The sequence below is a fragment of the Colius striatus genome, unplaced genomic scaffold, assembly GCF_028858725.1.
Source record: "Colius striatus isolate bColStr4 unplaced genomic scaffold, bColStr4.1.hap1 scaffold_35, whole genome shotgun sequence".
NCBI lineage: Eukaryota > Metazoa > Chordata > Aves > Coliiformes > Coliidae > Colius > Colius striatus.
The window spans coordinates 2,430,613-2,501,230 of NW_026908519.1; the positions used below are offsets into that span (position 1 = coordinate 2,430,613).

The 70,618-nt window shown below is 53.3% G+C and overlaps 1 protein-coding gene and 1 non-coding gene across 2 annotated transcripts; both read left to right on the top strand.

The window, feature by feature from the left end:
- The first annotated feature begins 30,727 nt into the window (after nucleotides 1-30,727).
- Nucleotides 30,728-35,844, top strand: LOC133629267 (uncharacterized). Its single transcript, XM_062019922.1, is given in 2 exon segments — nucleotides 30,728-31,979; nucleotides 31,982-35,844. Coding segments are annotated over 2 exon segments (5,115 nt in total).
- A 25,025-nt stretch (nucleotides 35,845-60,869) lies between these two features.
- Nucleotides 60,870-61,055, top strand: LOC133629282 (U2 spliceosomal RNA). Its single transcript, XR_009820995.1, has one exon. It is a non-coding gene; the product is annotated as a U2 spliceosomal RNA (small nuclear RNA).
- The last annotated feature ends 9,563 nt before the right edge of the window (nucleotides 61,056-70,618 follow it).

Here is a 70,618-nt window from a genome sequence, read left to right on the forward strand (position 1 = left end):
GCTCAGAGCTGGTTGTGCCAAGGGCTGGCTGGGGAAGCTCAGAAATCCCTCTGCACAGTCGCTTCTCTGATCTCCTGCTGCACTATTCACAACCTCAACATCTGCACGAGCTTGCACTCGATCATCTGAGAGGCCTTTTCCAACCATAACAATTCCATGGTTCTATGACAGAGGTAGGAAAGCTGCGGCTGGGTTCTTCCTTGCGTGCCTCAGTGCCCACCCCATCTCTCTGGCCTGCACCCTGCATTTGTTCATCTGGGCTGAGCAGACGAACTGCACACGACTGAGGGCAGCTCCCACACCTAAAGGGCTGGGAAGGTACAACTTGGCTGCCTCAGTCCTCAGTCTGGGGCCCAAGACCTCCTGGTTGGCATCCAAAACCTCATTTTTAGCTTCCAAAGTGGTACTTTTTGGAACAAATCCTCATTTTCACCATCCGAAGCGAGAGTTTTTGCTTCCAAACCCTCCCCTGGGGGCCCAAACCCTCCTTTTTAGCTTCCAATGCCTTATTTTCAGGACTAAGCCACCATGTAAATCTTTCAAACCTCGCTTGGTGACCCAATCTCCAATTCCCAAAGCCTGATTGTCAGATTCCAGACCTTGGGATTAGATTTCAAATCATCCTCTTCTAGGTCCAAACCATCACCTTTCTTTTCAAAGTCTCATTTTTGTGCTCAAACCCTCATTTCTTTGCTTCCAAACACTCAATTTTAACCTCAAAAGGCTCGTTTTGTGGCCCAGATGCTCATTTTGAGCTTCCAAAGCCTCCTTTTTGCCTTTTTCAACCTTATTGCTTGGAGCACAGTCCTCCAGGTTTTGATTCCAAAGTCTCACTTTGTGGCCCAAGTTCTTCTTTTTAGCTTTAACCTGTTTCTTTTCAGCTTTCAATCCCTCATTCTCGGGTCTCAACCTCAGTTATCAGCATCCAAAGCCTCGTTTTAGCTTTCTAACACACCTTGTTGGGTAAACCCCCTCCTTTTGAGCTGCCAAGGCCTCCCCTTGGAGGGCACAAGCAGGAGCTGGGCAGATGCTGCCCTTGTGTGTCTCTGTGCCCGTGCGGCCGCTGCGTGCCGCGTCCCCTCACACCCCAGGCTGCGCATGTGCAGTGCCTGGGGGTACCCAGGGAGGGCCTTGGGTGGCCGCCCCTGTGTCAGCGTGTGCCCGGCACCCCGTGTCCCGTCCCTGCCCACCACACAGCACACACCGGCCCCAGCCTCTCGCCTCCTGCCCTGCAGGGAGCCCTCAGCGCTGAGAAGGGCCCCTGAGCTCAGCCTTCTCCTCTGCAGGGCCGCAGCCTCTGCTGCCCACAGCCATGTGCCGGCCCCTCAGCACTCGGCCCCTCGGGGCCTGTGTCCAGCAGCTCCCGTCTCTCTGGCCCTGCCTCTGCCTCTGCCTGTGGCTCAGGGGCTTTGCAGCACAGGGCGGGAGGGGCCAGAGCCCGCCCTGAGGCGCCGCCGCCTCTGATTGGCTGCGGGGCTGTCACTGCCCTACCTGGTCCCGCCCTCCCTGAGGTGATGCCGCCTCTGATTGGCTGCGGGGCTGTCACTGCCCTGCCTGGTCCCGCCCACCCTGAGGTGATGCCGCCTCTGATTGGCTGCGGGGCTGTCACTGCCCTGCCTGATCCCGCCCACCCTGAGGTGATGCCGCCTCTGATTGGCTGCGGGGCTGTCACTGCCCTGCCTGGTCCCGCCCACCCTGAGGTGATGCCGCCTCTGATTGGCTGCGGGGCTGTCACTGCCCTGCCTGGTCCCGCCCTCCCTGAGGTGCCGCCACCTCTGATTGGATGCGGGGCTGTCACTGCCCTGCTTGGTCCCGCCCTTCCTGAGGCGCCGCCTCCTCTGATTGGCTGTCGCTCACACGTCAATCAGGGCTGTGCCCGCCTGCTGCGCTGCCATTGGCTGCCCCGGGGCTGGGCGCTGAGGGAGCCTCTGGCTCAGGCCACAGCAGCTCTGGCTGGGATCTCTGTGCTGTGTCAGTGCCCCACAGAGAGCACAGACACACTGAGGCACAGACAGTGCTGCTGGGCGGGGAAATGAGCCCTCAGTGCCCTTGGCTGGCCCAGCAATGAACAGGGACGGCTGGCAGCCCAGGGCTACAGCTCCCACATGGCCCAGGAGCCAACAGCCAGTGCCCCAGGCCTACAGCTCCCACACGCCCCGGGGCCTCCTTCCTGCTGCCTGACCCTGCAGGGACACCAGCCCCTGGCCAGGCCCCCCTGACCCTGCAGCCCCATGGCCGCCTCCCCAGGGCTGCACAGGCCCAGCCCCAGGAGGAGCCAAAGGAGGAGGAGCAGGGCAGAGGGACAGAGCAGGAAAGGGATGGAGCTTAAGGAGACAGGGAGTGCAGGAGGAAAAAGAGCAACAAGCAGCAGCAGAGAGGGACAGAGAGAGGATTGGAAGGGCAGAAAGGAGGATGAGGGGGATACACAGACACAGGCAGGGAGAGGGAGTGGGACGGGGGGCAGAGAGACAGAAAAGGCAGCAGGACAGTGGAGTGACAGAGAAATGGGACAGGGGTTAGGACAGAGAGACAAGGGAAAGGAGAGAGAAAGGGAGAGACAGGGCCAGAAGGCAGGGACAGAGAAAAGAAGGAAAGGAAAGCATCTGGAGAGAGCGAGGAACAGAGGGATGTGGATCAGCAGAAGGAGGCACAGGAGGGTGGAACAGCGATGGGCTGAGAGAGTCAGAGGAAGAGCTAAAAGGGGATGGGGAGCAGGATGGAGGCCTGGAGAGAAGAGAGAAGCTCCAGCCAGCTAAGCAAGAGCGATGAGCAGGAAAGCGGGGACAGGCCGTGGGAGAGAGGGAAAATAAGGCCAGGAATCACAACATGGTGATAGAAAAAGGCAAAGGACAGGGAGCAGGAGAGGAGAAAAAATAGCAACAGGATGTAGGACAGACAAGGAGGGGTTAGAAAATACAGACAAGGAGTCCTACAGAGAAAGAGAAAGAGAAAGAAAAACCCGTGGTGGGGTAAAGACAGAGAGGGAGGAGGTGAAAGATGAGGGCAGGGAGCCAGACTGAGTGATGCGGAGAGACCAAAGCTAGCAATTATGGACAAGTGCCCTCATTCCCTGAGCAGTGCTCAGGAGCTGCATTAGCAGGAGCCTCCAGAAGTGTGGTGCTGCAAAAGGCCTGTCCTGGGCCCAGCCCTGCACCCTGAGAGTGCTGCTGACCAGCACCTTGTCCAGTGGCCAGCCCTGGGGAAGGGAAATCACCCAGCTGGTTCTTTGGGGTTTTTTTGTGATGGTTTTGCTTTCAAAAAGCAACTGTGTATGCTCTAAATACCAGCTGCAAGGAAAAGGGAAGCAGGCTTCCCAGGTGGGACACCTTTAATGCCTGAACCAGGTACCAGACTTGAGAGATTTAATAGAATCATAGAATAGAATCAGAGAATGGTGGGGTTGGAAGGGGTCTTTAGAAATCATCCAGTCCAATCCCCTGCAGAAGCAGCTCCCACCTAGATCAGGTCACACAGGAACGTGTCCAGGTGGGCCTTGAAGCCCTCCAAGGAAGGAGCCTCCACAGCCTCCCTGGGCAGCCTGGGCCAGGGCTCCCTCACCTCATAGTAAAAGAGTTTTTTCGTGTGTTTCAATGGAACTTTTTGTGTTCCAGTTTCATCCTGTTACCCCTTGTCCTGTTGCTAGCTACAACAGAGAAAAGGGATGTCCCAACCCCCTGACACCCACACTTTAGATATTTGTAAATGTTAATAAGGTCTCCCCTCAGTCTCCTCTTCTCCAGACTAAACAGCCCCAGGTCCATCAGCCTTTCCTCACCTGAAACATGCTCCAGTCTCTGTGGCCCTGCACTGGCGTCTCTCTGGCAGTTCTCTGTCCCTCCAGCTGGGGAGCCCAGAACTGGACACAGGACTCCAGATGAGGCCTCACCAGGGCAGAGCAGAGGGGGAGAAGAACCTCCCTCACCCTGCTGCCCACACTCTTCCTCATGCCCCAAGAATGCCATTGGGTTCTTGCTCATAAGGGCACGTTGCTGGCTCATGTTCAGTTTATTTTCAGCCAGCGCTCCCAGATACTTCTCCTGGAGCTGCTCTTCAGCAGTTCAACCCCCAGCCTGTCCTGGTGCAGGGAGTTATTCCTTCCCAGATGCAGGACTCTGCACTTGTCCTTGTTGAACCTCAGCAGGTTCCTCTCTGCCCAACTCTCCAGCTGGTCGAAATCCCGCTGAATGGCAGCACAGCCTCTGGGGAATCAGCCAGTGCTCCCAGTTTGGTGCCAGCAGGGAACTTGCTGAAGGTCCCTCTGTCCCCTCATCCAGGTGGTTGATGAAGATGTTGGTCCCAGGGTAGCCTCTTTTCACTCTGGGCTGAGCAGACTGAATGCACACGAATGAGGAGAGCTCCTACACCAAGAGTAGTATGAAGGCAGACGTTTGTTGGCAGACAGGCTGCCATGGAACCTCTGAAAAGTGTGAGAAACCTGGGGCTGGGGGCTTTTGGGTGTCCCTCAGTGTCCACTCTGTCCCCTGAATCTCTCTTGGCTGCATCTGGGCTTTTTCAGTCTCTCCTGAGCAGATTAGAAAAAAACACGGGTGCCCTGCACAATCCTTTCTGTTCCTGTTTCAGGGGGTTTCCCTTTGGTCCCTGTAGGATGCCGCCACAGCGGCGCCGCCACGGCTCCTGCAATAAAGACGAGCCCATGACGCAGCCCTGAGCTGGGTGTCCCTGGCACTGGGGCTTGGCCAGGGGGGACACGCCGTAGGAAGAAGATTGAAGCCAGCAGCTCGGCACTTTGGCACTTTGACAGTTGCATGGCAAGGGGATGGGGTGGGATGGTAGTGCCCAGTGAGAGCACCAGGGGTCATGGACAATGGCTGGAACAGAAGTAGTTTCAGTGAAGGAAAAGCTGCTTTAGAGGAAGGGTGAGGGAGCCCTGGCACAGGCTCCCCAGGGAGGGTGTGGAGGCTCCTTCCTTGGAGCTCTCAGAACCTACATGGACACGTTCCTGTGTGACCTGATGGAGATGGACCTGCTTTAGCAGGGGGGTTGGACTAGATGATCTCTAAAGCTCCCTTCCAACCCCACCATTCTGTGATTCTGTGATTCCCTGACCATGGCCAGCTTTGAAGAATGGTTTGTTCACGTCAAAGCTGGCACCACAAACCCAGTCACAAGGTGCCCATCCTACTGCTGCAGACGGGTCCCAGGGCAGCCTTTATTTGAGTCTGGGCTGAGCTGACTGACTGCACACGAATGAAGAGAGCTCCCACCTTCCTATTTCTTGTAGAATAAACTTTCCTACTTTCCTCTCTCAGTCAAGCACTTGGAGTCTGTTTTGCCCAAAACACAAACACTCCCCCCACTGCTCTCACCAGTTGCCCCCAACAGAGAACCTGACGACTTGTGGTTCCCACTCAGATGGGCTGGCATTTGGGCTGGCTGCCCTTCTGGGGACACTTTCACCACTGTCCCCAAAGCCATGGCTCTCCCCATCATGTGCCACGGCAGCTCCCTGGCCATCTGCCAAGTCCTGCACTAGGGGCCGCCCTGGGCAGCAGAGCCTGTGTCCAGGTGGCAGCAGCTGCCTGGGGCTCTGGCTTTCCCTCAAGTTTCTGTACTTTACTTTCTGTCAAGTTTCCTTTGTTTCCTGTGTTTTTCTTTGGCAACATTAGACTTTATTTTGTAGTGTATTTACTACAATTACTACTATTTACTACAATTTACTACTATTTCCTCTTCTTTTTCTCTGCTGCAAGCGCTTGAGGCGTCTGGGACTTTGCAGTCCTAGGGACAGAAGGACGTGTCACCGGTGCAGGAGGATGCAGATGGCAGATGTTGTCGAGACACAGGTGTTTGAACCTCCTGCCAATCAGGCTCAGCGCTCCTTCAACTTCATGGGAGAGGCCTGGAAGACAAGAATCCCACCCAAGGTCAGCAGCACAGGTAGGCTGAGGACACCTCCAGCCCTGCCATGGGAAGCAACCCAGCTGCCAGAAGCCTCCTGAGCTGCACTGACAAGTTCAGTTGGAACAGATTGGACACAGACCGTGATATCCAACCAACGTGAGCAGCTCAGAGCCCCAGGCCCCACTTGGAATGGCTTTGGCCTCCAGCAGGGACCCAACTCACTGACAGACACTTTTCAGCCCGAATTGCTCCAACATCGTTCCCAGACAAGATGCTGAGAAGCATCCCCTATCTGCTGCTTCAAGCACAAAGGGATCCTGCAAAAGGGGCTGCTTCAGCTCCAGCAGCCAAAGCTGCTCAAATGCATTCCCAGCCCTACAACAGAGGCTGCACGTGCCCAGGCCCAGGCCACTTGCCACATCCCTCTGCTGGAACAGCCCTGAGCAGAACACTTGGGTAAACGCCGTGGCCTTGCCAAGCCACTGAATCCATTTCTAGTCTAATTAAAGCCCCCAAGCTACTTTCTAGACTCTGAACAAAGAGGCATTCCTCTTACCTTTGATGTGACAGACTTCGTAGTCATCGACATCAGGGAGCGCTGAGAGAGAAATTGTGGCCCCAGACTCTCTCCTCAAGCTGTTAATAAACTGTCCTTGCTTGCCAATCAAGTATCTGACTGTATCCTTGATGAAAGACAAGAAAGCAAGAGTCAAGGAGAGAAATGTAGATCAAACCCCACTGAGCCCTGGGGCTTCTTTTGCCCATCTTCCTGGTTCCTGCAGCTCATTTGCAGGGTGGGTTTGGACAGGCAGCGGAAGCGTGACCCTCGTGCACAGTGGAAAGCACCACAATTCATCCCCTGCTCTTAGGAGCTGTGAACCCTCAAAGCCTTCTGAAGGCTTTCAGAGCATCACCCTGACAGATCGGGGTGGAAGGTGCTGGAGAAGGACTCCAACCACCAGCCCTGGGTGTAGCCCTAACATGCCTCTTCTTTCCATCTCTGCACCTCTTCTTCATTCCTGTTGGGTCCCCACGGCAGCTGAAAGTGTCTCTGTAGGGCAGGGCAGGAGGCACGAGCAGGACAGTGACTGCTTACCTTTGGCACCTCTATTGCCCAGACAACCACCTTGGATTTTCCCCTTTGGCCGCACTTCTTTGGGGTCACTGTCTGCCACTCGGGACCGTCTGTGTCCTCCGAGTGCTTGTCAGAGCCATTTACACCTGCAAGACAGGCACACAGGTCAGCATTCAGACAGCCCACACAGTGCAGCTGCCACACAGCAGGCCAGGCAATGAGATCCTTTCCTAGAGAGGTGACACTGAGCACTTGCTACGCATTCCATGGGGATGCTCCTCCATCAGGTTCCCCAGGATGTCACGAAGGGTCAAGTCCCATCACACACCCTTGATGCCTGGGGAGAAACCAGCCCATCTCTGGGAATGCAACAGGAGGAGGCCCGAGTTCATCAGCAGCCCCTCAAACCCAGTGACCCTTTCCCCAGCAGCAGAGGCAAGACAGTCCAAGAAGTGCTGAGCAAACGCTGCCCCAAGTGGAGCAGCAGCCGTTTGTGTCGGTGCCCCAGCCCAGCCAGGTGCCCAGCAGCCCGGCACAGCCCTTACCTGCCGCGCCACGCGCATGGCTGCCCGCCGCCAGCAGCCCCGCAGCATCCCTGCTGGCAGCCGTGTGCTCAGCCGCTGCCGCCGCCTCCGCCAGCCCCCGCTCAGGGGCAGCAGCGCCGGCCGCCTGCGGAGGGGCATCAGCTGGGGCGGCTGCAGCCGGGCAGAGCCCAGCGGGCACATCCCGCGCGGCACCCGGCAGCGCTGCCTCAGCCCGGGGCTCTGCCTGCGGGGATGGCGGCAGCGCAGCAGCTATCTGGGCATAGCTCGGCTTCTGCCCGGCTCCTGGCGCTGCCGGCGCTGCTGCCGGCCGCTGCTCTGCGTCGGCGCCTGAGCCCTGTGCGGGGCTGGCTGCAGCGCTGCCGGGACACTCTGTGCTCTGCACGGGGACAGAAACAGCAGCAGGGACGCTGCTTTCCCCTGCACATCCTGCTGGCTCGTCTCTGTCTTTGTCATCCTCCTGGGTGCTCGGCACAACTGGTGGTGTTGACACTTCTGGAAGCTCAGTCTCTGGGCATTCCTCTTCCAATGAGGAAGAGAGTCTCTGAGGGACACAGGCTTCTATCTGGGGCCACGATTCCTTCTCTGTGCCTCCTTCCTCCAGCGCTTCCTCAGCAGCCGTGGTCGGTTCCTCACGGTCTCTGGCCTGCGCTTTTCGGGAGGAATAGAGCCACCAGCAGCCCAGCAGTGCCAGCGCTCCGGGCACGACGTAAGGGATCACGCTGCAGAAGCGCAGAGACATTGCACACAGCCTCAGCAGGATCTAGCAGGAGACACAGACAGCACGTTCAAATAGACACAGGGAAAGAAACAGGAAGGCAAAAGTGGCACAAATGCCTTGAGGTATTTCCAGGAGCAGTTTTCCAGCTGCTCCTGAAACTCACAGCTCTGCTCTACCATCTCGAGCTTCCAAACCCTCCTGTTTGGGCACAAACCCTCCTCTGTAGCCTCCTTTTTGGACCACAATCTAAACTACAACAGAGCAACACTTCCCACAGCCATGGCCAGCCTAGGCAGGGGCAAGAGCTCAGCCTAGAGATCGAACTGGAGGTGCAGATTTGGTTCATCCTTACCTTTGGAAGTGGATGGAAGTTGAGGAGATAGTGGGCAGCAAACAAGCAGTCGTTGAAGAAAGCACAAAGGCAAGTAGCTACAGATGGAGCTGAGTCCTCCCGAGGGCAGCTCAGCCCAACTGGCTCTGGCTGTCCCACTGGGAGGCTCCACAGCCGCTGGCCAGGTGAGGTCACAAGGCCGGGTGGGGTCTGGAACAGCCCCTGTGTGACATCAGCACTACCCAAAGGTCTCCCTCTCCCTTGGTGACAGCCACAGCGCTGCCCCTCCCCTGGGATGGCCTCTGGAATCACTACTGGCCATAATTTAGAACTTCTGCTGGAGGCACAGCATTGTTCACACTGTCAGGAAAAGTCTGACACTGAGCAGGGCTAAAAAGGATCAAACCTTTGCACACACACTCACACACTGGTTGTGGAACATTTCCCACAGACACACACTGGCTGTCAAAGCAGTGGGGTTGCACTGGATGATCTCTAAAGGTCCCTTCCAGCCCCCACCATTCTGTGATTCTATGATTCTATGAACATGTTCAGGTGGGTTTCGAAGACCTGCAGAGGAGGAGATCTCCTCTCTCTGCTCAGTTTGAAGGGTTCATTAATAAATCAAACCTTTTCTCCCCACACTGAGTCTGTTTTGCCCCAGACATTAATTGCTGAGGGATCTCCCTGTCCTTACCTTGCCTCACAAACCTCTTGTTTTATTTCTCTCTCCCCTGTCCAGCTGAGGAGGGGGAGGGATAGAGCGACTTGGTGGGCACCTGGCACCCAGACAGGGCTGAACCACCACACCAAAACCACAAGCTGCAGCCAAGCTGTAGTCCCAGGCAAGGGAACAGGAATTGCTTGAGCTATTGCTAGGAGCAGGTTTCCGACTGCTCCTTCCCTTCACAGCTCTGCTCTACCAGCTCTGTGCTCTCAACCCTCATGTTTGGGCCCAAAGCATTGCTTTTAGCTTCCAAAGCCTCATCTTGAGGTCAACCAAAGAATCACCAGACAGCAGCACTACCCATAGCCTTGGCCAGGCTCTGGAGGTGGAAGAGCTCAGCATGGAAATGGACTGGGAGGTGCAGAGCAGCCTCTCCTGTCATCCCTGTCTCCATCCTCTTCCCTGTCCTGAGAGTTTGGGTCATTCTTACCTTTGGAAGAAAACGGGAGTTGAGAACTGGGCAGCAACGGGGAAATGTTTGGAGGAAAGCACGAAGGCAAGGAGCAAGGGAAGGAGCCGAGTTGTCCCGAGGGCAGCTCAGCCCAACTGGCTCTGGCTGTCCCGCTGGGAGGCTTTATAGACTCTGGCCAGGTGAGGTCACAAACGCCGGCTGGGGTCTGGAACAGCCCCTGTGTGACATCAGCAGTGCCCAACATTCTCTGTCTCCCTTGGTGACGGCCCCAGCGCTGCCCCTGCCCTGGGATGGCCTCTGGAATAATTCCTGGCAATAATTTAGAACTTCAACTTCTACTAAAGGCACAGCACTGCTCACACTGTCAGGGAAAGTCTGACACTGAGCAGGGCTGCAGGGAGGAGGCAGCTGGGGAGCAAGAAATCCTCTCTGATGTTTGTGATGCCAGGAAAGTGCCAACCAGGACTCAGTAGCCAATGTGACTGTCAAGCAGGGATTCTTTTTGGCAGCGCTGGGCACACAGGGGATGGCTCCAACAAGTGTGTGCCCTGCTTAGAGCAAAACTTTCCACGTGTCCCAGACTAGATCTGCATGTTCATTGCACTTCTTCATGAGTTCCCCCCATTGTCCTGCCTCAGTCTGCCCAGGCCACAGCTCCCTCACGCCTCCTTCGCTGGGCCTCAGGGGCCATTGAGGATGAAGGTCTGAGTCTTCCTCACAGTGTATTCTTCACCTTTGGCTTCCTGGTGTTTGTCCAGACATCAGGACAGGCTTGAGCAGTTGCTTCTTCACTTCTCTCACTGTGATTGGTCCAAGATAAGTTCTGCTCTTGCCAGATAACAACAGGAGTGAGATGTGCTGCAGTGACGGCTTCTTGTGGCTCTATAAGATCAGCAATGTCCTGAAGCTTGTACTGCCACAAGGGAACAAGTTCCTAATGGCAATATTTCAGACACCAAACACTTACAAATGTGTTCTTGCAGATTTCTGGCTGAATGACGCTTCTGTGCTCTGAGGTTTCTGTAACATCTGCAATTCATTTGACACCTGGGCCAACAGTCTGTCATTGTCTGAAAAAACACTGGGTTTTGGGTGAACTTTGCTCATTAGACTCTGATTATAGCACCGAAACACAGCTCCATCCCAAAGCCCACACAGCCCCAAGGTGCCACCAGCCCTCACTGAGCGTGTGCTCTGCATTCTCCTCACCCCACACCTTTAAAAGCAAAGCGAGAGCATTTCCCAGCAGTCCTGATAAAGGTCTGTGTGACCAGAGTCACTCCAGCCCCATCTGGAAGGGAAAGAGATTGTAAAAATGGCTTAAGAAAGGGGCTGTTGGGGAAGACACCATCGTGAATCCGTCAGGGAAGGTTCCATCTCAGGCTGCCTCTGACTCCTGGGAGCAGCCGACGGCTGCACCTCTCTGCCCCCACAGGGACGCCTCTGGCTCAGAGCTGGTTGTGCCGAGGGCTGGTTGGGGAAGCTCAGAAATCCTCTGCACAGTCGCTTCTCTCATCTCCTGCTGCACTATTCCCAGTCTCAACATCTGCACGAGCTTTGGCAGACGCTGTGTCCATCCCCAGCAGCCCACCAGCACCTGGGGAACCTGTTGCTGCCATCAACTGCACCGTGGCTTCAGCTGGGTGTCAGAGTCCCAGCGAAGCTGGGGAAGGGTCATGAGAACAGGTCTAATGAGGAGAGGCTCAGGGAGCTGGGGATGTTGAGCCCAGAGGAGGCTGAGAGGAGACAGGATCACTCTCTACAGCTGCCTGAAGGGGGTTGTAGTGAGCTGGGGGTCGAGCTCTTCTCTCCAGTACTGAATAACAGAACACGAGGAAACGGGTTTAAGCTGCGCCAGGGCAGGTTCAGGTTGGACATCAGGAAGAAGTTTGTCACTCACAGGGTTGTGAAGCACTGGCACGGGCTGCCCAGGGAGCTGGTGCAGTCCCCACCCCTGGAAATATTCACAAGTCACATAGATGAAGCGCTGAGGGATGTGGTTCAGCGATGGGCCTGGCAGTGTGAGGTGAGGGCTTGGACTCCATCATCTGAGAGGTCTTTTCCAACCACAACAATTCCATGGTTCTATGACAGAGGTAGGAAAGCTGCGGCTGGGTTCTTCCTTGTGTGCCTCAGTGCCCACCCCATCTCTCTGGCCTGCACCCTGCATTTGTTCATCTGGGCTGAGCAGACGAACTGCACACGACTGAGGGCAGCTCCCACACCTAAAGGGCTGGGAAGGTACAACTTGGCTGCCTCAGTCCTCGCTCTGGGGCCCAAGACCTCCTGGTTTGCATCCAAACCCTCATTTTTAGCTTCCAAAGTGGTACTTTTGGGAACAAAGCCTCATTTTCACCATCCAAAGCAAGAGGCTTTGCTTCAAAACCCTCCTCTGGGGCAACAAACCCTCCCTTTTAGCTTCCAATGCCTTGTTTTGAGGCCTAAGCCGCCATGTAAATCTTTCGAACCTCACTTGGTGACCCAAACCCTAATTTTCTCCCAAAGCCCAGTTTTCACCTTCCAAACCTTGGGATTAGATTTCAAATCATCCTCTTCTAGGTCCAAACCATCACCTTTCTTTTCAAAGTCTCATTTTTGTGCTCAAACCCACATTTCTTTGCTTCCAAACACTCAATTTTAACCTCAAAAGGCTCGTTTTGTGGCCCAGATGCTCATTTTGAGCTTCCAAAGCCTCCTTTTTGCCTTTTTTAACCTTATTGCTTGGAGCACAGTCCTCCAGGTTTTCATTCCAAGGTCTCACTTTGTGGCCCAGGTTCTTCTTTTTAGCTTTAACCTGTTCCTTTTCAGCTTTCAATCCCTCATTCTCAGGTCTCAACCTCAGTTATCAGCATCCAAAGCCTCGTTTTAGCTTTCTAACACACCTTGTTGGGTAAACCCCCTCCTTTTGAGCTGCCAAGGCCTCCCCTTGGAGGGCACAAGCAGGAGCTGGGCAGATGCTGCCCTTGTGTGTCTCTGTGCCCGTGCAGCCGCTGCGTGCCGCGTCCCCTCACACCCCAGGCTGCGCATGGGCAGTGCCTGGGGGTACCCAGGGAGGGCCTTGGGTGGCCGCCCCTGTGTCAGCGTGTGCCCGGCACCCCGCGTCCCGTCCCTGCCCACCACACAGCACACACCGGCCCCAGCCTCTCGCCCCCCGCCCTGCAGGGAGCCCTCAGCGCTGAGAAGGGCCCCTGAGCTCAGCCTTCTCCTCTGCAGGGCCGCAGCCTCTGCTGCCCACAGCCATGTGCCGGCCCCTCAGCACTCGGCCCCTCGGGGCCTGTGTCCAGCAGCTCCCCTCTCTTGCCCTGCCGCTGCCTCTGCCTGTGGCTCAGGGGCTTTGCAGCACAGGGCGGGAGGGGCCAGAGCCCGCCCTGAGGCGCCGCCGCCTCTGATTGGCTGCGGGGCTGTCGCTGCCCTGCCTGGTCCCGCCCCCCCTGAGGTGATGCCGCCTCTGATTGGCTGCAGGGCTGTCACTGCCCTGCCTGGTCCCGCCCTCCCTGAGGTGCCGCCACCTCTGATTGGCTGCGGGGCTGTCACTGCCCTGCCTGGTCCCGCCCTCCCTGAGGAGCCGCCGCCTCTGATTGGCCGCCGCTCACACGTCAATCAGGGCTGTGCCCGCCTGCTGCGCTGCCATTGGCTGCCCCGGGGCTGGGCGCTGAGGGAGCCTCTGGCTCAGGCCACAGCAGCTCTGGCTGGGATCTCTGTGCTGTGTCAGTGCCCCACAGAGAGCACAGACACACTGAGGCACAGACAGTGCTGCTGGGCGGGGAAAGGAGCCCTCAGGGACACCAGCCCCTGGCCAGGCCCCCCTGACCCTGCAGCCCCATGGCCGCCTCCCCAGGGCTGCACAGGCCCAGCCCCAGGAGGAGCCAAAGGAGGAGGAGGAGGAAAATACGGGGGAGGAGCAGGGCAGAGGGACAGAGCAGGAAAGGGATGGAGCTTAAGGAGACAGGGAGTGCAGGAGGAAAAAGAGCAACAAGCAGCAGCAGAGAGGGACAGAGAGAGGATTGGAAGGGCAGAAAGGAGGATGAGGGGGATACACAGACACAGGCAGTGAGTGGGACGGGGGCAGAGAGACAGAAAAGGCAGCAGGACAGTGGAGTGACAGAGAAATGGGACAGGGGTTAGGACAGAGAGACAAGGGAAAGGAGAGAGAAAGGGAGAGAGAGGAACACAAGGCAGGGACAGAGAAGAGAAGGACGGGAAAGCATCCAGAGAGAGCGAGGAACAGAGGGATGTGGATCAGCAGAAGGAGGCACAGGAGGGTGGAACAGCGATGGCCTGAGAGAGTCAGAGGAAGAGCTAAAAGGGGATGGGGAGCAGGATGGAGGCCTGGAGAGAAGAGAGAAGCTCCAGCCAGCTGAGCAAGAGAGACGGGCAGGAAAGTGGGGACAGGCTGTGGGGGAGAGAGGGAAAATAAGGCCAGGAATCACAACATGGTGATAGAAAAAGGCAAAGGACAGGGAGCAGGAGAGGAGAAAAAATAGCAACAGGATGTAGGACAGACAAGGAGGGGTTAGAAAATAAAGACAAGGAGTCCTACAGAGAAAGAGAAAGAAAAACCAGTGGTGGGATAAAGACCGAGAGGGAGGAGGTGAAAGATGAGGGCAGGGAGCCAGACTGAGTGATGGGGAGAGACCAAAGCTAGCAATTATGGACAAGTGCCCTCATTCCCTGAGCACTGGCCAGGAACTGCATTAGCAGGAGCCTCCAGGAGTGTGCTGCCTGCAAAAGGCCTGTCCTGGGCCCAGCCCTGCACCCTGAGAGTGCTGCCGACCAGCACCTTGTCCAGTGGCCAGCCCTGGGGAAGGGAAATGACCCAGCTGTTTCTTTGGGCTTTCTGTGATGGTTTTGCTTTCAAAAAGCAACTATTTAAACACTAAATACCAGCTGCAAGGAAAAGGGAAGCAGGCTTCCCAGGTGGGACACCTTTAATGCCTGAACCAGGTACCAGACTTCAGAGATTTCATAGAATCATAGAATAGAATCAGAGAATGGTGGGGTTGGAAGGGACCGTTAGAGATCATCCAGTCCAACCCCCTGCAGAAGCAGCTCCCACCTAGATCAGGTCACACAGGAATGTGTCCAGGTGGGCCTTGAAGCCCTCCAAGGAAGGAGCCTCCACAGCCTCCCTGGGCAGCCTGGGCCAGGGCTCCCTCACCTCTCAGTAAAAGAGTTTTTTCTTGTGTTTCAATGGAACTTTTTGTGTTGCAGCTTCATCCCATCACCCCTTGTCCTGTTGCTAGCTACAACAGAGAAAAGGGATGTCCCAACCCCCTGACACCCACCCTTTAGATATTTGTAAATGTTAATAAGGTCTCCCCTCAGTCTTCTCCAGACTAAACAGGCCCAGGTCCATCAGCCTTTCCTCATCTGAAACATGCTCCAGTCTCTGTGGCCCTGCACTGGCGTCTCTCTGGCAGTTCTCTGTCCCTCCAGCTGGGGAGCCCAGAACTGGACACAGGACTCCAGATGAGGCCTCACCAGGGCAGAGCAGAGGGGGAGAAGAACCTCCCTCATCCTGCTGCCCACACTCTTCCTCATGCCGCAAGAATGCCATTGGCTTCTTGCTCACGAGGGCACGTTGCTGGCTCATGTTCACTTTATTTTCAGGCAGCACTCCCAGGTACTTCTCCTGGAGCTGCTCTTCAGCAGTTCAACCCCCAGCCTGTCCTGGTGCAGGGGGTTGTTCCTTCCCAGATGCAGGACTCTGCACTTGTCCTTGTTGAACCTCAGCAGGTTCCTCTCTGCCCAACTCTCCAGCTGGTCGAAATCCCGCTGAATGGCAGCACAGCCTCTGGGGAGTCAGCCAGTGCTCCCAGTTTGGTGCCAGCAGGGAACTTGCTGAGGGTCCCTCTGTCCCCTTATCCAGGTGGTTGATGAAGATGTTGGTCCCAGGGCAGCCTTTTTTCAGTCTAGGCTGAGCAGACTGAATGCACACGAATGAGGAGAGCTCCTACACCACGAGTAGTATGAAGGCAGACGTTTGTTGGCAGACAGGCTGCCATGGAACCTCTGAAAAGTGTGAGAAACCTGGGGCTGGGGGCTTTTGGGTGTCCCTCAGTGTCCACCCTGTCCCCTGAATCTCTCTTGGCTGCATCTGGGCTTTTTCAGTCTCTCCTGAGCAGATTAGAAAAAAACCACGGGTGCCCTGCACAATCCTTTCTGTTCCTGTTTCAGGGGGTTTCCCTTTGGTCCCTGTAGGATGCCGCCACAGCGGCGCCGCCACGGCTCCTGCAATAAAGACGAGCCCATGACGCAGCCCTGGGCTGGGTGTCCCTGGCACTGGGGCTTGGCCAGGGGGGACACGCCGTAGGAAGAAGATTGAAGCCAGCAGCTCGGCACTTTGGCACTTTGACAGTTGCATGGCAAGGGGATGGGGTGGGATGGTAGTGCCCAGTGAGAGCACCAGGGGTCATGGACAATGGCTGGAACAGAAGTAGTTTCAGTGAAGGAAAAGCTGCTTTAGAGGAAGGGTGAGGGAGCCCTGGCACAGGCTCCCCAGGGAGGGTGTGGAGGCTCCTTCCTTGGAGCTCTCAGAACCTACATGGACACATTCCTGTGTGACCTGAAAGAGATGGACCTGCTTTAGCAGGGGGGTTGGACTAGATGATCTCTAAAGCTCCCTTCCAACCCCACCATTCTGTGATTCCGTGATTCCCTGACCATGGCCAGCTTTGAAGAATGGTTTGTTCACGTCAAAGCTGGCACCACAAACCCAGTCACAAGATGCCCATCCTACTGCTGTAGAAAGGTCCCAGGGCAGCCTTTATTTGAGTCTGGGCTGAGAAGACTGTCTGCACAAAAATGACGAGAGCTCCCACCTTCCTATTTCTTGTAAAATAAACTTTCCTCCTTTCCTCTCTCAGTCAAGCACTTGGAGTCTGTTTTGCCCAAAACACAAACACTCCCCCCACTGCTCTCACCAGTTGCCCCCAACAGAGAACCTGACGACTTGTGGTTCCCACTCAGATGGGCTGGCATTTGAGCTGGCTGCCCTTCTGGGGACACCTTCACCACTGTCCCCAAAGCCATGGCCAATTCTTACTGGGACAATTGGGACATCTCCTACTTGGGATGTGCTGCCCACACATTGAGGACTCTCCTTTTCATTTCAGGACAGCGTTATCTTCTCCCCATCATGTGCTACGGCCGCTCCCTGGCCATCTGCCAAGCCCTGCACTAGGGGCACCCCGGGCAGCAGAGCCTGTGTCCAGGTGGCAGCAGCTGCCTGGGGCTCTGGCTTTCCCTCAAGTTTCTGTACTTCACTTTCTGTCAAGTTTCCTTTGTTTCCCGTGTTTTTCTTTGGCAATATTAGACTTTATTTTGTAGTGTTTTTACTACAATTACTACTATTTACTACAATTTACTACTATTTCCTCTTCTTTTTCTCTGCTGCAAGCGCTTGAGGCGTCTGGGACTTTGCAGTCCTAGGGACAGAAGGACGTGTCACCGGTGCAGGGGGATGCAGATGGTAGATGTTGTCGAGATACAGGTGTTTGAACCTCCTGCCAATCAGGCTCAGCGCTCCTTCAACTTCATGGGAGAGGCCTGGAAGACAAGAATCCCACCCAAGGTCAGCAGCACAGGTAGGCTGAGGACACCTCCAGCCATGCCATGGGAAGCAACCCAGCTGCCAGAAGCCTCCTGAGCTGCACTGACAAGTTCAGTTGGAACAGATTGGACACAGACCGTGATATCCAACCAACGTGAGCAGCTCAGAGCCCCAGGCCCCACTTGGAATGGCTTTGGCCTCCAGCAGGGACCCAACTCACTGACAGACACTTTTCAGCCCGAATTGCTCCAACATCGTTCCCAGACAAGATGCTGAGAAGCATCCCCTATCTGCTGCTTCAAGCACAAAGGGATCCTGCAAAAGGGGCTGCTTCAGCTCCAGCAGCCAAAGCTGCTCAAATGCATTCCCAGCCCTACAACAGAGGCTGCACGTGCCCAGGCCCAGGCCACTTGCCACATCCCTCTGCTGGAACAGCCCTGAGCAGAACACTTGGGTAAACGCCGTGGCCTTGCCAAGCCACTGAATCCATTTCTAGTCTAATTAAAGCCCCCAAGCCACTTTCTAGACTCTGAACAAAGAGGCATTCCTCTTACCTTTGATGTGACAGACTTCGTAGTCTTCGACATCAGGGAGTGCTGAGAGAGAAATTGTGGCCCCAGACTCTCTCCTCAAGCTGTTAATAAACTGTCCTTGCTTGCCAATCAAGTATCTGACTGTATCCTTGATGAAAGACAAGAAAGCAAGAGTCAAGGATGGAAATGTACATCAAACCCCACTGTGCCCTGGGGCTTCTTTTGCCCATCTTCCTGGTTCCTGCAGCTCATTTGCAGGGTGGGTTTGGACAGGCAGCGGAAGCGTGACCCTCGTGCACAGTGGAAAGCACCACAATTCATCCCCTGCTCTCAGGGACTGTGAACCCTCAAAGCCTTCTGAGGGCTTTCAGAGCATCACCCTGACAGATCAGGGTGGAAGGTGTTGGAGAAGGACTCCAATCACCAGCCCTGGGTGTCTCCCTAACATGCCTCTTCTTTCCATCTCTGCACCTCTTCTTCATTCCTGTTGGGTCCCCACGGCAGCTGAAAGTGTCTCTGTAGGGCAGGGCAGGAGGCACGAGCAGGACAGTGGCTGCTTACCTTTGGCACCTCTATTGCCCAGACAACCACCTTGGATTTTCCCCTTTGGCCACGCTTCTTTTGGGTCACTGTCTGCCACTTGGGACCGTCTGTGTCCTCCGAGTGCTTGTCAGAGCCATTTACACCTGCAAGACAGGCACACAGGTCAGCATTCAGACAGCCCACACAGTGCAACTGCCACACACCAGGCCAGGCAATGAGATCCTTTCCTAGAGAGGTGACACTGAGCACTTGCTACGCATTCCATGGGGATGCTCCTCCATCAGGTTCCCCAGGATGTCATGAACGGTCAAGTCCCATCACACACCCTTGATGCCTGGGGAGTAACCAGCCCACCTCTGGGAATGCAACAGGAGGAAGCCCGAGTTCAGCAGCAGCCCCTCAAACCCAGTGACCCTTTCCCCAGCAGCAGAGGCAAGACAGTCCAAGAAGTGCTGAGCAAACGCTGCCCCAAGTGGAGCAGCAGCCGTTTGTGTCGGTGCCCCAGCCCAGCCAGGTGCCCAGCAGCCCGGCACAGCCCTTACCTGCCGCGCCACGCGCATGGCTGCCCGCCGCCAGCAGCCCCGCAGCATCCCTGCTGGCAGCCGTGTGCTCAGCCGCTGCCGCCGCCTCCGCCAGCCCCCGCTCAGGGGCAGCAGCGCCGGCCGCCTGCGGAGGGGCATCAGCTGGGGCGGCTGCAGCCGGGCAGAGCCCAGCGGGCACATCCCGTGCGGCACCCGGCAGCGCTGCCTCAGCCCGGGGCTCTGCCTGCGGGGATGGCGGCAGCGCAGCAGCTATCTGGGCATAGCTCGGCTTCTGCCCGGCTCCTGGCGCTGCCAGCGCTGCTGCCGGCCGCTGCTCTGTGTTGGTGCCTGAGCCTGAGCCCTGTGCGGGGCTGGCTGCAGCGCTGCCGGGACACTCTGTGCTCTGCACGGGGACAGAAACAGCAGCAGGGACATTGCTTTCCCCTGCACATCCTGCTGGCTCTTCTCTGTCTTTGTCATCCTCCTGGGTGCTCGGCACAACTGGTGGTGTTGACACTTCTGGAAGCTCAGTCTCTGGGCATTCTTCTTCCAATGAGGAAGAGAGTCCCTGAGGGACACAGGCTTCTATCTGGGGCCACGATTCCTTCTCTGTGCCTCCTTCCTCCAGCGCTTCCTCAGCAGCCGTGGTCGGTTCCTCACGGTCTCTGGCCTGCGCTTTTCGGGAGGAATAGAGCCACCAGCAGCCCAGCAGTGCCAGAGCTCCGGGCACGGCGTATGGGATCACGCTGCAGAAGCGCAGAGACATTGCACACAGCCTCAGCAGGATCTAGCAGGAGACACAGACAGCACGTTCAAATAGACACAGGGAACGAAACAGGAAGGCAAAAGTGGCACAAACGCCTTGAGGTATTTCCAGGAGCAGTTTTCCAGCTGCTCCTGAAACTCACAGCTCTGCTCTACCATCTCGAGCTTCCAAACCCTCCTGTTTGGGCACAAACCCTCCTCTGTAGCCTCCTTTTTGGACCACAATCTAAACTACAACAGAGCAACACTTCCCACAGCCATGGCCAGCCTAGGCAGGGGCAAGAGCTCAGCCTAGAGATCGAACTGGAGGTGCAGATTTGGTTCATCCTTACCTTTGGAAGTGGATGGAAGTTGAGGAGAAGTGGGCAGCAAACAAGCAGTCGTTGAAGAAAGCACAAAGGCAAGTAGCTACAGATGGAGCTGAGTCCTCCCGAGGGCAGCTCAGCCCAACTGGCTCTGGCTGTCCCGCTCTGAGGCTCTACAGTCCCCGGCCAGGTGAGGTCACAACACCGGGTGGGGTCTGGAACAGCCCCTGTGTGACATCAGCACTGCCCAAAGGTCTCCCTCTCCCTTGGTGATGGCCACAGCGCTGCCCCTTCCCTGGGATGGCCTCTGGAATCACTACTGGCCATAATTTAGAACTTCTGCTAGAGGCACAGCACTGCTCACACTGTCAGGAAAAGTCTGACACTGAGCAGGGCTGCAGGGAGGAGGCAGCTGGGGTGCAAGAAATCCGCTCCACAGTGGCTCCCTGGGACACCAGCACAGAGGCTGGGACAGAGCGGAGACTCTGTGGGCAGGTCCTGTCAGCTCTTGCAGAAGAAGGGAGCTGCAGGGTACTACAGAACTCTCCTGACAACACAAACATACAGCTTGTGAGTTCCAAGTGCCAATCAGGACTCAATAACCAGTGTGACTTTCAAGCAGGGATTCTTTTTGGCAGCGCTGGGCACACAGGGGATGGCTCCATCAAGTGTGTGCCCTGCTTAGAGCAAAACTTTCCACATGTGCCCAGACTAGATCTGCATGTTCATTGCACTTATGAGTTTCCCCCATTGTCCTGCCTCAGTCTGCCCAGGTCACTGATGACGTATTTCATAGAGACTGATGTCACTCACCCACATCAATGACAGCAGGTGGTTCTCCTTCACTCAGCTCCAGAGGGTAACCTCCAGGGGCATTTCCACTCAGGGAATTACCAGACATACCGCAATTGCCCTGGGCCCATGGCTCCAGCCTGGCCAGGGCCCTCTGAAGAGCCTTCCTGCCCTCAAGCACATCTACACACCTGCCCAGCTTGGTGGGATCATCATACTCCCTGAGGGTGGTGGTTTAGCCCTTACTGGGTGCCAGGTGCCCACCAAGTTCTAACATCACTCCCCCTCCTAACCTGGACAGGGGAGAGAGAAATATAACGAGTGGGTTTGTGTATTGAGACAGGGACAGGGAGATGGCTCGGCAATCACCGTCATGGGCAAAACAGACTCAACCTGTGGAGAAAAAGGTTGGATTTATTAAGAAACGATAAGAACAAGGAAATGAGAAACAAAATAATCTTAAAACACCTCCCCCCACCCCCCCCCGCCCCTGCCTCAGCTACCTAAAACCTGGCCCAGGCAGAACCACTACAGGGGTGACCTTCACCTCGACCGGTGACAGCCAGGAGACCGAGACCTTGCACGACGATGGCCGTGTGGCCTCGATCTCGGCCGACTGTCACGGCTGCTGCCTTTGCCTCTTCATGGGGGTGGCAGCGAAGGGTTTTCTTAGCTTTTAAGGAACTTTCACATGATTCCACACACGTTCTTCAGCATCATTCCCCCTCTGAAGGTCTTTCATCAGTTTCAGATTTCCTTAAAAACGACCTTGATCTTGTAATTCCGGAGACAAAAACTGACCAATACTCACAAAAGCCACCAGTCTGCAGTCTGGGTGAAAGTCTCTCTGTGCTTTTACACGAGACAGACCAAGGAGGAGATGAAGACCATTTCTCTCACTGATATGCTCCAAAGTGCTTTGGGGTAATGGTTACTATCAGAACAGGGAGATGCAGAAAACCCAGCACCTACACCTTTTCACTTTCTCTCCTCCTCACGCCTGCCAGGTGGTGAACGGTGTCTTCACAGAGCAGATTTAGTCAAGAGACACCTGCTCCTGAGCAACTGCTGCCCCATTACAACTGTCAGCCAGCTGTCACCTCTGCCACACTGGAGCTACTCACCTACACAAGATTCCCCTATCACTGCCAATCACCTTGGATCATCCCTCATGATCCAGGTGTGGAGTGGAACTCCTCCCGAGTTCCCCACACAACCTGCTTCTCCACCACAGACGTGTCAGGCAGTTGGATAGCTTCTTTTCAGCCCTTCTGTATTCTATCAGTTCCTTTGCCAAATCCCTGCCAAAGCAGGCGACAAGTTCCCTGGCAGCCCGGCTGCCACAGATGCTGCACCAGGGCCCAACAATGGCAAAGCAGCAGCAGGCCAAGAAGCTGCAGAAGCTGGTGGGATGATGGGTTGGAAAGGGTTGGCTGGAGAAGAGGTTGCAGGTTGTGTGTTCTCACTTGTCTGACGAGTGTGGCTGGAGGTGGAGGCGGCGGCAGCTGCTGCTGAGGCTGCTGCTGAATCTGCTGACTGCAGCCAGTGTCATTCCTGAAGTTGTTCACAATCTGGAGGCAGAAACACTGTTAGAAAAAGGCACCATGAAACTTCAGGAGAGTCGGGAACAAAAGCCTCCACAGAGGGAAATGATGGCTATCCCTGTAAGGGCTGTCAATCCTAAAATCAACCCAGAGACAGATACATGAGCACATCCCACTAAAGGCTGATAAGAATGACTGGTCACCCAGAGCAGCTGCATTCAAAGCACTTGAGTGTTAACAGCCCATCGGAAAGGGAGGCAGTTGTGTGGAACAAGCGTGACCTGAACTGGCCACATTGTCTGTAAGGAGCTGTCAGCTTCTCTAACAACAGATCATGGCCTGGAGAAGCCAGTTGGGCCTCAGCCCATTGAGCCTTGCCTAAGGGGACCTCAGTGAACATTTCCTTCCCTTCCAGCTGTTTGCAAACAGACTTTCCTCACAAACCCTCTCCACCCGAGCAATGGGGCTACCTTGCGCAGGACTTGTTGGCCTCCTAAGAGTCAGGAGAAATGTCTGTCTGACGACACGTTGGGCACTGATGTTCCTCAGGTTCCAGCAGTGCTGTTCTAATACCTGTGATGAATTAGAACCATCAGAATAGCTCTGAGCCAAACTAAGGAAACGTTTAGGGTTCAAGTCAATGATAATCAATTACAAAAGCATGTGGGTTAAATGCCTGCCTGTCTGTCTGTGGCAGACCCCAGTAAGTCACCAGAGCTGGCTGTACAGTTTTGTGGGAGACAAAAGGGCTGTGGGCAGCCCAAATGCCTTCCATATCCAGTCTGGAATTCACCTGCACCATTATGCTCTCTTCTCATACTCGACCTTCTGCCTGTAGAGATCATTTAAGCAGAGACGTTCCAAGGGAAAAAAGAGCTGGCTGCCTTTTGTTTCTGTCTTTAGCACGAGAAGAGCCCTTTGCTGTTCTGAGGGTACTTCAGTTTTCAGTAGAACAGGTAACAGAGTCGCTGTGTCATCTCCTCTTTCAGCTTTCACAAGATCAGATGTGATGTTTGGAGTTAACAGACATGGCAGTAACACAGTCATCACAGTCACCGTTTTGACAGCAGGGAATAACAGCTGCGTCCGTGATTAACTCTTTACACAGGGGACATAACAGCTCCTCAGGAACAGGAACATCTGAAGAAGAGGAGGAGGAGGATGGCTCCTGTGGCAAGAAGGGAGGCTTTTCCTTCTTCTTCCCAGCCTAAGCTGCCCTGGGGGGAGGGAGGGTGGGGAAAGAGAAACATTAAAGACTGGGAAAGGAAAAGTCATCCTCTCAGACTAGTCAAATCCCTTTCTGACAGCTGGAAATGCATGGAATGAATCCCACCTCTGCTCTGGAAGAGGGTCAGTGCAAAATGCAGGCTCACGAGGAGTTTAGTCTCCGAGTCATCACATTTTAGAGAAGGAGGAAGTCTTTGTAACAGCTTCTGCAAAAGGAGCCCTATGACAGAAAACCACAAGTGCTCCCAATCCCTTTCTCAAACAGCCACTCTTGTCAGCACACAGCAGCACCTGCTCAGTTCAGAGCAACAGCACAACTTCAGCCTGTTTCACACGTGCCATCTGATCAAAGGCAGAGGAAATCTCCAGCCAGCAGCCAGTGGTGAAAGTTGACAAGAAGCCTTTGAAACTTAAACCAGAGGCAAAAGGAGCTTTCCAAGAGAAAGACTCCCCAGGAACAGCACTGAACTCTTGGTCAGAAATGCAGGTTCTTGGCACACTACAAGATGAAGCAACTTCCAGGGGCACCAACAGCAGGACTGCACTGTCTTCATATTGGAACGGACGACAGATGGGAACGTTGAGATACATTGACACTGCTGCCTCCCTCAGAAGGACAGATGCTGGCCCGTCTCTCTCTCACACACACACGGTTCCTCTCGCTCACTCTCTGGCCAGTCCAATTAGCTCCCCACTTACGCATTACTGGCTGGGATGGCGTATTTCCCGTCGCTCGTCAGCATCGCGCCCTTCGTGTTGGGATCATCCACCTCCACCATGGAACTCCTGGGAATTCCAGTGCTCCTTTTCATTCTGGGAACAGCATCACAAGGGATCAGAACTTCAAATGAAGCACTTGCAGCTAGACTCTAAAGCCTGAACATCAAAATGCTGTGTTCTCAGAGTCCAGTGACTGTGGAAATCTCTCTGTGCACAGACACTGCTCTCTCGTGGTACATTCAGTGCAGCTGAAAGGCTTTCAGCCCAAAGTCCTGGGACTCGGGAGCCCTGTAAAGAAAAACCAGAACAACTCATCAGGCCGCTGTCTTGAAAACCAGCAAGAACAAGCCCCACCGCGCCCACCGCCCCCAAAGCACTCACTAGAATAGAAAGAGAACAAAACTGCAACAGACCCAAAAGCCTCACACACCCACGTGTGGCAAGAGCAGCTGACTGCAATCCCACTTAGAGGGGTGCACCCTAAGCCAGACCTGCAATAGAACAGGTTGTTGTCATACAAACAGGTACTGAGGAGAATTGAACTGGACTAGAACTATGAGCTCATTTCACAGATACTAAAGCACTGCTGTTGCACAGGAAAGGTCCCTCAGAACAGGAGATTACTGTCTTGTGCATTACCAACTGAAGAAGGGAAACCAAGAGCAAGCAGGTGTCTTGCTGAGGACAGCAGACCACATTACAAGGATCACAAGTGCATCTTGAGGACAACGGCTGGTAATGCATCTGTGACACCTCTGTCTCTGAGAGGAAAATCATGTATTTGAAATCCTTAGGAAAAGCTCTCCAGAAACTCATTTCCACCATGGGTCAAATCCCTGCTCCTGAAGCCCTGCATTTCATTCTAATGGTTTACACACACTGACTAAACACCCAGGAGCAGGAAAAGTAAAGAAAATAGCGTCCCTGTTTTAAATTCACCTTCATACAAGAAGCTGACACAAGACATGCCAGGGGATTTAGATGCACTAGACAGAAAACAGCAAGGCTGCTGCTGACTTTGAGCTGAATGTCATGACGGCATTGAGCTAGATCTTTGCCAGGCCCGGAGTGCTTCACCACCGAGGCACTCTCAGCAGAAACACCCTCTTTGTAGAGAAATGGAGAGAAGAGGCAATCACAAAACGACAGGTGGAGACTGCCAACACACAAACAGTAACCCAAAAGTACTTCAGACTGCCGCTCAGTCATGGGGTTTGGAAGGCATTTGCAGTTCTCCACACAGTGCTCTGTATTACACCTTGGTAGTTTAGACTTGGCTCTGCAGATGAATTACCAGCCTGGCTAAGAGCTCCAGCTGCATTGTGCCTCACCACTACTACCTTGTCAAGTCTGGATGTTGGCTCACACACACAGGAACTGGACTGACCCAAAAACCACAACCTGGGCTCTGCAGCACCGATGATCCAAGTGAGTTCAGGTGGAAGCTCATTTCTGAGCCATGCCCCTTTCTCCAAGACTACATGTCCCAGTCAGAGACAAACTCAAACAGGCTGTGCAAACACCCCAGGAAGTCCATCCTATGAATACATCAAGCACTTCTGACTGTTTTAATTGTGGTAACTCACCTCTCCTTTCCTGAGCCATAGAAAAGAGCCAGAATGGCTGCTACAGTGAGTAGAAGCTACTAATTTGTTGTAGAAGTTGGAAATGTAATTATAGATGGTAATATGAAAAAAAAAATCACCTGAGATTTCCTGCACAAGGTCAATGGAACACAAACAAAACACTCCCAACAGAGCTGACTGAAATTCCCCAAGGTTAGGAAGAGACGCAGCACTACAAATGCCATGTCGAATACACGTGAACAGTGATCATGAGAAAAAGATCCCAAAAGGAACAACAGGAAAGTTGTAAAGATCACTTCTGAAAATCAACTCCTGATGCCTCTTATGACCGTGTTTACAAGGGCATGTGTCCCCCATCTCCCTTCCGCAAATGCACAGCTGGATTCCACACACCACACAGGAGAGTCACTGGGCTGCTGGGATCAGTCACACACATGACTGAGGGAAACGAAGGCATCCGAAGGAAGGGATTAGACCAAGGGAACCCAACACAGACAAAAACATCCCCTGTGTTGCTTTCACCAGCAAACAGAAATCATATTCATATTCAGCAGCTGCACCTCAGGGCAGCAGTCAGCACGGGCTGAACTGGAAATGTCTGCTGAAATCCCAACAACTGCCTCTGAAAGGTCACATCAATCCCAGAGATACAACAATAATCCCCAGCCAACACTACACTGTGTTTTTCACTCCTGAAGAACATCAGGTTGGCGTCACAGCCAGGGTCCCTACCTGGGTCTGTGAACTTGCCCATCTGCAGCCAGCAAGGCAGAGCTTTTGTCCCCTCCTACCCCGCGGCGGCTGCCAAAGCAGCGGCACAGCCAGGACGGCGAGCTCCCGGCCGGGCTGTGCCTGCGAAACCTCTGGCCCAGCACCTGTGGGGAGAAGCGAAATGGAGTGAAAGCCCTGCCAGAGTGAGCAGCACCACACACTGCTGCTGTCAGACTGAAATGCTGGGGTGGCTCCGGGGGCTCTGGCAGCTGGGGCACCCGGGGCCTGTGCCCGGGGCCTTGTCTCCATCTCCTGCCCCTCCTCAGCTCTCGGGTCACCAAGGGGCTGCCCCAGCCAGGCCCAGCTCCAGCCTGGAGCTCCCATCACCAGCCCTGGATGGGCAGCAGGCAGGAGACACCCCCACAGCTGCCCAAGGGCCTGGCTGGCCTGAGCCCTCACCTCAGCCAGGCCACAGCTGCAGCACAGCCTGTGCCTCACAGCACCGACACGGCTGTGGGCAGCTGAGGGGGCAGCGACAGCTCCCAGAGTGCCCAGCAATGAACCGGGACGGCTGGCAGCCCCTGCCCAGGGCTACAGCTCCCACATGGCCCAGGAGCCAACATGGCTGGCCGGTAGCCAGTGCCCCAGGCCTACAGCTCCCACGTGCCCCGGGGCCTCCTTCCTGCTGCCTGACCCTGCAGCCCCATGGCCTCCTCCCCGGAGGAGGAGGAAAATACGGGGGAGGAGCAGGGCAGAGGGACAGAGCAGGAAAGGGATGGAGCTTAAGGAGACAGGGAGTGCAGGAGGAAAAAGAACACTAAAGAGCAGGAAAGAGGGACAGAGAGAGGATTGGAAGGGCAAAAAGGAGGACATGTGATACACAGACACAGGCAGGGAGAGGGACAGGGGGGCAGAGAGACAGAAAAGGCAGCAGGAGAGTGGAGTGCCAGAGAATTGGGATAGGGATTAGGACAGAAGGGAAAAGGGAAGGACAGAGAAAGGGAGGGGAGGAAAAGCAAAATCCAGAGAGAGCAAGGACCAGAGAGATGTGGATCAGCAGAAGGAGGCTCAAGAGGGTGGAACAGGGATGGCCTGAGAGAGTCAGTGGAAGAGCTAAAAGGGGGTGAGGAGCAGGATGGAGGCCCGGAGAGAAGAGACAAGTTCCAGCCAGCTGAGCAAGAGAAATAGAAAGGAAAGTGGGGACAGGCTGTGGGGGAGAGAGGGAAAATAAGGCCAGGAATCACAACATGGTGATAGAAAAAGGCAAAGGACAGGGAGCAGGAGAGGGGAAAGGAAAAACAGCAACAGGATGTAGGACACACAGGGAGGGGTTAGAAAATACAGACAAGGAGTCCTACAGAGAAAGAGAAAGAAAAAACAGTGATGGGCTAAAGACCGAGAGGGAGAAGGTGAAAGATGAGGGCAGGGAGCCAGACCGAGTGACAGGGGGACACCAAAACTAGCAATTATGGACAACTGCCCTCATTTCTTGAGCAGTGCCCAGGAACTGCATTAGCAGGAGCCTCCAGAAGTGTGGTGCCTGCAAAAGGCGTGTCCTGGGCCCAGCCCTGCACCCTGAGAGTGCTGCCGACCAGCACCTTGTCCAGTGGCCAGCCCTGGGGAAGGGAAATCACCCAGCTGTTTCTTTGGGGTTTTATTGTGATGGTTTTGCTTTCAAAAAGCAACTGTCTATGTTCTAAATACCAGCTGCAAGGAAAAGGGAAGCAGGCTTCCCAGGTGGGACACCTTTAATGCCTGAACCAGGTACCAGACTTGAGAGATTTCATAGAATCATAGAATCGAATCAGAGAATGGTGGGGTTGGAAGGGGTCTTTAGAAATCATCCAGTCCAATCCCCTGCAGAAGCAGCTCCCACCTAGATCAGGTCACACAGGAACGTGTCCAGGTGGGTCTTGAAGCCCTCCAAGGAAGGAGCCTCCCCACCCTCCCTGGGTAGCCTGGGCCAGGGCTCCCTCACCTCTCAGTAAAAGAGTTTTTTCTTTTGTTTCAATGGAACTTGTTGTGTTGCAGCTTCATCCCATTACTCCTTGTCCTGTTGCTAGCCACAACAGAGAAAAGAGACGTCCTGACCTCCTGACACCCATCCTTTAGATACTTGTAAATGTTAATAAGGTCTCCCTTCAGTCTCCTCTTCTCCAGCCTAAACAGCCCCAGGTCCCGCAGCCTTTCCTCACGAGGAAGATGTTCCAGTTCCCTGATCATTTTGTGGTCCCTGTACTGGCCTCTCTCCAGAAGTTCCCTGGAGCTGAGGAGCCCAGACCTGGACACAGGACTACAGATGAGGCCTCAGCACGGCAGAGTAGAGGGGGAGCAGAACCTCCCTCGCCCTGCTGCCCACACTCTGCTTGATGCCCCCACGCTGCCATTGGCTTCTTCTCTACGAGGGCATGCTGCTGGCTCATATTCAGATTCTTACCAGCCAGCACTGTCAGGTCTCTCTCTGCAGAGCTGCTCTCCAGCAGGTCAATCCTCAGCCTGATCTGGTGCAGGGGGTTGTTCCTTCCCAGCTACAGAAATCTGCACTTGTCCTTGTTGAACCTCAGGAGGTTCCTCTCTGCCCAAGGGAACCCAACACAGACAAACCCATTCCCTGTGTTGCTTTCACCAGCAAATAGAAATCATATTCTCTTTCTTTAGCGTGGTGGGAACAGCAGCTCAGCAGCGGGTTTGAAGGCACAAATGTGACATGGACCAGCCAGCTTGAATAAAGATGGTAGGGACAAGTTAATGCAGCTGGCAAGCTACTTCCAATTATCAGAAACAGCTGCTGCAAGGTAATCAATGGGGCCCTGGGTGATCACAGGGGTGAAAGCAGCATCTGAGGAAGTAGCTGGCAAAGGAAGGGTTTGAGTCAACACTGTTGGTGGCATTACATTGCCTGTGTGTCTCTGCACGTGCATTACCTGGCTTCTCTACATCTTTGGATGAATATTGCTTGCACCGTTACAACAGGCCTGGAGCAGCTGCCAGAGCTCCCAAGGCACAGCTGAAAGAATAAAATGAAATAAAATGGAGTCGGTGAGGCTAAGTCACAGCAAGGCCGACTAGGCCACGAGAAAGGATGATGAAACCAACCCTGGCCATTGCATCAGAAACCGCAGGGGCTGAGAAACATTTCTCAGAAAATTGGATCCATTGTCCCCACCTTGCCAGCAGGGCACCTGGGTTAAGGGGAAGTTGTGTGCGTGTGTTGGAATTTTCCGTCCCTCATCCCCAGCATATATAAACCCCTACCTGCAAAGCCTCGGGGCCGCCTCCTCTATCTCCTGCGTGAGATACGAGACGGCCCGGAGCTCCGCAATAAAGCTCACCTCTTGCTTTTGCAACAAGCCGGTCTCTCGTCTTCCTTGGGGTGATCGCCGTCCGGGCTTGGAGCGAAAGCCTGCAGCTTTCATTTGGGGGCTCGTCCGGGATACGACAACCACCTCAGGAAACGACGACCCCTTGGAGGTGAGCTATTGTATGTGTGAGTGAGAGATTGAGTGGCGCCACATGAGTGAATGCGGTTTAATTAATGCTGCTAAACAATAAGAGTTATATTACAAACGCTATTAGTGTCTTTCTCAGTATCCTTGTAAGTTTTGCTGTCGCTATAAGTGTCTTTTAGTGCCTTTATAAGTTCTGGAAGCCTGATTTGTGCCATTTCTGTGTCAATAAGCATTTTTGTCGGGTTTTAATTTAGGCGTCTGTTTTGTGTTGGTGTTAGAGGACCAGTCGTGTTTGTGTGAATGCCTAATTGAGGGTATCATCTGGATGTTGCAAGTAATTTGGTGGTTGATACGAGTGATATTGCGTCAAGAGCGTTGTAGGGAAAACACTGAAACCATAACAAACTAGTTACCTGCGTGGGTTAGAGTCCCATTCGAGTTGTGAGGTTCACACGTGGGTTCCAGTCCCACTAAATTGGCAGTCCCTGTGGGGGCAGACGTGCCCTGAACCACAAACTGCAGCCCTGAAGGGACGCCTCCAGGGTGGACGGGAATCGGCGGAGTCTGATTGCCCAAGGATCAGTGAACCTGTGGTCACGGGTTGCGGAGGTTTCAAGTGTGTCTCTATCGCGGACGTTGCCATTAAGATAGTGAGAGTATGAGAGTGGATGGGTAGGAGGAGTCTTTTGCCATCTGGAGTGTTGTATTGGTCCTTGCCGTTTAGGGAAAAAGAGGGCACTTAGAAATAGGAACAGCGGCTATTGTAATTTTTTTTACTGGTAGGGAGCATCGAGTTTTATTTGAGCATAATGGGACAAACGACATCAACCCCCCTCTCCCTGACTTTAGACCACTGGTCAGAAGTTAAGGCCAGAGGGCAGAATTTGTCACTAATTGTTAAAAGAGGAAAGTGGCAAATTTATTGTGAATGGCCCACGTTTAAGGTGGGATGGCCGCGGACTGGTACCTTCGATATCCACACTATCCGGGCCGTACGCGCCATTATCTATACGAAAATCAGAGGGGGTCATCCGGACCAGGAACCCTATATCTCAGTATGGGAGGTTCTGGCTCAATACCCCCCTATCTGGATCAGACCTTTTCTCCCATCCCGGGGATTAATCGAATCACAGGTAGAGACCCGTACTCTAACGCTAACTGAGGGAGAAGGGGGGGACCGAGACTATGAAAAGTTGAAAGAAAAAGAGCAGACACATATATATCCTGAAACAGAGGGACCCCCCGAATGGCCAACGACACCACAACCGGAGCCGGCGGCCCTCGAACGGCCCCTACCAGCAGAACCTGACCAACCTCCTCCTTACCACCACCCCCCTCCACAAGCGCCTACTGCAGGGCCGTCTGCCGGCACCCGGAGTCGTAGGGGGGCATCAGCAGACGGGCCTGATTCAACTGTGGCCTTACCCCTTCGGGCGGTCGGGCCCCCTCCAGCCGATCAAAATGAGTTGCAGGTATTGCAATATTGGCCTTTCTCTTCGTCTGATCTATATAATTGGAAAGCTAATAACCCCTCTTTTTCGGAGAATTCTGCCGCCCTTACAGGTTTGGTCGAGTCACTAATGTACTCACACCAGCCCACATGGGATGATTGCCAGCAACTTCTAAACACCCTTTTTACTACCGAGGAGAGAGAGCGGATTGTCACAGAGGCAAGACAGACAGTTCGTGAACCCGCTGGGCAACCGGCGCTGACGGCTGCGGAAGTTGATGAGCTGTTCCCCATAACGCAACCACAATGGGACTATAATACTACAGCAGGTAGGGAACGGCTGTCCATCTACCGCCGGGCTCTGGTAGCGGGACTTAGAGGGGCGGCAAGGAAACCCACAAATTTGGCAAAGGTAAGAGAAATTATGCAAGGGTCGAACGAGCCCCCCTCTGTATTTCTCGAACGGCTTATGGAAGCCTATCGAATATACACTCCCTTTGACCCAACGTCAGAGGGACAGAGGGCATCTGCTATCATGTCCTTCATTGGACAATCGGCCTCGGATAGAAAAAGAAAATTACAACACATCGAGGGGTTACAAGATTATACCCTCCGGATGTGGTTAAAGAGGCCGAGAAAGTATATCACAAGAGAGAAACGGAGGAAGAGAAGCAGGAGAGGGAGAGAAATGAGAGGGAGGAGATGGAGAAGAAAAGGCAGAAACAAAAAGATAAGAATCTGACCAGAATTTTGACTGCCGTTATGGCAGAAGGGAGACATCAGGGAGCTGGGAAACCGCAGGCAGGTTACCTGGGCGACAATAGAAGACAAGGACCCAGGAGATCCGGAGGGGGAAAAGGGCGAATCGGTTTGGAAAAAGACCAGTGTGCATTTTGCAAGGAAAAAGGACATTGGACACGAGAGTGCCCTAAGAGAAAGGGGCTAAAAATCATGGCCCTAGAAGAAAACGAAGACTAGGGGAGACGGGGCTCGGCTCCCCTCCCCGAGCCTAGGGTAACCTTAAGAGTGGAGGGGACTCCTGTGGACTTTTTGATCGACACAGGAGCCGAATACTCTGTATTAAAAGAACTCATGGGAAAAGTCAAAAATGAACGAACTATGGTAATTGGGGCCACTGGGAAAAAGATGTATCCTTGGACGACTGCCAGAACAATAGACCTGGGGAGGAACCAGGTATCCCACTCGTTCCTAATTATTCCTGAGTGCCCAACCCCTTTGTTGGGGAGAGACTTACTAACAAAATTGAAGGCCCAGATTAAGTTTTCCTCGACTGGGCCCGAACTGACTTGGGACGACAAAACACCCGGGACTTTTACACTATCGCTTCATTTGGGGGAAGAATATAGAATCTATCAGAAGAAGGGGGAACCGTCAAAAGACATACACACCTGGCTAACCCGTTATCCCCAAGCATGGGCAGAGACAGGAGGGCTGGGGATGGCAAGGCAGGTCCCTCCAATCGTCATTGAGTTAAAATCTGGAGCTACCCCCAGAGCGATACGACAGTACCCTCTGAGGAGAGACGCCTTAAAGGGAATGCGGCCACATATAGAGAGGCTAATACAACAAGGGATCCTAGTTCCGTGCAAATCCCCGTGGAACACCCCTCTGTTGCCAGTGAAGAAACCAGGGACAAACGATTACCGTCCGGTTCAGGACTTGCGAGAGGTAAACAAAAGAATTCAGGACATGCACCCCATGGTACCAAATCCCTATAACCTTCTGAGCTCTCTTCCACCAGGACGAGTATGGTACACCGTGCTGGACCTGAAGGACGCGTTCTTTTGCCTCCGCCTACACCCACACAGTCAACCACTGTTTGCTTTCGAATGGCGTGACCCAGATAGCGGCCGGGTAGGGCAGCTCACCTGGACGAGATTACCCCAAGGATTCAAGAACTCCCCCACGCTCTTCGATGAGGCCCTACACCGAGACCTTGCAGCATTCCGGACGAAGAATCCCCAAGTGACCTTATTGCAGTATGTGGATGATCTGTTGCTGGCAGCCCCGGATCAACTAAGCTGCAAAAAGGGGACTGAGGAGCTTCTAACCGAACTGGCTAAGCTGGGATATCGAGCCTCAGGGAAAAAGGCTCAGATATGCCAGAAAGAGGTAATATATTTAGGTTATACCCTAAAAGACGGGCAGAGGTGGCTCACTGAGGCCCGGAAACAGACCATACTGCAGATACCTACCCCAACCACAGCACGTCAGGTGAGGGAGTTCCTGGGGACGGCAGGATACTGTCGACTTTGGATACCGGGGTTTGCCACTTTAGCTGCCCCTTTGTACCCGCTCACAAAAGAAAAAGGAGAGTTCATTTGGACTGCAGAGCACCAGAAAGCTTTTGAAAGCCTAAAGAAGGCCCTGCTGCAGGCCCCTGCCTTAGCATTACCTGATTTAACCAAACCATTCACTTTATTCGTCGATGAAAGGAATGGGGTTGCCCGGGGGGTGCTGACCCAAACCTTGGGACCCTGGAAGCGTCCAGTGGCCTATCTATCAAAAAAATTAGACCCTGTTGCAAGCGGCTGGCCTTCATGTTTAAAGGCCATTGCCGCTGCTGCTTTGCTGGTAAAGGACTCAGATAAGTTAACATTTGGTCAGTAACTGTCTATTGTAGCCCCCCACGCCTTGGAGAGCATTGTCCGGCAACCCCCAGACTGATGGATGACAAATGCCCGGATGACCCACTATCAAAGTTTGCTTTTGACAGAACGAATTGTATTTGCACCACCAGCTGTCTTGAATCCAGCCACCCTGTTACCTGAGATGGGAGATTCCCCCATCCATGATTGTGAGGACGTTCTGGCAGAGGAAACTGGTGTCCGGGCGGACCTGATGGATCAACCTATGCCAGGGGTGCAGGCATGGTTCACAGATGGGAGTAGCTACCTTGTGGAAGGTAAACGAAAGGCTGGGGCAGCAGTGGTAGACGGGAAGAGAGTCGTCTGGGCAAGTGCCCTACCCGAAGGAACTTCGGCGCAAAAAGCCGAACTAATAGCCCTAATACAGGCCCTAAGACTGGCAGAGGGATTGTGTATCAACATCTACACGGACAGTCGATATGCCTTTGCAACAGCACTTGTGCATGGCGCCATCTATCGCCAAAGGGGGCTATTAACCTCGGCAGGAAAAGACATCAAAAATAAAGAAGAGATATTAAGCCTTCTGGAAGCAATCCACCTTCCAAAGAAGGTATCTATTATGCACTGCCCAGGACACCAGAAAGGCTCAGACCTTGTAGCAAAAGGAAACCAGATGGCTGACAAACATGCCAAGGAAGCGGCACAAGGATCCATGATTCTATTGGCAAATACCAGAGATTCTATTCAAATAAAGAGGTCAGAAGCGGCGGAAGGAACCACTCTCTCTGAAGAAGAGGGCATAGCCTATATTACCCGCATACATCAGCTGACCCACCTGGGGTCGGAAAAAATGATTGCACTGGTAAAGAAGTCACGGAATAAGATACCAGGACTGCGGAGATTGGCGGAGAAAGTGGCCCGTGACTGCCAAGCCTGTGCAATAACAAATGCCGGGTCCAGTAAGAGTCCCAAAGGGACGAGGCTACGGGGAGACTGCCCTGGCACTTACTGGGAGGTAGACTTCACTGAGGTAAAGCCTGCAAAATATGGCAATAGGTACCTGCTGGTCTTTGTAGATACCTTTTCAGGATGGGTAGAAGCTTTTCCGACAAAAAAAGAGACGGCTCACGTGGTAGCCAAGAAAATTTTGGAAGAAATTTTACCTCGATTCGGAATTCCAAAGGTAATTGGGTCGGACAATGGACCTGCATTTGTCGCCCAGGTAAGTCAGTTACTGGCTAAGCAATTGGGGATTGACTGGAAGCTTCATTCTGCCTACAGGCCCCAGAGTTCAGGACAAGTAGAAAGAATGAATAGAACCATAAAAGAGACACTAATCAAGTTAATTTCAGAGACCGGTGGGGGTGATTGGACAGCCTTTCTCTCCCTTGCTCTTTTTCGCCCGCGGAATACCCCTGGACCGAGCGGACTAACCCCTTTCGAAATAATGTACGGGTCACCTCCACCCATAAACGAGACTTTGGGGAATACAATGCTCCTTGATGATGGTATTGTTCCCACTTCTCCCCTCGTAGCTCGACTGAAGGCGCTGGAAGTAGTTAGGAAGGAGATTTGGGAACAGTTGAAAGAGATCTACGCTCCAGGTGACGCTGCAGTCCCACACCAGTTTGAAGTTGGAGATACAGTACTGGTAAGACGACATCGAACTGGAAACCTTGAACCTAGGTGGAAAGGACCTTACTCAGTACTCTTAACTACTCCCACAGCGGTAAAGGTAGACGATATAGCTGCTTGGGTCTACGCCTCGCACGTAAAGAAGGCACCACCAGGGACAGATCAAAATGAGTGGACAGTGGAAAAATCTGATAATCCTCTTAAGTTACGTTTGCTTAGGAACCAACAGTAGCTACCCCCAAGGCTCCCATGAGAGGGAAAACTTGGTGGTGGGGTTAATCAAGGATTTTGGTATTGTACAAAATGCATCTACAATCACTGCATGCTTACCGCTTCCACAAGCGGCTGGGGAACCCGTACCGTGGGGAATTATCCCAATCGGTGACATACCGAAGTTAAACACAACTACGACTTGGAGTTGCGAAAATGTACCCCAGCAACATACCGTACAAAAAGACATTTGTGTAATAATTCAACCCCTGACAAAGGGAGAATGTGAGAAGGAAAAGGGGTTTTATGAATGGGCAGATTGGGCAGTATACCTAAACAAAGGCATCATAAGCAAATGTGTGATTTCCCCTCCGTCAGCAACAACAAAACCTTGTAGTAGAATGACCATATCAAGGAAACAAACCACGTATGAAGAAAGGTGCAAAAACGTTACTCTAACGAGAACGTTGGAGGCTGAATGGGATTCCATATGGGGACCCGGCCTGTCCGACACTTACAGCTATCTGGGACAGGTAAAATGGTGTGTGCAACTCAAGGGAAAACATAATCATTCTCATAACACTGTGGTCGAGACAGGCACCTCTGACAGGACGATGGGCAAACAGGCTCATGATTGGAGTTGCACCACCACCTTTGACTGTGATACTCCGGAAGCCCAAATAGGATTTCCCCCTGTACGATATCTGTTAAAATGGGGATGCGAGTGTCAAGGATATAAGCATACAATTGCAGATGAGGTAAAAAGTAATAAAGGACTCGATAAGGGAGTCATAAATTGCAGAACACAGACAATTAGGAGTCTGGGGAACTTAGTTTGCGTCACGAGCGATGGTAAATGGACCACGCATATGTCAATAGATGGCCCCGTTGCCAAAATCACAATAGGGGTTCCTACATTATGCCCATATTGGAAGAAGACCAAATTAGAAATGAAGGCAACCCGGACAAAAAGACAGATAGGAGATGACATCCCAGGAGATGACGAGTGGCAGGAACCGAGTACAGGAGTAAAGGTTGGATGGATATTAGAATCCTTGTTCCCACAAATCTCGTCATATCGTAATAGGGAAATGTTGAATAAGTTGTTAGGGCAAACAGCTAGGCTGGCAGCAGCTACGAAAAAGGGATTTAAGGATATGAATATACAGCTACAAGCAACTAGCAAAATGGCGTTGCAGAACAGAATGACTCTAGATATGTTGTTGTTAAAGGAGCATGGGGTATGTGGGTATTTGAGCCGCAAGATTGATCACTGCTGCATTCACATACCAAACATGACGATGGCAGTAGAAAATGATATTTCTAAATTAGCGCAGGTAGAAACCGACACCAAGAAGATCAAAGAAGAAGCTCAACGGAACTGGGTTGGGGCACTATTTGGTTCTTTAGGATTTCAGGTGTCTGGATGGATCTCTTCGATGGTCCAAACTATAGTTATGATTATTGTAATGCTGCTTATGGTTTATACTGCTTATAAGTGTATTCTAGGGGTCATTACAAGAGAGAAGCGCAGTATCAGCCAACTCATAGAGAAGAAGCCTGCGCAGCCGTAAGAAGAAGGATGGAAGAGTAATTTAAACCCCAGAAGAAAATATTAGCTTTGCTTATGCTATAGTAGTGTGATGTGAAACCCCCACCCAGATGCCCTGAGAGGTAAACCTCCAAAATTCTAAGATTAGAATTATTAACAAAAAGGAGTGGGGAATGAAAGAATAAAATGAAATAAAATGGAGCCGGTGAGGCTCAGTCACAGCAAGGCCGACTAGGCCACGAGAAAGGATGATGAAACCAACCCTGGCCATTGCATCAGAAACCGCAGGGTCTGAGAAACATTTTCTCAGAAAATTGGATACACTGTCCCCACCTTGCCAGCAGGGCACCTGGGTTAAGGGGAAGTTTTGTGCGTGTGTTGGAATTTTCCGTCCCTCATCCCCAGCATATATAAACCCCTACCTGCAAAGCCTCGGGGCCGCCTCCTCTATCTCCTGCGTGAGATACGAGACGGCCCGGAGCTCCGCAATAAAGCTCACCTCTTGCTTTTGCAACAAGCCGGTCTCTCGTCTTCCTTGGGGTGTTCGCCGTCTGGGCTTGGAGCGAAAGCCTGCAGCTTTCACAGTTACCCAGAGAAAATACATTCAAGACAATACATAGAAAATACATGAAGGAAAGGACACGAGCAAACACCAGTTATCACTGTCCACACCCGCTGTCCCTGCTGTCATCTGAGGCTCTCCTGATTCGCCATCCTCCCATGCACCCACACTCTGGAAATGCAGCTGTACGTTGGGTTTCCCCAGTTGCTTGTAACAAAAACTTTGATGTAAGGAAAAGCTCTGGGGAGCGGCGTGTTCTGTGAAGAGAGACAAGGAAATGCAGGTGTTCAGAGCAACAGTGCAGCCATATCTCCCCCTGCCAGCCCCGCTCCTGCTCAGGGATCAGGCTCCCCAAAGCAGCTGGGCATCCTCTGCACGCCGGCCCCGCTGGGGCTGCGCCTCCTTCCCTCGGCCCTTTGCCTCTGCTGCTTGTTCTGTGCTGACAGAGAGGCCCAGGAGGGGCTCTGACGCGTAGGGCAGCTGCTGGGCAGCCCCACCAAGCTCCCGCTGTCCCCTGGGCTCGCCTTCCCCTGCAGCCTGAGGGCAGGGGACAGAAGGGGCTGTGCTGGGAGGAGAGGACACTGTCCCACCCGCCACAGGCCACAGGACGCAGCGCTGGTGCTGCCCGAGGGCTTTTGGCACTGGGCACCCCTCTTTCTGCAGGGCACAAAGGCCTTGTGCAGTGTCTGTGTGTGCAGCTGGCTCTGCTGAAGGCAGTGGCTGCAGCCAGAGATCTCTCAGAGCTTGTGCTCCCACCCGCCCGATCCTGCCCGTGTTCTCCTTTTGCTGCCACCACCACACGCTGCTCAGCTCTCACAACCCCACCAGGTCTCTCTCAAAGCGAGCCAGTGCCCAGGGAGACAGCATTCACACGCTGCCTGCTGTGCACTTGCAGGCAAACCCTTTTTGCTCCATGGCATCTCTCCCCCATGCACAGGCCGTACCTTCAGAGGGAAGGGCTGAACGGCCTCTTTTGCCACGTCGTACGTGAGGGTCCCAAGCTGAGTTTCCTCTTTTCCCGACGCCTCCAGTCCCTCGGGGCAAAGCACAAGGAGAGCAGCTCAGATTCATGTCAACAAAGAGGCAACGTGCAGAATCACAGAACCAGAGCATCTCAAGGGTTGGGAGGGACCTGGAAAGCTCATCCAGTGCTACCCCCCTGCCAGAGCACGACTCCCTAGAGTAGGTCACACAGGAACTCGTCCAGCTGGGTTGGAATGTCTCCAGAGAAAGAGACTCCACAGCCCATCTGGGCAGCCCCTTGCAGTGCTCCCTCACCTCAGCAGGGAACAAATTCCTCCTTCTGTTTCTTTGGAACCTCTTCCGTTCCAGTTTGTCCCTATTGCCCTTTGTCCCATCATTGGCCATCCCTGAGCACAGCCTGGCTCCATCCTCCTGACACCCACCCTTGATGCCTTTGTAACATGAATGAGGTCACCTCTCAGTCTCCCCTCCTCCAAGCTACAGAGCCCCAGCTCCCTCAGCCTTTCAGCACAAGAGAAATGCTCCACTCCATCATCTCTGTGGCCCTGTGCTGAACTCTCTCCAGCAGCTCCCTGTCCTTGCACTGAGGGGCCCACAACTGGACACACTGTTCCAGATGTGGTCTCACGAGGGCTGAGGAAAGGGGGAGCAGAACCTCTCTCCACCTGCTCACCACAGTCCTTCTAATCCACCCCAGGATGCCATTGGCCTTGTGGGCCACGAAAGCACATTGCTGGCTCATGCTCATCCTGCTGCCCACCAAGACCCCCAGGTCCCTTTCCCCTACACTGCTCTCAGAGTTCATTTCCCAACCTGTGCTGGTACATGGGGTTGTTGTCTCCCAGGTGCAAGACTCCACACTTGCCCTTGTTGAACTTCCTTAGGTTTCTCTCTGCCCATTCTCAGCCTGTCCACGTCTGGTTGGATGGCAGCACAGCCTCTGGGGTGGCAGCCACCGGCCCAGTTCAGTATCAGCAGCAAACTTGCTGGCAGTGCCTCTGTTCCCACAGCAAGGTCACTAATGAATAGATTGAACAGTACCGGGCCCAGCACCGACCCCTGAGAGACTCCACTAGACACAGGCCTCCAGCTGGACCCTGCCCCATTGGTCACCACTCTGCCTTCTGCCCTTCAGCCACTTTACACTCTACCTCATGGTCTGATCATCCAGCCCACACTGCCTCAGTTTTGCTGCCAGGATGCTGTGGGAGAAGGTGCCAGATGCTTGACTGAAACCCAGATAAACCACATCCGCTGCACTGCCACCATCTATCCACCTGCTTACATCTTCAGCAAAGGCTCTCAGGTTGGTCACACGACTCCCCCTTGGTCAAGCCATGCTGATTGCTCCCAATGATCCTCTTGTCCTTTAACTGCCTGGAGACAGCGCCCAGGAGAAGTTGTTCCATCCTTCCCAGGGATGGAGCTGAGGCTGAGCGCTCTGGAGTTTCTCAGCTCCTCCTTCTTACCCTTGTTGAAGACTGGAGTGACATTTGCTCTCCTCCAGCCCTCAGGCACCTCTCCTGTCCTCCATGAATTACTGAAGAGGATGGAGGGTGGTTCAGCAATGACTGCCTCCAGCTCCCTCAGCACCCGCGGGTGCATCCCATCGGGGCCCATGGATTGATGCACATCCAGACTGCTCAGCTGATCCTGATCCCAGTCCTCAGCAACCAAATACAACTCCTCCTTCAACCTGACTTCCTCTGGAGTCTGGGGCTCCTGAGGGCAGTCTCCAGCAATATACACAGAGGCAATGGAGGCATTCAGGAACTCTGCCTTCTCTGTCTCCTCTGTCACAAGGGCACTCACCTCGTTCAGCACTGGGCCTACATTGCCTCTGGTGTTAGTTCTACCTGCAGTGTATTTGAAGAAGCCCTTCTTGTTGTCCTTGTCCTCCCTTGCAAGGTACAACTCCAATGAGGCTTTAGCTTTCCTGCTTGCCTCCCTACATCTTCTGACAACAGTCTTACATTCATCCCAAGTGGCCATCCCTTCCTTCCATCATCTCTAGACTCTCTCCTTCCACTTGAGTTTGCCCAACAGTTCCCTGTTGAACCATGTGGGTCTCCTGGCTCCCTTCCTGGACTTCCTACCCGCTGCATGCTCTGATCCTCAGCCTGGAAAAAGGGATCTTTGAATACAGACCAACTCTCTTGGGCCTCTTTGTCCTCTTAATACCCTGTCCCACAAGATGTCCCCTAGCAATTGCTTGAGAAGGCCAAAGTTGGCCCTGCTAAAGCCCAGGGCTGTGGTCCTGCTTGGTATTCTGTTCCTACCACACCAGATCCTGAACTCCACTCTGTGGCTGCTGCAGCCAAGGCTGCTCTCGACCTTCACCACTTCCACAAGACCCTGCTTGCTCATGAGCACAAGATCCACTAGTGCTCCTCTCCTAGTTGGCACATCCACCACCTGCGTCAAGAAGTGATCATCCATGCACTGAAGGCATCTCCTAGACTGTAAGTGGCAGCCATGTAGGTCTGCCAGCAGGTGTCTGGGTAGTAGGATGTGCTGCACCAGCCCTGGTACCCACCCACCCTCTCCTGGCCAATAGCCACAGCCTACTGCTGCCTGGGGAGGAGCTCAGTCTCTGCCTTGAGCTTGGTCAAGCCCTGAGGGGCTTTGGCCAGAATAAGTCTTGAGAGGGTGAAAGCTCTCGAGCCCCTGAAGCACCTGGCTAGGGCACTGCAGTGCTCAGCAGAGAGCAGGGCAGCAGCCTCAGAGGGGGCACAAAAGCAAGCGAGTCCCTGCCACGTCCCCCCAGGGCCAGATGCAGCCAGAAGCACCCAGCACACACTTACATAGACAGCCACGTCTCTGGGAGCACTGCTGACAGCCACGGACAAGGAGCCTTCCTCAGGGACGTGCTGCAGAGCCACGGCACTCAGCTGGACTCGTGCTGGCAGCCTGATGACAACCTGGCCAGAATGCCCTGGGAAACACCAGCGCCTGCCCCGGGAGACATCCGTCTGCAAAGCAGCACAGGACAGCACTGAGACAGAAGCGAGTGCTGGGGCCAGCGCCGCTGCTCCTCTGGCCTGGAGCACAGGCGCCGTGTGCCTGGGGCTCTGCTCCAGCTGCAGGAGGAGGCACTGCCATGGCCTTGGGTGGAGCTGCTTTTTGCTTGGCAACAGGGGAAGGGAACTGCAGCGCTGTCCCTGTAAGCAGCTCTCAGAACATGCCCTGGATCTGAGCTGGATCCACCTCCAGCCCGGCCAGGCCAAGCTGGTGCCTCTGCCATCACTACTGAAGAAGCGAAATCTAAGCCAGAAGAGGAGGTGGTACAAAATGGAGCAGAGCATGGGGATCCCAGTCAGAGAAGGAGGAAGGAAAGAGCAGCACTGGACCACAGACCCCTCTGTAGCCCGTGGTGAGAGAGCAGCTGTGTCCCTGCAAGCCGTGGAGAGCAATGGCAGGGCTGAGAGGCACCAGCAGCTCTGGGTCAGTGCACTGGTAGGGAAGAGGGTGGCAGCGGGGTCACAGCAGGGCCCCTCAGTCCTGCTCCGCTCCCTTCCTGAGGGAAACCGCTGGTTTCTAGCAAGCCCTGCCCTGTCTTGGAGCTCTGGTTTCAGGAACCTGACCAACGCTGTGGGCTTCCACAGGAGCAGTGGCAGGCAGGCAGGCAGGCAAGCAGCACTGATGGTTTCTGCTACAGTACCTGCAGGATGGTATCAGGCCCATCCTCAGGGTACCTTCTGCTCAGAACAATGTTGAAGATGCAATTCCAGCTGCACCTGTAGGTCTTGGAAGTTCTTGTCAGGTCAATGGTGGCACCTGTGAGGAAGGGAGAGCAGATGACTGCAAGAGCCACAGATCAGGAGGCCTCGGTGCCCCGAGATCAGCTGAGCAGCTCCAAGCCTGTCACTCCTGTCCCTGTGGCAGGACAAGGGCTGAGGGTGCTGGGAGACAGCAGGTGCCCATGTGGGTGTCAGCAGAGCAAGGCTGAGGGCCTGCTGCACCGGCAGCAAAGATGACCCAGCCAGTCCCCTTCCAACTGCCATGGAGAGGAGCAGAGTCCCTCCATCAGCACAGGAACGTGTGTGGGGGCAGCAGCAGGGCCACACACGGGCTGAGGGCAGGAGCGGGAGGCTCTCTGAGAGCCACGCTGCCACAGCCTTCCTCTTGGGCTGCAGCGAGCGTGGCAGCTCCCCCACTTTGGAGCAGTGCCTGGAGCACAGTCTCCTTGGGCCTTGCTGCACACAGGCACGGGGCAAGGAGATGGGGCTGCCTGTGTCCTTACCCAAGCTTTTCAGGGCCCAGTTAGACTTGATCTTTCATACTAGAAAATGCTGTGGGACCTGGGGCTGTTTAGTCTGGAGCAGAGGAGACTGAGGGGAGATCTTATTAATAGATACAAATATCTAAAGGGTGGGTGTCAGGAGGTTGGGGCAGCACTTTTTTCGATGGTATCTAGCCACAGGACAAGGGGTGATGCGATGAAGCTGAAACACAAAAAAGTTCCACTTAACCATAAGAAAAATGTCTTTCAGTGTGAGGTGAGGGAGCCCTGGCCCAGGCTGCCCCGGGATGGTGTCGAGGCTCCTTCCCTGGAGCTCTTCAAGACACATGTGGGACATGTTCCTGTGTGACCTGATCTAGGTGGGACCTGCTTCTGCACGGGGGTTGGACTGGATGATCTCTAAAGGTCCCTTCCCAACCCCCACCATTCTGTGATTCTGTGATTCTATGTGCAGAGCACTGGGCAATGGGGCATGGGAACAGTGGGATAAAGATGTAGCAGAAGCCACTTGGGTGGTTAACAGCAGAGGTTCAACGGACCGTCCTGGTCCTGCCCAAACAAAACCCCTGCACACTGTGGGAGGAGAAGAGGTCCCTGGAGTGCACCCAGGGCAGTGGCTGGGGAAGGCAGGATGGGCTGCACCTTGTAGGAAGGGCTCCTGGAGCCTTGCTTCAGGATGGGTTTCCCACGCACTCACAGCCTCCTTCAGGCATCCACCCGCTCCAGCGTGGGCTCCTCCATGGGCTGGGAGTGGCTCTCTGCTCCACCAGGCACCTCTCTGGGCTGCAGGGACACAGCTGCCTGAGGTGAAGCACAGAGAGATGCAAAGTACTGACAAGAAACACCAAGCATGAAAGCTCCTTTGTTTTTTCATGCCAAAGAGATTTGCATTCTCATGTAGGCACTTGGAGTGGAAGCAGGTGCACAGATGAGCTGCAAAGCTGTGCACAAGCAGAAAAAGGGCTGCAGGCAGCTGGCTGCTGATGGGAGCTGGAGACAGAGTCCTCCTTGGGAAGAAGCAAGAACTCAACTCTGGTTGAGTCAGAGAGACAGTCTTTGACTTGTGTGAGCTGCTGCTGCCGCCAGCTGCCGGAGGCAGCACGGCCACGTTCTCGCCAGGCCCCCGAAGCACAGTCTGTGCTGCAGTTTGTTGCGGGAGGGGTGTCCCATCCCTGCTTGTGCCTCCCTCCCCTGCTGGCCCCCTGCGTGGTGCCCCATGCAGAATGGCCCCCGCCCCAGCGCCCGCAGGCAGCGGCTCTGTGACATCAGCCCCGGGGCCGAGGTGCCGCGGGCAGCGCCAGCACTGCGGGCATTGCATGGGCCGCAGCGCTGCTGGGCACGAGCCCTCCCTCGGCTCTGGCAGCTGCCGCGTGTTGCCGCAGCAATGAAGCTTGTGCTGGTGTTTGTCGTGCTGGCCCTGTGCTGCTGGCCTGCGAGCGTGGCAGGGGACAGCTGTTGGTAAGTGGCTGTGGGAGGGAGCTGGGGCAGCCCTTCCCTGCAGGGTGCACTGGTGGTACAACCTGGGAGCCGGGCTGCCGGCACCACTCGTCTGCGGGGCGAAGGCAGAGGCCGGGGCCGAGGGTTCCCCGGCACTGCTGCCCGTGCGGCGCCCGCTGGGGAGGGCAGACGGCTGCCCTGCAGCCCCAGCAGCAGCCAGCCCTGGAGCAGGACACTCCTGACTTGCTCTTTGCAGGGGGAGCTGCGGCACCCGGCCCCTGGCTGAGCAGCCGTGGCGCGTGGTGGGTGGCGTGAATGCCCCCGTGGGGGCCTGGCCCTGGACCGTCAGCATCCAGAATCCCTGGGGAGAGGGCACCGGGCATTTCTGTGGAGGGAGCCTCATCCATTCCCAGTGGGTCCTCACCGCAGGACACTGCGTCGACTTCTACCGGTGAGTAGGAGCAGGGCAGGGCCGTCCCCCCGGCACTGGCAGGGGCCCTGTCTGCGGCCCGGCCTGTCGCTGGCGTGCCAGGGATGGCGTGTGCCGGGCACGGGCCGGGCTGGTGCCGCCGCTTCCCGGCAGCCTGGGGCCGGCGCTGCCTGGAGCCCAGGGCACGCCGGGGCAGCCGTGCCCTCCGCAGCGCGGCTCGCCTCTCTCCCTCGGCCAGCAGCAGGCAGGGCACCGCTGGGCTGGGCCGGGCTGCAGCGCACGGCTCCGCTCCCTCTGAGCCCTCTGCTCCCCATCTGCCTTCCAGGAGACTGCCGTGGTTTCGGGTGGTGGTCGGGGCCAACCAGCTGACTCTGACGGGCCCCGAGGTGCAGGTGCGATACACCACGCGGGCGCTGCTCCACCAGAGCTACTTCAACGTCACCGACTACGACATTGCCCTGCTGGAGCTGGACCGGCCCGTGGAGTGCAACCAGTACGTGCAGGTGGCCTGTGTGCCTCACCCCGCCGACGTGGTGGTGTCCCAGCTGAGAGACTGCTACATCGCTGGCTGGGGCCACACCACCGCACGAAGTGAGTTCCCCTGGGGAAAGCGCTGCTGTGCCCAGGGCAAGCCTGGCACGCTGGGGAGACGGCTCGGGCTGGCACAGAGCCCAGGCGGGAGCCAGAGTCGGGCTGCGGGGACGGGCGGCTGCAGACGGGCCTGAGCTCCCTCAGGCTGCCACGGTGCTCAGGGCTCTGGGACACCTTTCTCGTGAGGAGAGCACCTGGAGCTCTCTGACCTTTGAGAGGAAACCTTCTCCATGCTGAGAGATAGCTCAAGGGCTGGGGTTTAGAGGCTGGGGCCAGGTTGTTTTGGCTGGGCACACGCTGGAAGACGGCAAGTTCCCCTGGAAGAGGTGGAAAAATGCCTCTGCAGTGAGGATGCTGGAGGCCTGCACAGGCTGCCCAGGGAGGCTGTGGAGGCTCCTTCCCTGCTGGTTTCCAAACCCACCTGGACATGTTCCCCTGCCTCCTGCTTGAGGAGAACCAGCTTGAGCAGGGGCTTGGGCTGGATGAGCTCTCGAGGGCCCTTCCCACCCCCAGCCTTCTGGGACGCTGTGATTCTCAGCCACGGCCCCAAGGCAGCCCCACGGGAAAGATGTGTCCGATGTCTCTTTGGCAAGGTGCAAAGCCAAGGCCCAGGGAAGGGCTCTGGCAGCCAGGAGAGGGGAAGTGGCCCAGAGCTGCTGGGGGCTAATTCCTTGCTGTGCTCGCAGCCCAAGGATCCGACGTGCTGCAGGAGGCCAAGGTGCGCCTCATCGATGCCAGGCTGTGTAACAGCAGCCAGTATAACAATGGGTCCATCCACAGCTACAACCTGTGTGCCGGCTACGCGCAGGGCGGCATCGACGCCTGCCAGGTAGGAGCAGCCGCGAGTCAGCCGCGGCAGCAGCCGCAGCCCTGTCCCACCTGGGGCTGCTGGGGCTCCCCAACACCCCCCTGAGCCTCTGTCCTGTGCTGCAGTGTGACAGCGGGGGCCCACTGGTCTGCAGAGCTGCGGGCGCCAACTTCTTCTGGCTCGTGGGCGTGACCAGCTGGGGGAAAGGCTGTGGCAGAGCGCACAGGCCCGGGGTCTACACCTCCACCCAGCACTTCTACTACTGGATACTGGAACAGATGCGCTCAGCAGGAAGGGCTGCTGCTCTCACCCGGGCGTGGAGACGTTTTCCCAGCGCCTCATGGCCCTTTCACCGGCCAACACAGGCACCGACCGCGGCACCAAACCCAGCGTGGAACTGGAATCCAACCAGCTCAGGACACTTTACCTGGGAAACATTTGCCCCAACTGCAGCACCAACCGTGGCACCAAACCCATCGTGGAACTGGAATCCAACCAGCTCAGGACCCTTTACCTGGGAAACATTTGCCCCAACCGCGGCACCAACACAGGCACCGGCCCCGACACAAACCCCAGCACCACCAGCAGCGGGCCAGGTTGGGTCCTGCCCATTTCCCCTCCAGAAGCTCAGGGATTTCTTTAGGCGGGTCCAGGAGCTCCTGCAGGCCATGAAGGGACAAGTGGCTTGAGCAGCAGGACGCCGCTGGAGGTGCAGGCCTGGGCTCTGCCCCTCTGCTGCAGGTCTTTAGCAGTAGCCATTAGGTTGGAGGAAGTAGAAGCTGTAGTTGCAGTGTGTCTGGTATCTTGCCCTGGGTTCAGCCAGGATCGAGTTCAGTCTCCCTTTGTGGTGTTCTATTAAACTGTTCTTGTCTCAACCCGTGTTCTCCTTTTGCTGCCACCACCACACGCTGCTCAGCTCTCACAACGCCGCCAGACCAGGACCAGCAAGAGGAGGTCACACAGGAACTCCTCCGGGTGGGTTTGAATGTCTCCACAGTCCATCTGGGCAGCCCCTTGCAGGGCTCCCTCACCTCAACAGGGAAGAAGTTTTGCCTTGTGTTCCTTTGGAACCTCTTCTGTTCCAGCTTGTGCCCGTTGCCCCTTGTCCTGTCATTGGCCATCCCTGGGCACAGCCTGGCTCCAGCCTCCTCACACCCACCCTTGATGGATTTGTAAACACGAATGAAGTCACTCCTCAACCTCCTCCAAGCCCCAGCTCCCTCAGCCTTTCATCACAAGGGAGATGCTCAGCTCCATCATCTGTCTGGCCCTACACTGAGCTCTCTCCAGCAGCTCCCTGTCTGTCTGCAACTGAAGAGCCCAGAACTGGACACAGTATTCCAGATGTGGTCTCACGAGGGCAGAGGAGAGGGGGAGAAGAACCTCTCTCCACCTACTGCCCACAGCCCTTCTAATCCACGCCAGGATGCCTTTGGCCTTCTTGGCCACCATGGCCCATTGCTGGCTCATGCTCACCCTGCTGCCCAACAGCATCCCCACATCCCTTTCCCCTACACTTCTCTCTGAGTTCGTTCCCCAGCCTGGTGTCTGGGTAGTAGGATGTGCTGCACCAGCCCTGGTACCCACCCACCCTCTCCTGGCCAATAGCCACAGCCTACTGCTGCCTGGGGAGGAGCTCAGTCTCTGCCTTGAGCTTTGGTCAAGAACCCTGAGGGGCCTTGGCCAGAATAAGTCTTGAGAGGGTAAAAGCTCTCGAGCCCCTGAAGCACCTGGCTAGGGCACTGCAGTGCTCAGCAGAGAGCAGGGCAGCAGCCTCAGAGGGGGCACAAAAGCAAGCGAGTCCCTGCCACGTCCCCCCAGGGCCAGATGCAGCCAGAAGCACCCAGCACACACTTACATAGACAGCCACGTCTCTGGGAGCACTGCTGACAGCCACGGACAAGTAGCCTTCCTCAGGGACGTGCTGCAGAGCCACGGCACTCAGCTGGACTCGTGCTGGCAGCCTGATGACAACCTGGCCAGAATGCCCTTGGAAACACCAGTGCCTGCCCCGGGAGACATCCGTCTGCAAAGCAGCACAGGACAGCACTGAGACAGAAGCGAGTGCTGGGGCCAGCGCCGCTGCTCCTCTGGCCTGGAGCACAGGCGCCGTGTGCCTGGGGCTCTGCTCCAGCTGCAGGAGGAGGCACTGCCATGGCCTTGGGTGGAGCTGCTTTTTGCTTGGCAACAGGGGAAGGGAACTGCAGCGCTGTCCTTGTAAGCAGAGCAGCCCCGCACGAGAGGCAGAGAGGAGCTGCAGCATTTGGAGCAAATGAGCGTCGGAGCAGCCAGTGCAGGGCTGCCCTGTGTGTGAGGGACCCCAGGGGCTTGCAGGGAGGACGGGTGCAGAGCCCACCTGCCCTGAGGAGGGACAAAGGGCAGAAGCTATGGTGAACAGACTGACTGAAACCCCCACTCACTGGCCCCCAACCCCCCCAAGCCATTCGGGGTGTGGAGGGGGTAAAGACACTGGGATCAGGGCTCTGAACCAGGGAGGAGGGGAGGTGTGGCAAGAAGGTGTTCTTAAAAGGGCTGGTTGGACTCTTCATTGATGTATTAATCTGAGTTGTTTTATTTTGGCTATGTTTTGGGTTTTGAGGTTATGTTTCAGTTGATGTTGCATTCAATTATTTTCTGTTTCCTTCCCCAAGCCCAGTAGCCTGCTCTGTTTTGTCCTGAACCTTAAGTTGCAATTAAGCTCTCCCTGCCCTTTGGCAGTTCTCAGCCTCTTCAGTACTTGAGGCTAATGGTGGTCTTCTGTTCCCTGATGGGCCTAAACCAGGAGAGTGACCCACAGTGCTCCTCCTCCCCTGGGATGGCCTCTGCAATCATTCCTGGCAATACTTTAGAACTTCAGCTTCTACTAAAGGCACAGCACTGTTCACACTGTCAGCAAAAGTCTGACACTGAGCAGGGCTGCAGGGAGGAGGCAGCTGGGGTGCAAGAAATCCGCTCCACAGTGGCTCCCTGGGACAGCAGCACGGAGGCTGGGACAGAGCGGAGACTGCGTGGGCAAGTCCTGTGAGCTCTTGCAGAAGAAGGGAGCTGCAGGGTACTGTGGAACTCACAAGCTGCATGTTTGTGATGCCAGGAAAGTGCCAATCAGGAATCAGTAGCCAATGTGACTGTCAAGCAGGCCTTTCTGGCAGCGCTGGGCACACAGGGGATGGCTCCACCAAGTGTGTGCCCTGCTTAGAGCAAAACTTTCCACATGTCCCAGACTAGATCTGCATGTTCATTGCACTTCTTCATGAGTTCCCCCCATTGTCCTGCCTCAGCCCGCCCAGGCCACAGCTCCCTCACGCCTCCTTCGCTGAGCCACAGGGGCCTCTGAGGATGAAGATCTGAGTCTTCCTCACAGTGTATTTCTCACCTTTGGCTTCCTGGTGTTTGTCCAAACCACAGGCTTGAGCGGGTGCTGATTCATTTGTCTCACTCTGATGGGTCCAAGATAAGTTCTGCTCTTGCCAGATCACAACAGGAGTGAGATGTGCTGCAGTGACAGCTTCTTGTGACTCTAAGAGATCAGCCATGTCCTGAAGCTGGTACTGCCACAAGGGTAACAAGTTCCTAATGGCAATATTTCAAATGGTTACAGATGTGTGCTTGCAGTTTTCTGGCCAAATGCTGCTTCTGTAACATCTGCAATTCATTGGACACCCTGGGCCAAGAGTCTGTCACTTTTCTAGCAAGCGCTGGGCTTTGGGTGCACCTTGCTCATCAGACTCTCATTATCATGGGGCTGTTTAGTCTGCAAAAGAGGAGACTGAGGGGGGATCTGATGAATAGTGACAAATATCTCAATGCTGGGTGCCAGGAGGCTGGGGCAACACTTTGTTGTGTCTAGCAACAGGACAAGGGGTGATGGGATGAAGCTGGAACACAACAAGTTCCACTTAAATAGAAGCAAAGACTCTTTCAGTGTGAGGGGAGGGAGCCCTGTCCCAGGCTGCCCAGGGAGGCTGTGGAGGCTCCTTCCTTGCAGGTCTTCAAGACCCGCTAGGGCATGTTCCTGTGTGACCTGCCCTAGATTGACCTGCTCTGGAAGGGGCGTCGCACTGGATGATCTCTAAAGGTCCCTTCCAAACCCCACCATTCTGTGATTCTATGATTTTAATAACCAAACACAGCTCCATCCCAAAGCCCACCCACGTCCAAGCTGCCACCAGCCCTCACTGAGCATGTGCTCTGCATTCTCCTCACCCCACACCTTTAAAAGCAAAGTGAGAGCATTACACAGCAATCCAGATGAAGGTGTGTGTGACTAGAGTCACTCCAGCCCCACCTCAAAGGGAAAGAAAGGCTATAAAATGGCTTAAGAAAGGGGCTGTTGGGGAAGACACCATCGTGAATAAGTCAGGGAAGGTTCCATCTCAGGCTGCCTCTGACTCCTGGGAGCAGCTGACGGCTGCACCTCTCTGCCCCCACAGGGACACCTCTGGCTCAGAGCTGGTTGTGCCGAGGGCTGGCTGGGGAAGCTCAGAAATCCCTCTGCACAGTCGCTTCTCTGATCTCCTGCTGCGCTATTCGCAGCCTCAACATCTGCACCAGCTTTGGCAGACGCTGTGTCCATCCCCAGCAGCCCACCAGCACCTGGGGAACCTGTTGCTGCCAGCAACTGCACCGTGGCTTCAGCTGGGTGTCAGAGTCCCAGCGAAGCTGGGGAAGGGTCACGAGAACCGCTGTGATGAGGAGAGGCTCAGGGAGCTGGGGATGCTGAGCCTAGAGGAGAGGAGGCTGAGAGGACACAGGATCACTCTCTACAGCTGCCTGAAGGGGGTTGTAGTGACCTGGGGGTCGAGCTCTTCTCATTTTTAGCTTGCAAAGTGGTACCTTTTGGAAGAAATCCTCATTTTCACCATCCAAAGTGAGAGTTTTCTCTTCCAAACCCTCATTTGGGGGCCCATACCCTCCTTTTTAGCTTCCATTGCCTTCTTTGGAGGCCTAAGCCTCCATCTTAAGCTTTCAAACCTCACTTGGTGACCCAAACCCTAATTTTTGCTCCCAAAGCCCGATTTTCAGCTTCCAGACCTTGGGTTTAGATTTCAAATCGTCCTTTTCTACATCCAAACCATCATCTTTACTTTCCAAAGTCTCATTTTTGTGTTCAAACCCCCATTTTATGCTTCCTAACCCTCATGTCTTAGCTTCCAAACACTCAATTTTAGCTTCCAAATGCTCGTTTTGTGGCACAGATGCTCATTTTGAGCTTCCAAAGCCTCTTTTTTGCCTTTTTCAACCTTATTGCTTGGATCCCAGCCCTCAAGGTTTTGATTCCAAAGTCTCACTTTGTAGCCCAAGTTCTTATTTTGGGTTTAAACTGTGCCTTTTCAGCTTTCAATCCCTCATTCTCAGGTCTCAATCTCAGTTTTTAGCATCCAAGGCCTCGTTTTTAGCTTCCAAAGCATCCTATTGGGTAGATTTAGACCCAAACCCAGGTGTTATACACCTAAAAGAAGGATTTAGACCCTAAAAACTAGGCTTTAGGCCCAAAATGTCAGGATTAAGACCCTTAAACCGGGAGCTTAGACCCAAAAAAGATGATTTAGACCCTAAAAGCTTGGGGTTAGACCTAAAAATGGGTCTACAACTGGGGGTTTAGATCCCAAAAACGAGGCTTTAGACCCTAAAAGCTAGACTTTAGGTCAAAAAAATGAGGGTTTAGACCCCAAAACTAGGGTTTTAGCAATAAAAAAGAGGGTCTGGACCCTAAAACTAGGAGTTTAGACACCAAAAATGCATATTTAGATCCTGAAACCAGGGATTTAGTCCTAAAAATACAGATACAGACCCTAAAACTGGGAGTTTAGACCCGGAAAACAAGGATTTACACCCTAACAACAGGGTTTAGTCCTAAAAACAAGGATCTAGACCCTAATACTGGGACTTTACACACCAAAAAAGGGGATTTAGACCCTAAAACCATGGGTTTAGACTAAAAAACGGGGATTGAGACCCTAAAAGAGGGGTTTTAGACCGAAAACAAGGATTTAGACCTTAAAAACAAGACTTTAGGCCCAAAAAATGAGGATTTAGACCCTAAAACTGTGGGTTTAGACCCAAAAAATGAGGATTTAGATCCTAAATGTTTGGGGTTAGACCCAAAAATGGGTATACAACTGGGGGTTTTTCAGGTTCAAAAAGACCTGCTCCTTTTTAGCTTCCAAACCCTCATGCTAGGGCCCAGGTTTCTTTTTTTGTCTTCCAAAGCCTTGTATCTAGGTCCAAACTTCTGTTTTTAGCATTGAAAGTCTCGTTTTTAGCTTTCCAAAGTATCCCATTGGGTCAAACCCCCTCCTTTTGAGCTGCCAAGGCCTCCCCTTGGAGGGCACAAGCAGGAGCCGGGCAGATGCTGCCCTTGTGTGTCTCTGTGCCCGTGCGGCCGCTGCGTGCCGCGTCCCCTCACACCCCAGGCTGCGCATGGGCAGTGCCTGGGGGTACCCAGGGAGGGCCTTGGGTGGCCGCCCCTGTGTCAGCGTGTGCCCGGCACCCCGTGTCCCGTCCCTGCCCACCACACAGCACACACCGGCCCCAGCCTCTCGCCCCCCACCCTGCAGGGAGCCCTCAGTGCTGAGAAGGGCCCCTGAGCTCAGCCTTCTCCTCTGCAGGGCCACAGCAGCTCTGGCTGGGATCTCTGTGCTGTGTCAGTGCCCCACAGAGAGCACAGACACACTGAGGCACAGACAGTGCTGCTGGGTGGGGAAATGAGCCATCAGTGCCCTTGGCTGGCCATGGGGGGCTGAGAGCTTGAGCAAGGGCGAGACACGGAGTGGTGTGAGGGGGATCCCTCTGCTCTCAGCAGGGGCTGGGGCTGTGCAGGCTCACAGGGGACGGGCACAAAGGGGCAGGAACAGGGCGCTGGGCACCAGGCAGGGGCACAGCCCGGCTGCCCTGGCTCTGCTCTCACCCACAGCCCATCCTCTGGCCTCGCAGCCCTCCCTCAGTTCTCCCTGAGGGCAGCAGAAATGCTGAGGGCTCCTGTGCAAATCCATCCCTGCACAGACACTGCTCTCTCCTGCTACACTCAGTGCAACTGAACCCCCCTCAACATCCCATTTCTGCTCTGTTGCCAGTTCCTCTCAGAGATGCAGTGAGAGAACAGAGCAGGGCAGGAGCAACTCCTCAGCTGTTTGGTCTCTGCTGCACAAGTACCACAAAGACAAAGCCTGGACTACACTCCTTCCTTGAACCATCAGCCATCAGCAGAGGAAGACAGCTTCAGCCAGTCGGTGCACCCCTGCTATTACATCTGGGCACCAGAGACAGGACTCCAGTTTGGCAGCAAGAAACAGCTGCATTAGCTTATGGCAAGATCCTCCCCAGAAATGTGACACAGAGATGCCAGGGCACACGGCAGGCTACAGGAATGGCAGCCTTGGTGGTGACCTGCTGATCTGTGCTGATCCACCTGCTCATACACAGAGAGAAAGGGAACTGTCCTCAAGAAATAAAACCCCATCTGCCTGAGATCAATGCTGTAACCATGGCTCACAGAAATGCCACCATGAAGTACTCGGGTCACTGGGCCAGTTCAAGGAACGCAGCATTTGCTCTGGCACACCACGCTGGGGAGGGGGCTCAGGATGAGGAGGGAACCCCAAAACACCCCAAAAGTCTTCAACACCCCCCAAGACTCTTCAAGGACTCAAAACAACCCAAAAGGCCTAAAAATGCCCCAACTCCCCTCTCCAAAGGCTCCCACATCCTCCCAGTTTATCCCTCAGTAGCCTCCTCTCAGTAGCTCCCAGAAGTCCCAAATCCCTCCCCAGGAACCCCCAGTTCACCCCTAGAGGTCCCCAGTAGCTCCCAGTTCTCCTCACTGCAGCCCCTTGTGCCTCAATGAGCCGCCCAGTAATACCCAGTAGCTCCCAGTTCACACCCAGTAACTCCCAGTACTTCCCAGTGCCTCCCAGTAGCCACACAGTTCACCCCTCAGAAGTCCCAAACAGCTCCTCAACAACTGCTCCAGCGTGGCTCCTTCCCACGGGCTGCAGCTCCTCACCGACTGCTCCAGCCTGGGGCCTGCCATGGGGGCAGCTCCTCACACCCTGCCCCAGCGGGGGTCAGCCACCGCCACAACAGTCCCACGGGGACACACTGCTCCAGCCCGGGGCCCTCCCAGGCTCACAAGCGCTGACACAAACCTGCTCTGCACGGGCACCTCCCCACAGGCTCCCAGCTGCTGCCAGGAGCTCGCTCCACGATGAGCTTCCAGCACAGCCACAGCCTCCTGCAGCCCACGCCAGCGGGGCGCGAGCAAGGGCTCCGCGCGGGGCACGCTGGGAACCCGAGGCCCCGCCCCCTCCGCCGCACGCCGCCTCCTGCCGGGCGCCGCCGCACAACTACAACTCCCGGCACGCACCGCGGCTCCCGCCCGCGGCTTTGGGCGGCAGCGACGCGCTGGGGAAGATGGGAAATGGAGGCTGCGGGGCGCCAACGAGCCTCCGAACCTCCCGCTTTTAGGGTCTTTATCCCAGTTTTGCAGATTAAACCCCTGGTTTTAGGGTCTAAATCCTTGTATTTGGGGTCTAAAGACCCAGTGTTAGGGTCTAAGTCCTAGTTTTCGGTCTGAACTCCCTGTTTTAGGGTCTAAATCTCCTTTTTTGGGTCTAAACCCACAGTTTTACGGTCTAAATCCAGATTTTTGCAGCCTAAAGTCTAGTTTTTAGGGTCTGAATCCTTGTTTTGAGGTCTATACCACCTGGTTTTGGGTCTAAATCCTCGTATTTGCTGTCTAAACTCCCAGTTTTAGGATCTGGATCCTCTTTTTTATGGCTAAAACCCTAGTTTTAGGGTCTAAATCCTCATTTTTGGGGTCTAAACCCTCAGTTTTAGCACCTAAATCCCCTTATTTTGGTGTCTTAACTCCCAGTTTTAGGGTCTGGATCCTCGTTTTTAGGACTAACACCCTGGTTTTAGGGTCTAAATCCTTGTATTTGGGGTCTAAAGACCCAGCGTTAGGGTCTAAGTCCTGGTTTTCAGTCTAAACTCCCTGTTTTAGGGTCTAAATCTCCTTTTTTGGGTCTAAATCCATAGTTTTAGGGTCTAAATCCTCATTTTTTGGGCCTAAAGTCTTGTTTTTAGGGTCTGAATCCTTTTTTTGAGGTCTATACCACCTGGTTTTGGGTCTAAATCCTCGTTTTTGCTGTCTAAACTCCCGGTTTTAGGGTCTGGATCCTCGTTTTTACAACTATACCCCTGGTTTTAGGGTCTAAATCCTTATTTTGGGCGTCTAAACAACCAGTTTTAGCGTCTAAATCCTGTTTTTCAGTATAAATCCTACTGTTTAAGGGTCTAAAGCCTCATTTTAATGCCAAAACTCTTAGTTTTAGGGACTAAATTCTCTGTTTTGGTCAAACCCCCCTGTTTTAAGGTCTATCTATACCACCTAAATCCCTAGTTTTAGGGTCTAAATCCTTGTATTTGGGGGTCAAAACCCACTGTTTTAGGGTCTAAACCCTCATTTTTGGGGTCTAAAGTCTAGATTTTAGGGTCTAAAGCCTTGTTTTGGGATCTAAACCCCCAGTTGTATACCCATTTTTGGATCTAACCCCAAACTTTTAGGATCTAAAGCCTCGTTTTTGGGGTCTAAACCCACAGTTTTAGGGTCTAAATCCTCATTTTTTGGGCCTAAAGTCTTGTTTTTAAGGGGTAAATCCTTGTTTTCGGTCTAGTCCCCCTCTTTTATGCTCTCAATCTCCATTTTTTAGTCTAAACTGACACTTTTAGGGTCTAAATCCTCTTTTTTGGTGCCCGTGCAGAGCAGGTTTGTGTCAGCGCTTGTGAGCCTGGGAGGGCCCCGGGCTGGAGCAGTGTGTCCCCGTGGGACTGTTGTGGCGGTGGCTGACCCCCGCTGGGGCAGGGTGTGAGGAGCTGCCCCCATGGCAGGCCCCAGGCTGGAGCAGTCGGTGAGGAGCTGCAGCCCGTGGGAAGGAGCCACGCTGGAGCAGTTGGGGAGGGACTGTCTCCCGTGGGAGGGACCCCACAGTGCAGCAGTGGGAAGCGTGAGGAGGCCTCTCCCTGAGCAGCAGCAGCGGCAAAGTCCATCTGTGATGAACTGAGCACAACCCCCATGGTCTGCGCTGCTGGGGGGAAGGAAGGGGAGTCGTGGGCAGAGGAGGGGTGGGGGGAGGGGTTTTTCAGACGGTTTTATTTCTCATCTCCCTGCTCTAATTTTGTAATAATCAAACCTTTTTCTGCCCAAGTTGAGTCTGTTTTGCCCGTGACGCTCATTGCTGAGTGAGCTCTCTGTCCTTAACTCACAAGTGGTTTGTTATATTTCTCTCTCTTTCCTGTCCCATTTAGGAGGGGGAGTGATTTAATGACTTGGTGGACACTGGTCTAAACTACCACAACTCACCTGGCAGCAAAACCTCTCTGGGCAAAAAGAGATGTGCTGTAGGGCCACCCCAAGTTTCCTCTGGAGCAGCACTGCACGCCGTTGCTGCTGGGATTCTGAAGATGGCCCCACAGCTCTCAAGTTGTCCCTTGCTCCTGTTACAGTCTCAGATCTGGGAAAAAAAAGCACAAATTCCCTATTCTGCTCCAAAGCTTCCAAATGACACTGTATTTCCCTCATTTTCTCTACCCAGTCCTCAGGCAGCTAAGTTGTGGGCTAGACTGAGTGAGTCTGAGCCATGCCCAAAACCACAGCAAGGCTACTTACAGACCCCACCAGCTGGGCCATGGCTGGGTGGGAACCAAAGCTAACAGCAAAAACTGTTTACAAAGGCGAAAAGGTTATGGAGTGTGACAGGGGTAAGGATCAGCCTGAGACATGGGGAGATGGCAATCAGAAGGGTCAGGACAGCAAGGGACAAAACCAACTGAAATGACCCTTTCAGAATCAACACTGGAAAACTGATGCTGTAACTACACAACTCTCCGGGGAGCAGCACTGAAAAAGTGTGGGAATAGTCCCCAGTTTTGAGGCCCAGAGTTGGGGCAGTGCCAGGAGGTTTCTGATGAAACTCATTTACATTTCCCGTCCCTGTGTGTGCGAACAGCACAGAAGTAGCGGGCAGAGTCCTGTGGGCTCAGGGCACTTAGAGCTGTCCTAAACCGGGAATTGTCCCGGGACACAGAGGCTCGACCATTCACTGCCGGTGCACGTTGAATCTGTGATGAACTAGGGGAGATAAAGGACACCCACTCCAGCCTGCCTCCGGGTGCCTGACGGTACCATCTTATTGCGTATGTCCCGAAGTCGAAGCCGTGTCCGCGGCAGAAGAGGAGCACGGAGTCCCCGGGCGCTCGCTGCCCTCCGCCGGCCTCCACCAGCCTCAGCTGCGCCCACACGCCTGCGGACGGACGGACGGACGGAGAGCGCGGGCACCGGGCACGGCGCGCCCACGGCCCGAGGACGGGCACCCGCCGCCCCAGCGCCCCCCGCCCGGCCCGGACACAGCCGCAACAGCGGGGCAAGCCCCGCACCCGAACCCTCCCGAACCCTGCTCTTCCCTCTCTCCTTCTCACTGTCCCTCGCCCTCTCCCGGCTTCTCCTTCTCTCTCCACCCGTCCCTCTCCCTGTTCTCCCCCTCCCTGTCCCCCTCCCTCCCGCTGCCGCTGCCCCCGCCCCGGGCTCGCCGCCCTCCCCGCCCGCCGCCTCTCACCTGCCGGCCCCAAGCCCAAGCCCGAGCCCAGCAGCCACGGCCCCGGCCCGGCCGCCATCGGCGGAACAAGGGCCCGGCGGGGCCGCACACGAGCCGAGCGGAGCCGAGCTCGGGCCCGCCGCTGCCCGCCCCGTCGCCTCGGCCCCTCGCCGCCACAGCGCCCGCTCCTCTGCCCGAAGCCCGCACGGCCGCCCCGGCCCGGCCCCCCGGCGACAGGGCCCCTCCGCGCAGGAGAAGGGGCGGCGCCACAGCACCGGCGCGGGCTGGCCCCCTGCTCGGCCCCAGCGCTCCTGCGCACACGCTCAGCCCCTGCCGAACGGTGCTGGCGAGCTTCAGAGCTGCAGGAAACGAGGGGACGGTGCCGCAGATGACCCGACGGCATCAAAAGGCTGCTCCGTTCGATCGGCGCTAAGAGCCGCGGCAGAGATGTGGCGGGGGGAGACGTGCGGGAACGGACAGCATTTGCCTTCAGCACATGTGCGGGTGACAGCGCTCTGCAACGAGCGGCTGATCCAGCGCAGGGTTGTGCTGCTGATAGCCTGAGGCACCTCAGCCGGCTGCAGCAGCGGGCTGCCAGCAGCCTCACAGAGCTCAACAAGCACTTAGGACACATTGCTGCACCGGGAGCAGAACAGCCCTAAGCACCAGGACAGTCCATGCTCACCCAGCTGGAAACAGCTCTGCAGAGAAACACCTCGGGGTTGTGGTGGACACCAAAGTTTCCGTGAGCCAGCAACGTGCCCTGGCGGCAAGGGCAGCCACCGGCATCATGGGCTTCTCCTCTCTCTACTCCTCCCTCTCCTCCCCGCCTGCGCGCCACCAACAGCCCTGCGCAAGGGACGGGCTGTCAGCCGGCAGCGGCAACTCGCGGGTGTCTCCCCGTGCCCCGCACCCCCAGCCCGCCCTGGCCCCGCTCCCATCCCCTGCCTGCAGGGATCGAGGCACAGTGCTTAAACGATCCTATACACTGCTGTTGCTCCTTGGCCTGTGCCAACCCTAAAGCTGAGGTGGGTAAAGAGAAAGTTGTTGCAATTGCCGTGTGTAGTGGGTCTGGGATGGTAGTGACTTTCCACAGCAGCTCCTGCAGTGCTGTGCTTACTGTTGATATCAATATTATGACTAACGCTCGCACAGCATCAGGGCTGTCCCTCCAGCATTCCTTCCCCCACCTTCACCAATAACTGTGGGTGGGCATGATCTTGGGAGGGACTATGGCCAGGACAGCTGACCCAGGCTGACCAAGGAGATATTCCATACCATATGATGTCAGCTCAGGAATATAAACTGGGGGAGAGGAGCAGGAAGGGGAGGCGAGATTCATTTCTGGCCTTCCCAAAGCAACCGCTACGCGTACCGCAGCCCTGCATCTCGGGAGGTGGCCGGACATCGCTGCTGATGGGAAGTGGAGAGGAACAGCTTTATCTGCTTCTGCTTTGCTTCCCGCGCGCGGCTTTGCTGCTTCTTTATTAAACTGCTTTTATCTCAACCCACGAGACTCCCATCTTATTTCCTCCCCTTCCCTGGCTTGCTGAGGAGGTGGGGGATAAAGTGGTGTGGTGGGCACCTGGCATCCAGCCAGGCTCAAACTACCACAGGGAAAAAAGGATCCTCCGAGGCATGAAATGATCCTCTGAGAGGACAAATTGCTGCTTTGGGGGGAAAGAATGATATTTGGGGAAAAAAGGCATTGGGATAGAAACAAACCTCCTGGTTTTTTATTTCGGGGAGGGGGGGGGGTGCGGAATCGCTCCTTTCGAACAAATTAAGTTCGCTTCAGGGGAAAGAAATGTCCTTTGAGGCACCATTCTGAGGGGAAAGACTTTCGTTTAGTGGGAAAATGGCTGCTTTTGGACAAATTCAGCTCGTGCGAGGCTTTGTGTGTGTGAAAAGCCACTTTGTGTGGGGGGAAAAGAGACATTATGAGAGATAAAAGCGCTCTTTTGGGGGGAGATCGCTGCTTTCGGTCCAATTCAGCTCGTCCGAGGGAGGTAAAAATCCCTTTGAGGCGGGAAAAGCGCCGTTCTGAGAGGAAAACTGCTGTTTTAGGGCAAACCTGGTGCTTCGAGGGGGAGAAAAGGATCCTTTGAGGTATAAAATACAGGTGCGGGGCGAAATGTAATCTCTGAGGGCAAAACGGCTCCTCTGCGGGCAAAACCCCGCCGCTTTGGGGAAAAAGGAGCAATTGAAACCATTGCCTCCCTACTTGTGCCAGCACCGGGGATCCCGAGGCGTCCCTCCCTCCTTCCCGTCCCCTCGCCGCCGTTGCTCGTCATGGCTTTTGGGGTCCAACGCTGCTTTTGATCGGGAGACAGCTGCCAGCGGAAAGCTGCTAGGAAGGTAGCAGAGTCCCGGCTGGCAGGCTACACGGGGACCTACATACCAGCGTTCTGCCTCTGTGCTTTCCTGTAGCTCCCAAATGCAGTGGCACGTCTCTGAGCAGCAGCAGCACTGTATTTTCAAGGCGAGCTGCACATGCCAAATGCACGGGATTGGAGACAGGTCCCACGGGAAAGGTTCTAAGAAGGGTCGCCGCCGCCGCAGCCGCCGCCCCCCAAGTGGAGCAGGGGCCGTCCCAGGCCCCGGGCAGCGCGGCGTCCTTGGGGGCGGGGACATGCTAAGAGCGTTGTCCGGAGCGAAGGCGCTGCCGCGAGTGCGTGTGGCGGAGGGAGGCGGCGGGGCCCGGGGGTCGGTGTGGGTAGAGGCTGGCGGCAGCGTGCGGGGAGGGAGCGGGGCAAGGAGCGGGGTGCGTGTCGCGGGGCGGGCGGGAGCGGCCGTGATCTGAGAGCGTCTTTGCGGGGTGTTGTCAGGGCGTGTGTGGGGCGGTGGGCATCGCTTGTCAGTCTTTTGGTTGAGATCGAGGGTAGTGTCTGTTGTTATCAGTTTAATATCTGACAGGTCCTCGATGAGAGGATGTTATATTAAAGGGATTTTTGGGCTTGGGAGTTGCATCCGGAGCTTGCTCGCTCGGCGCATCGTCCCGGTATTGTAGTGCCTCGGGGAACAGTGCACCCCCACCTTGTTGTGTGTAACGCCAGAAGGAGTTTGAAGCGGGTCGGGGGGTGTTGTGTTGTGTTGTGTTGTGTTGTGTTGGAGCGTTTTGCTGCTCTTCGCTGAGCGCCCGCGACGTTCCGCTCCGCTCCGCGCCAGCCCGGCGGCGGCGGCGGCCACTTGTCCCCGTTGCTCGTGGGCAACAAGCTGCTCTCAGCCGGCACGGCACGCTGCCGCCTTCCTCCAGCCCAGTTCCACCCAAAACGGACCCTTGTGGGCATCTGAGACGGGAAATAACCCCCCACTCTATGGGACTCTTGGTGCTTTTAGGAGGCAAAAAACCCACTGCTTTGAGGGGGAAAAAAGGATCCTCCGAGGCATGAAATGATCCTCTGAGAGGACAAATTGCTACTTTGGGGGGAAAGAATGATATTTGGGGAAAAAAGGCATTGGGATAGAAACAAACCTCCTGGTTTTTTATTTCGGGGGGGGGGGGGGTGCGGAATCGCTCCTTTGGAGCAAATTAAGTTCGCTTCAGGGGAAAGAAATGTCCTTTGAGGCACCATTCTGAGGGGAAAGACTTTCGTTTAGTGGGAAAATGGCTGCTTTTGGACAAATTCAGCTCGTGCGAGGCTTTGTGTGTGTGAAAAGCCACTTTGTGTGGGGAAAAGTGACGTTATGAGGGATAAAAGCGCTCTTTTGGGGGGAGATCGCTGCTTTCGGTCCAATTCAGCTCGTCCGAGGGAGGTAAAAATCTCAGAGGCATAAAATGATCCTCTGAGAGAACAAATTGCTGCTTTGGGGGGACAGAACGATATTTTGACACATTGACACGAATCAAGGGAACACATTTCACAATCCTCATTTTCTTTTTGATACTATTGATTCGTGTTTTAGCCTCTAACTGAGTGAATAGTTGTTTGATCGATATAAATTTTGGATCTTCCTTCAATTTTAATATCATCAAAGGGTTGGTTTTACCGCTTGTTGCTTTCTCAGGATCTATGGGCATAGCAGTAATTTGCATACCTTGAATTATAGAGTGGATCAGTCTAATCAAACACAGGATCATACAAGGTAAAAACAATGAGCTTAATATTGAACACAGTATCATAAATCCTAATTTCTTTCACCAAACACCGCCAAATAAATTATCCCACCAGTCATTTTTCAAAATTGAGTCCCATCGTTGTACCGGTGCATGTGCGACTCGTTTAATTTCATCTGCTATCTTTGTAATTGTATCCCCATGATCATCAATTTCTATACAACATTCAGATGTATTCAGTTTTCCACACACGCCTCCTTCTGCTGCCAGTAGATAACCCAAGGCTAGCCGATTCTGATACACTGCTGATAGTTTGAGATAATTGTTTTGCTAATGTTCTGGTTTAGCAAGGAGCAGCTTTTGGCTTAGTAACAGGGGGAGCGGGTTGCAGTGAAGACCCGAGAAAGAGTTTGCGGACTCTCCCCCGGCTCCTGGGTTCACACCCACCTCCGGCCCGGCTGGGCCAATCTGGCGCCTCTGCCAGCACTATTTAGGGGACGGGAATGTGAAATGCGAGGCAGGAGGTGTAAGAGTGACACGAGATGGAGGCGACCACGCGGACCCTTCAGCCAGAGAAGGAGGAAGGAAGGAGAAGCAACAGACCAGAGACCCCTCTGCAAGCCGTGGCGAGAATGCGGCTGTGCCCCTGCAGCCTCTGGAGATCCATGGCAGGAGCGAGAGTTCCCAGCAGCTCCGTGTGAGTGAGCCCGGACGGGAGAGGGACTGTGTGGGGAGGGGCCATGGCCCAGGCCGTGCTGGAGAGCCTGCACGCCGCAGAGCAGCCCCACACGAGAGGCAGAGACGAGCTGCAGCCTTTGGAGTCAGTGGGCATCGGAGCAGCCCGTGCAGGGCTGCCATGCGTGTGAGTTACCCCACGGACTCGCAGGGAGGGCTGGTGTGGAGTTCACCCGTCCTGAGGAGGGACAAACGGCAGAAGCTATCGGGAACAGACTAACTGAGACCCCCACTGCCTGCCCTCCCGAACCGTTCAGGGGGGGACAAGGTAAAAACCCCGGGATCAGGGCTCTGAGCCCGGGAAGAGGGGAGGGGTGGCAAGAAGGTGTTCTTCAAAAGGCTGGTTGGACTCTTCATTGATGTATTGCTCTGTGTTGTTTCATTTTGGTTATGTTTTGGGTTTTTGGGGGTATGTTTTAGTTGATGTTGCATTAAATTGTGGGGGTTTTTTTCTGTTTTCTTCCCCAAACCGAGTGGCCTGGTCTGCTTTGTCCTGAACCTTCAGCGGCAATTAAGCTCTCCCTGCCCTTGAGCAATTCTCAGCCACTTGGGTACTAGGGGCTAATCATCGTCTTTGTTCCCTGATGGGCCTAAAACAGGACACTTCTGAGAGCAAAAGTGAGGTTTTGTTGGAGTTTTAGGAGAAAAAGTGGGTTTTGGTGCAGCTTTGCAGGGAAAAGTGTAGTTTGGAAGTTTTGAGAGGCAAAGTGGGAATGGAGTAGATTTCTGAGGGCCAACAGCAGTGGAGTTGTGGGATCAAATGAGGCTTTGGTGCAATTCTGAGGGGAAAAGGTGGAATTTGGGTGGAGTTTTGAGGGAAAAAGTAGGGTTTGTGTGGATTTGTGGAAAAACAAGTGTTTTGGTGGTGTTTTGAGGGGAAGAAGTGGTGTTTTGGTGGACTTCTGAATGAAAAAGTGAGGTTTTGGAGGTATTTTCAGAGGAAAAGTGGGTTTTGGGTGCTATTCTGAGGGAGAAAGTGGGATTTTTGGGAACTGCTGGGTAAAAAAGTGCCATCTTGAGGGAAAAAGTGGAGTTTTGGAAGCGTTTTGAGGGGAAAAAGTGGGGTTTGGGGAAGTTGTGAGGGATAAAATGAGGTTTTGGTGCTATTGTGAGAGAAAGAAAAGGATTTTGGAGGAGTTTTGATGCAAATTGCCTTTGCATCAGGCCAGTGCAGAGAGCCTCAGGTACCATCAGAAATCATCTGCTGGTTGTTTCAAGTGCAGAGCACAGAGTCTGGATAAATGTCCAGCAAGAACTGTAAAGGGAGAATCCCAGGCAACAAATGTGAAAAGGGGGGTGGAAAAGGGAGGGAGAACTCTCAAGTCCAGGTGGCCAAAATGTCAAACCAAAGCCAAAGTAAAGTCCCCAGGAGATCAACAGAAACTTGTCACCACTACAGTGAGAGGGAGACTTTTAAAACACCCATTGTTTGCTCTTCCAGGTGCTGGGTTAGTGAGGAAACACTGGGCTGGAGAAGAGCAGGAAAGAACAGGCAGCTGCGTCATTGAAACACCATCACTCAGTTTTGCTACTACCCAGATGACAGCCAAAGTATGTGCTGTAGAAGATACCACATCTGATGTTTTCCTTTCTGTGACAATAAAAGGTGAAAAGGTAAGATATTTTTATCTCTACAAACCTCTTTGTGCACTGTGCTGTAGAAGTTATAACTTTGTGACAAATTTAAGACCGAAAAGTGTTATTTGCAAGTGAATTTTGTAATTTGCCATATACAGTAGAAATGAAATCATTAACTTACTAGAAGATTTATTTTCTAAATCTGTTGTTTGTGAACTTTGGAATGAATTCTGTGAGGTGGAAACTTGTGAACCACTTTGGAAGGTATGGACAAGCAAATGAAGTCCCCCAAGTACTTCAGATGAACAACTATGTGAATTTACTGTACTCTTGTCCTTCTTTGTGATACACTTAAAGATATTTCAAGAAGGCAGTTGCATGGTGTTATGAAAATAAATACAAGTTCATATGTGCATAAGGCTGAATTCCCAAACAGTTGGGAGAAAGGAAGAAAGCTCGTTGCACTTACCAAAGTGCGTAACTCCTGCTAAATCTCTGCTGCAGCTACTGTCAGACTTAAGCAGCTGCCTAGTAGACAAAAAGAAATGTGTTTGAAAACTGCTGCCATTTGGAGTATTTTACCAAGACTTTTAACATTAGAGCTGTGGTCTTCACTGTAGACAATAACTTGGATTACATCTTAATTTGAATACCTTCTCTGTTCAGAGTCACAGTTGGCAAGTGTCACTTCTCTCTGAGCCAGTAAGAACTTTGAAGTTGAATATTGTTTTTTCCTGCCAGGTTTGGATGCACTCTGAATCAAAGGGACACAAAACTAAGATAGTTTTTCTAAAAATGTTTAAAGCTCATAGAAAACTGAGCACAGAATTTTAGGCAAAAGAATGAAACTGGTAAGTAACACCTGTTTGGAGAACATAGAGGAAGATATGACCAACTTTCCTGCCCTGGAATGAGTACTCTTCAGAAAGCATTTGTACATACTGCATATGTCTTCCTGTTGTTTACAGCTTCAAATAAATTCTAAAGCAGTATGTGATGGTGACTTGCTTGTTGATTCTGGTCAGTCAAATACTTGGGTTTTTTAGGTATGCATTAATGATGATCTCGTCTTAAGCAGCTTTGCTCATTTTGAGCAAGCTGAAGAGAATGCAGTGAGTTCAGCAGATTATCAGGAGACCCAAACATCATTAAATCTTGACTCTCTTCCAATGAAAGTTGTTAATCCTGCACTTGATTTGAGGACAGTGCTGCTCCAGCAGAAGGTATCAACAGATCCTGAAACAAGTGGGAACCGTGTGTGTTGGCAGCAATCATTCATGCAGTGCATCGTCTGTCTTTACCTGGATATATTGAACTACTGTATCAGTTGGAGTCCAACAAGTGGAACAAATGGTATCCTAACAAACACTGCCTATGTATCAGACTTTACAAAGAGCAATCAAATCAGCAGATGCAGGAATATTCTAAAGCATTTTGTGCTTGATAAGACAAAGGGTGAGTTGCAGGGTCATTTGTTGATATGCTGAAAAGCATTAGATACTGTTGAAATAACTTGTAGCATTGATCAGTGATACCTTACTGTTTGATTTGAGTTTAGAGGGATTTCTCTACACAGAGGTAACTTGAATGTTTTCTGTGAGTTGTCTTGTTTAAAACAGACTTGAATCACTATAAAGATCCTCTGTCCTTGTTCCCTCGGTTCATTTGCATATCTTTATGTAAATACAACTGTCTTTTGGTTGTTCTTTTTGCCATTAGAAAATGAGACAAGCAGAGAAAGAAGTCAGTTGCAACCAACTGTAAAAAGACTGGCCTTTCATAGATTCAGATAATCACAAACATGTTTCTGCATCATTTAAAATTGTCTTTCTAGATCTTGCTGTATCTGGTTCTGTTCTTGAAAAGACATGACAAAGCTCCAACACAGATGACAGCGAAACTACCACATCTGTAAGTGTTAGATTTTCTATTCAAATGTCAGAATGAATTAAGTTAAGCATCTGTAAGGCAGATTAGGAATACTGTAGTCAGCTATCACGTCCTTTTATGTAACAAATCTGGGACTAACTCTTGATCTAGTTAAAAGAGAACGTTGTCCTTCAAGTTTGTGGTTCTGGTGGTTTTGGTCTTTTAGATTGCAACGATGGACTTTGAACAGGTTGTGTCTCCTTTTGTACTCACTTGCTCTAGTGCTGTGAAGATGTGTAGTGGTTTTGTGTGGCCAGCTTTTGGTAGTTGTTGGGGGAATACAGGGGCAGATTCTTCAAAGAAAGAGCTGCCAGAAGCTATAGCTTGAGCTGTGAACATGAACTGATTCTCCTGTGTGGTTGATGTTCTTGTTGCATGCTTGATTCTTAATGAAGAAAATTCGGTTAGGTAAGAAAACCACCTTGAGCTCAGTAATCTTTTTTTTCTCAAATGGTGCTCTTAAACAGTATTTTACTGCCAGAAAAGGGTTTGTCTTTTCTTGATAGATTGTCAAAACAATCCCAGGATTGCCTTTCAAGGAAAATCCAGCAGTTCACACAGACAGGTATGGTACAGTATGTTACATATTTGAAACAATTGTGTAGCCAGATAATTAGGAGCTGTAGTATGTTTCCAGTTACTCTTCTTGGAAAGTTAAAAGGGCAGAAGGTAAAACAAGATGTGTGCACATGGTATTGGGGAAGGAGGCCATTAGAAGCTGCTGATACTTATCCAGACCACAGTAAAAATAGCAATTCTTTCTAAAGAGTAGCTTGAAAACAAGGCTGTGATGAGGCAGTACGTTTCTGCACACTCAGCATATTCAGTTGCCTTCTTTTATTCTTCGTGTGATTGATAAAGTTTTCAAGCTGAATGAAATCTGACTGAGTTGACTTGTGCAAGGCTTTTATGATGCTGCAAATCACTTGCTGCATATGTAAACAAGCTGAGGGGTGTTTTTAATTTAAGTTTTAACTGTTGCAAAGATACATTGTTTCATGTTTTTGCAACTTTAAGACACCTTTTTCCAGCAGTCCCATCTGATTTTCTTCTGAAGTTGAGGAACCCACCAATTGTCTTGGTTAAAAAAACCTGTGGGTTATTTTCAGATACCTAAAACCTAATAGTAAAATTTACATCCAAAATGGTCCTTTTTGATTTCAGGCTTCAGCAGTGCTTAAATTCTGATCCTTTGAACACACATAGAACTGAAAATGAGCAACAGGTAATTCCAGGATATAACTTCCATTTAAACCTCTGCAAACGTGTGTCATATATGTGGAAGGTGTGGGTAGTGTTGAGGCTACAAGAGTGGTCTTTGTGGAGGGACTCTGTGGAGGGACATCAGGGACTGAATCCAGCCACATCAGCAACAAGACCAGACCAAAGGTCAGCAAGCCAGCAAAGTTGATGATGCCTCTGTGAAAATATGAAGGGCAAAAAAAAATGCAGGGGAAGAGACAAAAAGAAAAAAAGCAAGAAACAGAGGCAATGGCCAAGTCAGGGGACAGTAGGAGTCTCAGCTCTGTTCTGTGTGACGTGTGTGTGAGTTGTACTTCATTTGTGTTTACGTTTCTTTGGCTAATTCTTCTCAAAAAAAATAGTTTTTAAGTTGGATGTAAGCTCAAACCCATCTACTAAGTATTGCCTTTGTCATCTATTTCGTATGGTTTCAGAGTTTTCAAAATCTTGAAGAAAGAAACTTTGTCTTTCTTGGCAAGAAAATGAAGCCACCATCAATTCTGGAAACAGCACCACTTCTTGAAGATCGGGGAAGGGTAATGCTAATGTATTACATTACATTTAGTGTTTTTAAGGCTAGTATCATACCTTAACTTTCAGATACTAAATACTATAGTAGCTAATTTTGATTGAGGAATGTGTAGGAGGTTGTTCATACGGTTGAGTAAATTATGCTTCAGAGAGACTGTAGAATTGTACAGTTTCATCTGATCTATCAACCACTGCTACAAATGATGGCATTTGAATTAGATGTAAGAATTTAACTCCTCATCCCAGAAGAACTCTTATCATATTGTGTGTTAAGGAAATGTATTATGCAGTGGGTCAAAGGCTTTTAAATTGCTCAGTGCTTTGTGTTGCCTTGTTGGTGTTTCAAGCACACGATTTTCAGGTAGAACTCTTTATTTCTCTTTCTGTAGGAACTTACTTGGAAAAAAGTTTTAGGCCCTAACTCCACTGAATCTTACTGTTGGCCACCAATAGCTCAAGGATGTGATGTAGTTGCCATCTCATGTCAGGGAAATAATCCTTTCTTGTATATTCCACTAATTCTTACACTTTTGCAGTTGAGCAGTTGCTACAAACCTTGAGAAACAGGAGTGGAGGATGTATATATTAGAGTACTGCAGGTTTTGTGTTCTAAGGTGCAAATGTCAATGAATGATCCAAAAGGTAGTGCATGTTGAGAATGGGTGCATCTGATGTAATCTTAGAGTATCTTCATGATGCTTCCCAGGTTATTTAGGCCATCTGCTTAGACATTGACAGAGATGGACTGCATGAGTGTGGCAGTCTGTAACTTATTTATCAAGTAATATCTAACAAGTGGTTAATGTCATATCACTTTGATACTCGATGAAGCTTGATTTTTAAGGGGCTGTTACATAGTGAAATGGAAATGTCTGGTTTAATTTTTAAAACATTGTAATTCATTTTCTACTGCATTATATCACAGAAACATAGACTCACTGAGGCTATAAGGGACCACTGAAAATGGCTCACACAGCTCCAAGTAAGACAAGATGTTTCTGCTTCTATGAAACTTTTGGACCTTTCACTGTGTGTTGCTGCACATCCATTTGTCTCCAGCTTGGTGCACAGTTCCTCGGGCCTGTACCATCTGCATTGAAGAGGTGATATGGTGTTAAAAGCTTCTGTTTGAAGCATTGAAAGGCCTGTTTTGCGGTTTTTAGTTTTGTCCTAATACACAGTAAAGCATGTCTAGATTACATGAATTACCAGCCCTCTGGTTTGTATCCACCTTTAGGTTGTACAGCCTTGTATGGACAGTGAAAGAACTGCTGTGTTACTCAAAATACTGGCTTTTACCCACAGTAATCTTCAGAAGGTGCTGACATTCACTAATTCAGGAGATGAGGCAGAAATGGTTCATCGGGTGAGCATCATTTTACACAGGTAGGTGGGGTTTTTAATTATTAAGATATAACAAACTAAAATATCTTGACTTCTAAGAATAAAGGAGGTTTGTGAATTTGTAATTTAACTACTTCTGCTAAAAATAGCCCAAACCCTGCCCTTCTGCCAGCTAGAAGAAAGGCTGACAGGAATGTCTGACACAGAATGCATTCATGATGACATTTTGAACTATGTTCTGTCTCATTTTGATAAATCCCAATATGGTTCCTCCCCACAGTTACAGCTGTGGATATTGGGTCCCTCCTTCGGGACACGGCCTGCTCTGGCCATAGTGATAAAGAAGGAAATCACTGCCCCTGGCTCGGGGCCATTAATGAAGTGAATCGCTGCCCCTGGACTGGGGCCAGCTTTAGCAAAATGAGTCTCTACCGCTGCTGTAGGGTCTTTAAAGAAATGCAAACAAACCTCAGCTTCCCCAGTTCTCTCCATAGAATGCAGGGGGGTCTCTGCTCCAGCACACCTCCTCCTCTCTTTCATCACTGACCTTGGAGTCTGCATGGTTGTTTCTCTCACTGTTCCTACTCCTTGCACCACCACCAGCCAGAAGAAGAAAGGGCAGAAGAAAGAAGAATGGAGGAAGAACCCTCCTCTTCAGGCTTCTCTTAAAAAGTGATGGTGGAGGTGTCTCATTGGCTCAGCCCCAGCAGTGGGTCTGGCTCAGAGCTGGGGAGAGCTGCGAGCAGCTTCTTCCAGGAGCCATCTTTACAGCCCCTTCCCCCTCACCAGAAAAGGCTGTCATGGCAAACCATGACAAAGTGGTTTGGGAAGGACCTTTTTTCTTAATGCTTAAATCAGTGGATGGAGAGATGGAAACAGCCACTGTTAAAGTGATGTCACACTTCACATGCTTCGAGTAGTACACTTACAAGTGTGTATAAACCGTGTGCTTAGCTTTAACAGCTGAATGCATGCAGTCTTTGGAAGCTACAGATGCCACTTGTGTGACACATTTCAGTTTTCCTCTCCAAGAATCTTTGCTCATCGTGTACACAGCATGCCTGACAACTTCTGTAATGCGATAAAGGTTTGACAAACCGTTACCAGGTTAATAGTGCATTTGATCACAAAGTAGTGGATACACAGAAGCTGTTAAAAATACGTGTGTATTTGTTTTAGGAT